Source organism: Mustela lutreola, chromosome 8 (assembly GCF_030435805.1).
Source record: "Mustela lutreola isolate mMusLut2 chromosome 8, mMusLut2.pri, whole genome shotgun sequence".
NCBI lineage: Eukaryota > Metazoa > Chordata > Mammalia > Carnivora > Mustelidae > Mustela > Mustela lutreola.
This window is the reverse complement of record NC_081297.1, coordinates 35,624,136-35,696,224: the sequence shown is the minus strand read 5'-3', so window position 1 is coordinate 35,696,224 and position 72,089 is coordinate 35,624,136. Positions and strand designations below refer to the sequence as shown.

The 72,089-nt window shown below is 35.9% G+C and overlaps 1 pseudogene; it reads right to left on the bottom strand.

Moving 5' to 3' along the window:
* Window positions 1-48,434: 48,434 nt before the first annotated feature.
* LOC131838319 (transforming protein RhoA-like) lies at window positions 48,435-49,295 on the bottom strand (annotated as a pseudogene).
* Window positions 49,296-72,089: the final 22,794 nt, after the last annotated feature.

The following is a 72,089-nucleotide window of genomic DNA, read 5'->3' as shown; positions in this document are numbered from 1 at the left end:
TTAACTAGTATATATATTTTTTAATTTTTTATTATTTATAAACATATATTTTTATTCCCAGGGGTACAGGTCTGTGAATCACAGGGTTCACACACTTCACAGCACTCACCAAAGCACATACCCTCCCCAATGTCCATAATCCCACCCCCTTCTCCCAAACCCCCTCCCCCCAGCAACCCTCAGTTTGTTTTGTGAGATTAAGAGTCACTTATGTTTCATCTCCCTCCCAATCCCATCTTGTTTCATTGATTCTTCTCCTACCCACTTAAGCCCCCATGTTGCATCACCACTTCCTCATATCAGGGAGATCATATGATAGTTGTCTTTCTCTGCTTGACTTATTTCACTAAGCATGATACCCTCTAGTTCCATCCAGGTTGTTGCAAATGGCAAGATTTCATTTCATTTGATGGCTGCATAGTATTCCATTGTGTATATATACCACATCTTCTTGATCCATTCATCTGTTGATGGACATCTAGGTTCTTTCCATAGTTTGGCTATTGTGGACATTGCTGCTATAAACATTCGGGTGCATGTGCCCCTTTGTATCACTACGTTTGTATCTTTAGGGTAAATACCCAATAGTGCAATTGCTGGGTCATAGGGCAGTTCTATTTTCAACATTTTGAGGAACCTCCATGCTGTTTTCCAGAGTGGGTGCACCAGCTTGCATTCCCACCAACAGTGTAGGAGGGTTCCCCTTTCTCCGCATCCTCGCCAGCATCTGTCATTTCCTGACTTGTTGATTTTAGCAATTCTGACTGGTGTGAGGTGATATTTCATTGTGGTTTTGATTTGTATTTCCCTGATGCCAAGTGATATGGAGCACTTTTTCATGTGTCTGATGGCCATCTGGATGTCTTCTTTGCAGAAATGTCTGTTTATGTCCTCTGCCCATTTCTTGATTGGATTATTTGTTCTTTGGGTGTTGAGTTTGCTAAGTTCTTTATAGATTCTGGACACTAGTCCTTTATCTGATATGTCGTTTGCAAATATCTTCTCCCATTCTGTCAGTTGTCTTTTGATTTTGTTAACTGTTTCCTTTGCTGTGCAAAAGCTTATATCTTGATGAAATCCCAATAGTTCATTTTTGCCCTTGCTTCCCTTGCCTTTGGCATTGTTCCTAGGAAGATGTTGCTGCGGCTGAGGTCAAAGAGGTTGTTGCATGTATTCTCCTCAAGGATTTTGATGGATTCCTTTTGCACATTGAGGTCCTTCATCCATTTTGAGTCTATTTTCGTGTGTGGTGTAAGGAAATGGACCAATTTCATTTTTCTGTATGTGGCTGTCCAATTTTCACAGCACAATTTATTGAAGAGGCTGTCTTTTTTCCATTGGACATTCATCCCTGCTTTGTCGAAGATTAGTTGACTGTAGAGTTGAGGGTCTATTTCTGGGATCTCTATTCTGTTCCATTGATCTATGTGTCTGTTTTTGTGCCAGTACCATGCTGTCTTGATGATGACAGCTTTGTAACAGAGCTTGAAGTCCGGAATTGTGATGCCACCAACGTTGGCTTTCTTTTTCAATATCCCTTTGGCTATTCGAGGTCTTTTCTGGTTCCATATAAATTTTAGCATTATTTGTTCCATTTCTTTGAAAAAGATGGATGGTACTTTGATAGGAATTGCATTAAATGTGTAGATTGCTTTAGGTAGCATAGACAGTTTCATGATATTTATTCTTCCAATCCAGGAGCATGGAACATTTTTCCATTTCTTTGTGTCTTCCTCAATTTCTTTCATGAGTACTTTATAGTTTTCTGAGTAGAGATTCTGTGCCTCTTTGGTTAGGTTTATTCCTAGGTATCTTATGGTTTTGGGTGCAATTGTAAATGGGAATGACTCCTTAATTTCTCTTTCTTCTGTCTTGCTGTTGGTGTAGAGAAATGCAACTGATTTCTGTGCATTGATTTTATATCCTGACACTTTACTGAATTCCTGTATAAGTTATAGCAGTTTTGGAGTGGAGTCTTTTGGGTTTTCCACATAAAGTATCATATCATCTGCGAAGAGTGATAATTTGACTTCTTCTTTGCCGATTTGGATGCCTTTAATTTCCTTTTGTTGTCTGATTGCTGAGGCTAGGACCTCTAGTACTATGTTGAACAGCAGTAGTGATAATGGACATCCCTGCCTTGTTCCTGACCTTAGCGGAAAAGCTTTCACTTGTTCTCCATTGAGAATAATATTTGCAGTGGGCTTTTCATAGATGGCTTTGATGATATTGAGGTATGTCCCCTCTATCCCTACACTTTGAAGAGTTTTGATCAGGAAAGGATGCTGTACTTTGTCAAATGCTTTTTCAGCATCTATTGAGAGTATCATATGGTTCTTGTTCTTTCTTTTATTGATGTGTTCTATCACATTGACTGATTTGCGGTTGTTGAACCAACCTTGCAGCCCTGGAATAAATCCCACTTGGTCGTGGTGAATAATCCTTTTAATGTACTGTTGAATCCTATTGGCTAGTATTTTTTTTTTAAAGATTTTATTTATTTATTTGACAGAGAGAAATCACAAGTAGATGTGGGGCAGGCAGAGAGAGAGAGGAGGCAGCAGGCTCGCCGGTGAGCAGAGAGCCCGATGCAGGACCCGATCCCAGGACCCTGGGATCATGACCTGAGCCGAAGGCAGCGGCTTAAACCACTGAGCCACCCAGGCGCCCCCCTATTGGCTAGTATTTTGTTGAGTATTTTCGCATCTGTGTTCATCAAGGATATTGGTGTATAGCTCTCTTTTTTGATGGGATCCTTGTCTGGTTTTGGGATCAGGGTGATGCTCACCTCATAAAATGAGTTTGGAAGTTTTCCTTCCATTTCTATTTTTTGGAACAGTTTCAGGAGTATAGGAATTAGTTCTTTAAATGTTTGGTAGAATTCCCACGGGAAGCCGTCTGGCCCTGGGCTTTTGTTTGTTTGGAGATTTTTAATGACTGTTTCAATCTCCTTACTGGTTATGGATCTGTTCAAGCTTTCTACTTCTTCCTGGTTTAGTTGTGGTAGTTTATATGTTTCTAGGAATGCATCCATTTCTTCCAGATTGTCAAATTTGTTGAAATAGAGTTGCTCATAGTATGTTCTTATAATGGTTTGCATTTCTTTGGTGTTAGTTGTGATCTCTCCTCTTTCATTCATGATTTTATTTATTTGGGTCCTTTCTCTTTTCTTTTTGATAAGTCTGGCCAGGGGTTTATCAATTTTATTAATGCTTTCAAAGAACCAGCTCCTAGTTTCATTGATTTGCTCTATGGTCTTTTTGGTTTCTATTTCATTGATTTCTGCTCTGATCTTTATGATTTCTCTTCTCCTGCTTGGCTTAGGGTTTCTTTCTTGTTCTTTCTCCAGCTCCTTTAGGTGTAGGGTTAGGTTGTGTACCTGAGACCTTTCTTGTTTCTTAAGAAAGGCTTGTGCCACTATACATTTTCCTCTCAGGACTGCCTTTGTTGTGTCCCACAGATTTTGAACTGTTGTATTTTCATTGTCATTTTTTCCATGATTTTTTTCAATTCTTCTTTAATTTCCCGGTTAACCCATTCATTCTTTAGAAGGATGCTGTTTAGTCTCCATGTGTTTGGATTCCTTTCAAACTTCCTTTTGTGGTTGAGTTCTAGCTTTAGAGAATTGTGGTCTGAAAATATGCAGGGAGTGATCCCAATCTTTTGAAACCGGTTGAGTCCTGATTTAGTTCCGAGGATGTGATCTATTCTGGAGAATGTTCCATGTGCACTAGAGAAGAATGGGTATACTGTTGATTTGGGATGAAATGTTCTGAATATATCTGTGATGTCCATCTGGTCCAGTGTGTCGTTTAAGGCCTTTATTTCCTTGCTGATCTTTTGCTTGGATGACCTGTCCATTTCAGTGAGGGGAGTGTTAAAGTCCCCTACTATTATTGTATTATTGTTGATGTGTTTCTTTGATTTAGTTATTAATTGGTTTATATAGTTGCCTGCTCCCACGTTGGGGGGATTGATATTTAAAATTGTTAAATCTTCTTTTTGGACAGACCCTTTGAGTATGTTATAGTGTCCTTCCTCATCTCTTATTATAGTCTTTGGCTTAAAATCGAATTGATCTGATATAAGGATTGCCACTCCTGCTTTCTTCTGATGTCCATTAGCATGGTAAATTCTTTTCCACCCCCTCATTTTAAGACACTGGAGGTGTCTTCGGGCTTAAAATGAGTTTCTTTGAGGTAACATATGGATGGGTTTTGTTTTTTTTATCCATTCTGATACCCTGTGTCTTTTGACAGGGGCATTTAGCCCATTCACATTCAAGGTAACTATTGAGAGGTATGAATTTAGTGCCATTGTATTGCCTGTTACTGTATATGGTCTCTGTTCCTTTCTGATCTACCACTTGTAGGCTCTCTCTTTGCTTAGAGGACCCCTTTCAATATTTCCTGTAGAGCTGGTTTGGTGTTTGCAAATTCTTTCAGTTTTTGTTTGTCCTGGAAGCTTTTAATCTCTCCTTCTATTTTCAATGATAGCCTAGCTCGATATAGTATTCTTGGCTGCATGTTTTTCTCGTTTAGTGCTCTGAAAATATCATGTCAGCTCTTTCTGGCCTGCCAGGTCTCTGTGGATAATTCAGCTGCCAATCTAATATTTTTACCATTGTATGTTACAGACTTCTTTTCCCGGGCTGCTTTCAGGATTTTCTCTTTGTCACTGAGACCTGTAAATTTTACTATTAGGTGACGGGGTATGGGCCTATTCTTATTCATTTTGAGGGGCGTTTTCTGAACCTCCTGAATTTTGATGCTCGTTCCCTTTGCCATATTGGGGAAATTCTCCCCAATAATTCTCTCCAGTATACCTTCTGCTCCTCTCTCTCTTTCTTCTTCTTCTGGAATCCCAATTATTCTAATGTTGTTTCATCTTATGGTGTCACTTATCTCTCGAATTCTCCCCTCGTGGTCCAGTAGCTGTTTGTCCCTCTTTTGCTCAGCTTCTTTATTCTCTGTCATTTGGTCTTCTATATCACTAATTCTTTCTTCTGCCTCATTTATCCTAGCAGTGAGAGCCTCCATTTTTGATTGCACCTCATTAATAGCTTTTTTGATTTCAACTTGGTTAGATTTTAGTTCTTTTATTTCTCCAGAAAGGGCTTTTATATCTCTCGAGAGGGTTTCTCTAATATCTTCCATGCCTTTTTCGAGCCCGGCTAGAACCTTGAGAATTGTCATTCTGAACTCTAGACCTGACATATTACCAATGTCTGTATTGATTAGGTCCCTAGGCTTCGGTACTACCTCTTGTCCTTTTTTTTGCGTTGAATTTTTCCGTCTTGTCATTTTGTCCAGATAAGAGTATATGAAGGAGCAAGTAAAATACTAAAAGTGTGGCCACAACCCCAGGAAAATATGCTTTAACCAAATTAGAAGAGATCCCAAATAGTGAGGGGGGAGAAAGGGGATAAAAAGAGGTTCAAAAAGGAAGAATGAAAAAGAAAAAAGAAAAAAGAAAAAAAAAAGAAAAGAATTAAAAAAAAGAAAACAAATAAGAAAAATATAAAAAAGAAAAAATATATATATTGGATAAACTAGTTAAAAAATGTTAAAAAAGAAAAAGGTAAAAGTTAAAAAAAAATTTACCAGAAGGCGAGAAAAAAAACAAAAAATGAAAAAGAAAAAAATTAAATGAAATGCAAGACTAAAAAAAAATCACAGGGAAAAAGCCATGAGTTCTGTGCTTTGCTTTCTCCTCCTCTGGAATTCTGCTGCTCTCCTTGGTATTGAAACCGCACTCCTTGTTAGGTGAACTTGGTCTCAGCTGGATTTCTAGTTGATCTTCCTGTCGAGGGGCCTGTTGTAGTGATTCTCAAGTGTCTTTGCCCCAGGCGGAATTGCACCGCGCTTACCCGGGGCTGGGGTGAGTAATTCGCTCGGGTTTGCTTTCAGGAGCTTTTGTTCCCTGAGCGCTTTCCATAGAGTTCCGGAGGATGGGAATTCAAATGGCGGCCTCCTGGTCTCCGGCCCGGAGGACCCGAGAGCCCAGGGCCCCACTCCTCAGTGCGCCCTCAGAGAACAGCGCCCAGTTACTCTCGTCTGCCTGACCTCCTGCCTCGCTTCAAGCTCACCGAGTCTGCGACCAGTTCAAGGTAACACCGATCTGTGATCTTACTGTCGGTTCTGTCTCTGTAGCCAGCTTTCCCATTCCAAAACCCGCCAGCTCTGCGACACTCAGACACCCTGATCCTTCTGTGACCCTGTGGGACCTGAGGCCACGCTGACCCCGTGTGGGCTTCGACGCGGTTTAGCCTCTGGAGCGATGTCCCTCAGCGGAACAGACTTTTAAAAGACCTGATTTTGTGCGCCGTTGCTCCGCCGCTTGCCGGGAGCCAGCCCCTCCCCCGGGGTCTATCTTCCCGTCGCTTTGGATTCACTTCTACGCCGGTCCTACCTTTCAGAAAGTGGTTGTTATTCAACAGAATAACAGAATTGCTGTTATAACAGAACAGAATTGTTCTGTTTCCAGAATTGCTGTTCTTCTTCTCTTCAATCTGCTGATGGATTTTCAGGTGTTTGCAATCTTTAGACAAGCTTTCTAGCTGATCTCCGGCTAGCTAAAGTAGTCTCAGCCTGCTACTTTTCCGCCATCTTGACTCCTCCCTATATATATTTCTTTTTTATATTTTTTCTTCATTCCTTTCTTTTTTTAATTGTTTCTTTTTTTTTTTTTCTGAAACTCTTTGTATCTCCTTTCTCCCCCTGCCCATGATTTGGGGTTCCTTCTGATTTGGTTAAAGTGTATTTTCCTGGGGTTGTTGCCACCCATTTAGTATTTTACTTGCTCCTTCATATACTCTTTTTGTGTGTGTGCCTTTTTTTTTAATGTTTAATTTTTAATTTTTTATAAACATATAGTATTTTTATCCCCAGGGGTGCAGGTCTGTGAATTGCCAGGTTTACACACTTCACAGCACTCACCATAGCACATACCCTCTCCAATGGTCATAACCCCACCACCCTCTCCCAAACCCCCTCCACCCAGCAACCCTCAGTTTGTTTTGTGAGATTAAGAGTCACTTATGTTTCGTCTCCCTCCCAAACCCATCTTGTTTCATTTATTCTCCAACACCCTTAACCCCCCATGTTGCATCACCACTTCCTCATATCAGGGAGATCATATGATAGTTGTCTTTTTCCATTCTTATTTCGCTAAGCATGATACCCTCTAGTTCCATCCATGTTGTCGCAAATGGCAAGATTTCATTTCTTTTGATGGCTGCATAGTATTCCATTGTGTATATATACCACATCTTCTTGATCCATTCATCTGTTGATGGACATCTAGGTTCTTTTCACACTTTGGCTATTGTAGACATTGCTGCTATAAACATTCGGGTGCACGTGCCCCTTCAGATCACTACATTGTATCTTTAGGGTTAATACCCAGTAGTGCAATTGCTGGGTCATAGGGCAGTTCTATTTTCAACATTTTGAGGGACCTCCACGCTGTTTTCCAGAGTGGTTGCACCAGCTTGCATTCCCACAAACAGTGTAGGAGGGTTCCCCTTTCTCCACATTCTTGCCAGCATCTGTCATTTCCTGACTTGTTAATTTTAGCTATTCTGACTGTTGTGAGGTGATATTTCATTGTGGTTTTGATTTGTATTTCCCTGATGCCGAGTGATATGGAGCACTTTTTCATGTGTCTGATGGCCATCTGGATGTCTTCTTTGCAGAAATGTCTGTTTATGTCCTCTGCCCATTTCTTGATTGGATTATTTGTTCTTTGGGTGTTGAGTTTGTTAAGTTCTTTATAGATTTTGGACACTAGTCCTTTATCTGATATGCCATTTGCAAATATCTTCTCCTATTCTGTCAGTTGTTTTTTGGATTTGTTAACTGTTTTCTTTGCTCTGCAAAAGCTTTTGATCTTGATGAAATCCCAATAGTTCATTTTTGCCCTTGTTTCCCTTGCCTTTGGCAATGGTCCTAGGAAGATGTTGCTGCAGCTGAGGTGGAAGAGGTTGCTGCCTGTGTTCTCCTCAAGGATTTTGATGGGAGTCCTTTCTCACCTTGAGGTCCTTCATCCATTTTGAGTCTATTTTTGTGTGTGGTGTAAGGAAATGGTCCAATTTCATTTTTCTGCATGTGGCTGTCCAATTTTCCCAACTCCATTTATTGAAGAGGCTGTCTTTTTTCCATTGGACATTATTTCCTGCTTTGTCGAAGATTAGTTGATCATATAGATGAGTGTCAATTTCTGGGCTTTCTATTCTGTTCCATTGATCTATGTGTCTGTTTTTGTGCCAGTACCATGCTGTCTTGATGATGACAGCTTTGTAATAGAGCTTGAAGTCCTGAATTGTGATGCCACCAACGTTGGCTTTCTTCTTCTATATTCCTTTGGCTATTCGAGGTCATTTCTGATTCCATATAAATTTTAGGATTATTTGTTCCATTTCTTTGAAAAATATGGATGGTACTTTGATAGGAATTGCATTAAATGTGTAGATTGCTTCAGGTAGCATAGACATTTTCACAATAGTTATTCTTCCAATCTAGGAGCATGGAATATTTTTCCATTTCTTTGTGTCTTCCTCAATTTCTTTCATGAATTCTTTATAGTTTTCTGAGTATAGATTCTGTGCCTCTTGGTTAGGTTTATTCCTAAGTATCTTATGGTTTTGGGTGCAATTGTAAATGGGAATGACTCCTTAATTTCTCTTTCTTCTGTCTTGCTGTTGGTGTAGAGAAATGCAACTGATTTCTGGGCATTGATTTTATATCCTGACACTTTACTGAATTTCTGTATAAGTTACAGCAGATTTGGAGTGGAGTCTTTTGGATTTTCCACATATAGTATCATATCATCTGCGAAGAGTGATAGTTTGACTTCTTTGCTGATTTGGATGCCTTTAATTTCCTTTTGTTGTCTGATTGCTGAGGCTAGGATTTCTAGTACTATGTTGAATAGCAGTGGTGATAATGGACATCCCTGCCATGTTCCTGACCTTAGCGGAAAAGCTTTCAGTTTCTCTCCATTAAGAATGATATTTGTGGTGGTTTTTTCATAGATGGCTTTGATAATATTGAGGTATGTGCCCTCAATCCCTACACTTTGAAGAGTTTTGATCAGGAAGGGATGCTGTCCTTGTCAAATGCCTTTTGCATCTATTGAGAAAAACATATGGTTCTTGATCTTTGTTTTATTGGTGTGTTGTATCACACTGATTGATTTGCGGATATTGAATTAACCTTGCAGCCCTGGAATAAATCTCACTAGGTCGTGGTGAATAATCCTTTTAATGTATTGTTGAATCCGATTGGATAGTATTTTGGTGAGAATTTTTGCATCTGTGTTCATCAAGGATATTGGTCTATAGCTCTCTAATTTGATGGGATCCTTGTCTGGTTTTGGGATCAGGGTGATGCTCACCTCATAAAATGAGTTTGGAAGTTTTCCTTCCATTTGTATTTTTTGGAGCAGTTTCAGGAGAATAGGAATTAGTTCTTCTTTAAATGTTTGGAAGAATTCCCCCGGGAAGCTCTCTGGCCCTGGGCTTTTGTTTGTTTGGAGATTTTTAATGACCGTTTCAATCTCCATACTGGTTATGGGTCTGTTCAGGCTTTCTATTTCTTCCTAGTTCAGTTGTGGTAGTTTATATGTTTCTAGGAATGCATCCATTTCTTCCAGATTGTCAAATTTGTTGGCATAGAGTTGCTCATAGTATGTTCTTATAATAGTTTGTATTTCTTGATGTTAGTTGTGATCTCTTCTCTTTCATTCATGATTTTATTTATTTCGGTCCTTTCTCTTTTCTTTTTTATAAGACTGGCCAGGGGTTTATCAATTTTATTAATTCTTTCAAAGAACCAGCTCCTAGTTTCATTGATTTATTCTATGGTTTTTTTGGTTTCTATTTCATTTATTTCTGCTCTGATCTTTATGATTTCTCTTCTCCTGCTAGGCTTAGGGTTTCTTTCTTGTTCTTTCTCCAGCTCCTTTAGGTGTAGGGTTAGGTTGTGTACCTGAGACCTTTCTTGTTTCTTGAGAAAAGCTTGTACCCCTATATATTTTCCTCTCAGGCTTGCTTTTGTTGTGTGCCACAAATTTTGAACCGTTGTGTTTTCATTATCATTTGTTTCCTTGATTTTTTTCAATTCTTCTTTAATTTCCCGGTTGACCCATTCATTCTTTAGAAGGATGCTGTTTAGTCTCCATGTATTTGGGTTCTTTTCAAACTTCCTTTTGTGGTTGAGTTCTAGCTTCAGAGTGTTGTGGTCTGAAAATATGCGGGGAATGATCCCAATCTTTTGATACTGGTTGAGTCCTGATTTAGGACTCTTCTCGTGGTCCCGTAGCTGTTTGTCCCTCTTTTGCTCAGCTTCTTTATTCTCTGTCATTTGGTATTCTATATCACTAATTCTTCTGCCTCATTTATTCTAGCAGTGAGTGCCTCCATTTTTTATTGCACCTCATTAATAGCTTTTTTGATTTCAACTTGGTTAGATTTTAGTTCTTTTATTTCTCCAGAAAGGGCTTTTATTTCTCCCAAGAGGGTTTCTCTAATAACTTCCATGCCTTTTTTGAGCCCGGCAAGAGCCCTGAGAATTGTCATTCTGAACTGTAGATCTGACATATTACCAATGTCTGTATTATTAGGTCCCTAGCCTTCGGTACTGCCTCTTATTCTTTTTTTTCTTTTTTTTGTGGTGAATTTTTCCACCTTGTCATTTTGTCCAGATAAGAGTATATGAAAGAGGGAGTCAAGATGGCAGAGAAGTAGCAGGCTGAGACTACTTCAGCTAGTAGGAGTTCAACTAGGTAGCTTATCTAAATATTGCAAACACATACAAATCCATCGGTAGATTGAAGAGAAGAAGAGCAGCAATTCCTGAAACAGAAAAATAACCACTTTATGAAAGATATGACTGGCGGAGAAGTGAATCCAGAGCGATGGGGTGATAGACCACGGGGGGAGGGGCTGGATCCCAGCAAGCGGCAGAGCAATGGAGCACAAAATCAGGATTTTTAAAAGTCTGTTGTGCTGAGGGACATTGCTCCAGAGGCTAAACCGGGGTGAAGCCCATGCGAGGTCAGCGTGGACACAGGTCCTGCAGAGACAGAAGAATTGGGGGTGTCTGAGTGTCCCAGAGCTTACAGGTATTAGAATGGGGAAGCCAGCTACAGAGACAGAGCTGACAGTGAGCTCATAGCTCAGGGTTACCTTGAACTGTTCACAGGCTCGGTGAGCTCAGAGTGTGGCTGGAGGTCAGGCAGACGGGAGTTACTGGGCGCTGTTCTCTGAGGGCTCACTGAGGAGTGGAGCCCCGGGCTCTACGCTCCTCTGGGCCAGAGACCATGAGGCTGCCATTTGTATTCCCATTCTCTAGAACTCTACGGAAAGTGCTCAGGAGAAAAGGTTCCTGAAAGCCAACCCGAGAGGATTACTCAGCTCAGCCCCTGGTAAGGGCGGTGCAATTCCTCCTGGGGCAAAGACACTTGAGAATCACTATAATAGGCCCCTCCCCAAGAAGATCAACAAGAAATCCAGCCAAGACCAAGTTCACCTACCAAGGAGTGCAGTTTCCATACCAAGGAGAGCAGCAGAATTCCAGAGGAGGAGAAAGCAAACCACAGAACTCATGGCCTTCTCATTATCATTCCTTAGTCTTGCAGTTAATTTATTTTTTCTTTTTCATTTTTTTCTCTTCTTCTGCTAAAATTTTTTAAACTTTTACCCTTTACTTTTTTAACATTTTTTAACTAGTTTAACATATATATATATATATATATATATATATATATATATATTTCTTTTTTATACTTTTCTTTATTTGTTTTCTTTTTTTAAAACTTTTCTTTCTTTCTTTCTTTCTTTCTTTCTTTCTGAACCTGTTTTTAACTCCTTTCTCACTCCTCACGATTTGGAATCTCTTCTGATTTGGTTAAAGCATATTTTCCTGGGGTTGTTGCCACCCTTTTAGTATTTTACCTGATCCTTCATATACTCTTATCTGGACAAAATGACAAGGCGGAAAAATTCACCACAAAAAAAAAAAAAAAAAAAAAAAAAGAACAAGAGGCAGTGCCGAATGCTATGTCAGATCTAGAGTTCATAATGACAATTCTGAAGAGTCTAGCCAGGCTCAAAAAAGGCATGGAAGATATTAGAGAAACCCTCTTGGGAGATATAAAAGCCCTTTCCGGAGAAATAAAAGAAATAAAATCTAACCAACTTGAAATCAAAAAAGCTATTAATGAGGTGCAATCAAAAATGGAGGCTCTCACTGCTAGGATAAATGAGGCAAAAGAAAGAATTAGTGATATAGAACACCAAATGACAGAGAATAAAGAAGCTGAGCAAAAGAGGGACAAACAGCTACTGGATCACGAGGGGAGATTTCAAGAGATAAGTTAAACCATAAGATGAAAGAACATTAGAATAATTGGGATTCCAGAAGAAGAAGAAAGAGAGAGGGGAGCAAAAGGTATATTGGAGAGAATTATTGGAGATAATTTCCCTAATATAGCAAAGGGAACAAGCATCAAAATCCAGGAGGTGCAGAGAACCCCCGTCAAAATCAACAAGAATAGGTCCACACCCCATCACCCAATAGTAAAATTTACAAGTCTTAGTGACAAAGAGAAAATCCTGAAAGCAGCCCAGGAAAAGAAGTCCGTAACATATTTTGGTAAAAATATCAGATTGGAAGCAGACTTATCTACAGAGACCTGGCAGGCCAGAAAGAACTGGCATGATATATTCAGAGCACGAAACGAGAAAAACATGCAGCCAAGAATACTATGTCCAGCTAGGCTATCATTGAAAATAGAAGGAGAGGTAAAAAGCTTTCAAGACAAACAAAAACTGAAAGAATTTGCAAGCACCAAACCAGTTCTACAGGAAATATTGAAAGGGGTCCTCTAAGCAAAGAGAGAGCCTGAAAGTAGCAGATCAGAAAGGAACAGAGACAATATACAGTAACAGTCACCTTGCAGGCAATACAATGGCACTAAATTCATATCTCCCAATAGTACCCAGAATGTTAATGGGCTAAATTCTCCAATCAAAAGACAGACGGTATCAGTATGGATAAAAAAACAAAACCCATCCATATGTTGCCTACAAGAAACTCATTTCAGACCTGAAGACACCTCCAGATTTAAAGTGAGGGGGTGGAAATGAATTTACCATGCTAATGGGCATCAGAAGAAAGCAGGGGTGGCAATCCTTGTATCAGTCAATTAGATTTTAAGCCAAAGACTATAATAAGAGTTAAGGAAGGACACTATATCATACTCAAAGGATCTGTCCGACAAGGAGATCTAACAATTTTAGATATCTATGCTCCTAAGGTAGGAGCAGCCAACTATATAAACCAATTAATCACAAAATCAAAGAAACACATCAACAATAATACAATAATAGTATGGGACTTTAACACTCCCCTCACTGAAATAGACAGATCATCCAAGCAAAAAATCAGCAAGGAAATAAAGGCCTTAAATGACACACTGGACCAGATGGACATCACAGATATATTCAGAACATATCATCCCAAAGCAACAGAATACACTTTCTTCTCTAGTGCACATGGAACATTCTCCAGAATAGATCACATTGTGGGTCACAAATCAGGTCTCAAGCAGTATCGAAAGATTGGGATCGTTCCCTGCATATTTTCAGACCACAATGCTCTGAAGCTAGAACTCAATCACAGAGGAAATTTGGAAAGTACCCAAATACACAGAGACTAATCAGCATCCTTCTAAAGAATGAATGGGTCATCCAGGAAATTAAAGAATAATTGAAAAAAATCATGGAAACAAATGATAATGAAAAAACAATGGTTCAAAATCTGTGGGACACAGCAGAGGCAGTCCTGAGAGGAAAATATATAGTGGTACAAGCCTTTCTCAAGAAACAAGAAAGGTCTCGAGTACACAACCTAACCCTACACCTAAAGGAGTTGGAGAAAGAATAAGAAAGAAACCCTACATTCAACAGGAGAAGAGAAATCATAAAGATCAGAGCAGAAATCAATGAAATAGAAACCAAAAATACAATAGGACAAATCAATGCAACTAGGAACTTGTTCTTTGAAATAATTAATAAGATTGATAAACCCCTGGCCAGCCTTATAAAAAATAAAAGAGAAAGGATCCAAATAAATAAAATCATGAATGAAAGAGGAGAGATCACAACTAACACCAAAGAAATACAAACTATTATAAGAAGATTCTGTGAGCAACTCTACGCCAACAAATTTGACAATCAGGAAGAAATGGATGCATAAACTACCACAACTGAAACAGGAGGAAATAGAAAGCCTGAACAGACCCATAACCAGTAAATAGATTGAAACGGTCATCAAAAATCTCCAATAAAAGCCCAGGGCCAGACGGCTTCCCAGGGGTACAGGTCTGTGAATTGTCAGGTTTACATACTTCACAGCAACTCACCATAGCACCTACCTTCTCCAATGGCCATAACCCCACCCCCATCTCCCAAACCTCCTCCACCCAGCAACCCTCAGTTTGTTTTGTGAGATTAAGAGTCACTTATGGTTCGTCTCCCTCCCAATCCCATCTTGTTTCATTCATTCTTATCCTACCCCCTTAATCTCCCATGAGGCATCTCCACTTCCTCATATCAGGGAGATCATATGATAGTTGTCTTTCTCTGATGACTTCTTTCACTAAGCATGATACCCTCTAGTTCCATCTACGTCGTCGCAAATGGCAAGATTTCATTTCTTTTGATGGCTGCATAGTATTCCATTGTGTATATATACCACATCTTCTTGATCCATTCATCTGTTGATGGACATCTAGGTTCTTTCCATACTTTGGCTATTGTAGACATTGCTGCTATAAACATTCAGGTGCACGTGCCCCTTCGGATCATTATATTTGTATCTTTAGGGTAAATACCCAATAGTGCAATTGCTGGGTCATAGGGTAGTTCTATTTTCAACATTTTGAGGAACCTCCAAGCTGTTTTCCAGAGTGGTTGCACCAGCTTGCATTCCCACCAACAGTATGGGGGAGTTCCCCTTTCTCCGCATCCTCGCCAGCATCTGTCATTTCCTGACTTGTAAACTTTAACCATTCTGACTGGTGTGAGGTGATATCTCACTGTGGTTTTGATTTGTATTTCCCTGATGCCAAGTGATATGGAGTACTTTTTCATGTGTCTGATGGCCATCTGGATGTCTTCTTTGCAGAAATGTCTGTTTATATCCTCTGCCCATTTCTTGATTGGATTATTTGTTCTTTGGGTTTTGAGTTTGTTAAGTTCTTTATAAATTTTGGACACTAGCCCTTTATCTGATATGTCATTTGCAAATATCTTCTCCCATTCTGTCAGTTGTCTTTTGGTTATGTTGACTGTTTCCTTTGCTGTGCAAAAGCTTTTGATCTTGATGAAATCCCAATAGTTCATTTTTGCCCTTGCTTCTCTTGCCTTTGTTGATGTTCCTAGGAAGATGTTGCTGTGCCTGAAGTCGAAGAGGTTGCTGCCTGTGTTCTCCTCAAGGATTTTGATGGATTCCTTTCGCACACTGAGGTCCTTCATCCATTTTGAGTCTATTTTTGTGTGTGGTGTAAGGAAATGGTCCAATTTCATTTTTCTGCATGTGGCTGTCCAATTTTCCCAACACCATTTATTGTAGAGGCTGTCTTTTTTCCATTGGACATTCTTTCCTGCTTTGTTGAAGATTAGTTGAACATAGAGTTGAGGGTCTATTTCTGGGCTCTCTATTCCATTCCATTGATCTATGTGTCTGTTTTTGTGCCAGTACCATGCTGTCTTGATGATGACAGCTTTGTAATAGACCTTGAATTCCGGAATTGTGATGCCACCAACTTTGGATTTCTTTTTCTATATTTCTTTTTTGGCTATACGAGGTCTTTTCTGATTCCATATAAATTTTAGGGTTATTTGTTCCTTTTCTTTGAAAAAAAAATGGATGGTATTTTGATAGGAATTGCATTAAATGTTTAGATTGTTTTAGGTAGCTTAGATATTTTCACAATAGTTATTCTTCCAATCCAGGAGAATGGAATATTTTTCCATTTCTTTGTGTCTTCCTCAATTTCTTTCATGAGTACTTTATAGTTTTCTGAGTATAGATTCTTAGCCTCTTTGGTTAGGTTTATTCCTGGTATCTTATAGTTTTGGGTGCAATTGTAAATGGGATTGACTCCTTAATTTATCTTTCTTCTGTCTTGTTTTTGGTGTAGAGAAATGCAACTGATTTCTCTGCATTGATTTTATATCCTGACACTTTACTGAATTCCTGTATAAATTTTAGCAGTTCTAGGAGTGGAGTCTTTTGGGTTTTCCACATATAGTATTATATCATCTGCAAAGAGTGATAATTTGACTTCTAAATTTTACCTTAACTCTTTTTGTTACGTATTAAAAGTTTTGATGTTACACTTTAATTTTTCAATTAGTTCAAAGTTTTTAAAATTTAATTTGAGAAGTCTGATGGCAAATTATTTAGAAGTCCGTTAATTTCTGAATATTAAATCCAAAATTTTCCAGATATTATCAGCTCATTTTATTTTTCTGATTTGTAGTTAAATTGTATGTAGTTTTATGTAGTTTAATTTTAATTAATACACTTTGTATGATTTCTATTATTTCAAATTTGCTAAATAATGTTCTATGTCTGAGAATGTATTCTTGATTAATGTTCCATGGGCTCTTGAAAGAATGTGTATTTTGTGATACTTGACTCTCTCTGCTTGACTTATTTCACTCAGCATAATCTTATCCAGCCCTGTCTATGTTGATAGAAAATTTGTTACTTGTGGAGCATAAGGAATAACACAGAGTACATTGGGAAATGGAGACGAGAAGTCAGTTGGGGGAAATTGGATGGGAAAACAAACCATGAAAGACTGTGATCTCCAAGAAACAAACTGAGGGTTTTGGAGGGGAGGAGGGTGGGGGTTTGGTTGAGCCTGGTTGTGGGTATTAAGGAAGGCACGTATTGCACGGAGCACTGGGTATAGTACATCAACAGTGAATGCTAAAACACTGAAAAAAAATAAAATAAAATGGAAAAAAAATTAAAAATGATTTGTATTTTGTTGTTGTTGGATAGGCTTTTTATAAATGCCAATAAGACCAAATTGATTAACATTGCTATTCACATCAAATATATCCTTATTGATTCTCTGGCTGCTTGATCTATCAATCACTGAAGGTGCTGCTGAAATCTCCAATTGTAGGAGTGTAATTTATCTACTTCTATGAGTTCTTTCAGTTTTAACTGTAATTATGCTTTTTGTATTTTGATGCTGTGTTGTTTGATGCATACCTAAGTAAGACTGATAGATATTCATCAAGAATTGACCCTTTATCATTATATAATGCCTTTCTTTATCCCTAATAATATCCTTTTCTAAAGACTGCTTTGTCTAAAATTAGTATGGATACCCCAGCTTTCTTTTAATGAGTGTTAGTTTGTGACATCTTTTTCACTTCCTTTACTTTAGTGGGTTTCTTGTTTAAAAAAAAAAAAAAAAAATATATATATATATATATATATATATATATATATATATATCTGTTTTGTTCACTGACACTTTCTGTTTTCTACTATGTGTATTTAGACAGTTCATATTAAAATTAAATAGTCATAAATTTAGATTAATATTTAACATGTATATAACTGTTCCTTGGTTGCATTTCTCTGGTTTCAACTGAACTTTTTTTTAAAGCTTGCATTCAAATTCCAGTTAGCTAACATAGAGTGTAATATTAGTTTCAGGTGTACAATATAGTGATTAAACACTTCCATATAACATCTGGTGCTCCTCACAAGTGCACTTCTTAATCTCCATCACCAATTTAACCCATTCCCCACACCAACTTCCCCTTTGGTAGTCATTAGTTCTCTATAGTTAAAAGTGTGTTTCTTTGTTTGTCATTCTCTTTCTCTTATTTCCCTTTGATCATTTATTTTGTTTCTAAATTTTATATATGAGTTACATCATATGGTAATTGAACACTTTTACAGGATTCCATTTTACTTTCTTAGCATATCAATTACACTTATTTATAAAAACTCTTTGTTGCCCCAGAGGTTACAACATATACTGAACTAATTGAAGTCTACCTTCAAATATCACTATGACATTTCATATATAGTACAATAATCTTATGACTAAATATCTCCAATTCCTCCTTTTTGTCCTTTGTGATATTCTTGCCATTGATTTTACTCATTCATATGCTATCACCACCAAATACACTGTTACTATTATTGCTTCAGTTACCTTTTAAATCAATTAAAAATTAAAAATATTAATGATTTTGTTTTATTTTCATATACTACTTTTCTGATGCATTTCCCTTCCTTAGGTTAGATCCAAGAAAATTTTGTTTGTTTTGTTTTGGTGTGTTTTTTTTTTTTCTCTTTTTTCCTACCTGAAGAATTTCTTTTAACCCTACTTTGCAGAGCAAAGCACTGCCCCCAACACTTTTTTTTTTTCCTAAGACAATCTTTATTTCTCCTTACTTTTTAGTAAGAAGATAAACTAGATATACAATTTTAAATTGGTGAATTTTTTTAAACACTTTAAATATTTACGACACTCTCCTTTTGTTTGTTTTTAGTGGAAATCTGTTGTAATGCTTTTCTGTGTTCCTTTATTTAATTTGCTTTGCTTTCTTTCAAACTTTTCTCTTTGCAGTTGAGCTATAATACACCTATTTATTTTCTTTCTTCTTTTATTTTCTTCTTTCTTTCTTTTTCTTTCTTTCTTTCAGGGTGGGGTATAGAAGTCATTTTATTTTATTTTTATTTATTTATTTATTTATTTTTTTGGTGCTCTTTAGATTTCCATATCTGTAATCTGGTATCTATCATTGATTTTAGAAAGTTCTCAGTCATTATCACTTCAAATATTTATTCTGCTTTATTCTCTTTTTCACCTCCTTTTGATATTCCCATTATTTCAACACACCTTTAGAAACTTTTCCATGATACTGAAGTTTTGTTCTCTTATTTTTATTCTGTTTCTTCTTTGGATTTCAGTTTGGGAAGTTTGTATTAATCTTTCTTCCAGAACACTTATTACTTACTTGGCTGTGTACAGTATACTGACAAACCTATCAAAATAACTTTTGTTTAAAGATTTTATTTATTTATATGACAGAAAGAGATCACAAGTAGGCAGGGAGGCAGGCAGAGAGAGAGAGAGAGGAAGAAATCAGGTTCCCTGCTGAGCAGAGAGCCCGATATGGGGCTCAATCCCAGGACCCTGGGATGATGACCTGAGCCAAAGACAGAGACTTTAACCCACTGAGCCACCCAGGTGCCCCAATAGCTTTTATTATTTGTGTATAATTTAAAATATTTTAAGATTCATTTTTAGAGTTTTCATTTCTTTTTTTCATTACATGTATATGTAATGAGCATTGTATATACATATATAGTATATATGTATTTTTCATTATAGCCCTTAAGATATGTTATTATTATGTTTTTAATTTCCTGTGTGATAATTCTGACAATCTGGGTTCCATCTGAGTCTGGTTCTGAATGTGTTTTTTTCTTGAATATAAACATGTCTTATAATTTTGTAGTTGTTAAAACCCAGACATTGTGTATTGGGTAATAAGAGCTGTTGTATGTAGGTATTTAGCATAAAAATAAATATTAATTTGGCTAGGAGCCATTAATACTTAATTGGTAATGATTTGGGGACCAGAAGCTTCAAATTCTTGTGTCTGCGTTTTTGTCTCTGCTCTTGACCTTGGGATACTCTAATACATTAACTCAGAAACAGTCTGTATCTTATACAGTTATAATCAAGCTATAATCCAATATGACTATGTTGGACCCCATGCTGGTGTGGTCATGAGGTATGAGTAGGGAGATCATTCAATAATTTTATAACAATAAATCTAATATACACCAACAAATTAGACATGTGAGAAGAAATGGAAAATTCTTGGAAATCTCTAACTTATCAAGAATGAATCAGGAAGAAGTAGAAAACCTAAATAGGCTAATTACTAGTATGGAGTCTGAATTGGTTAACAAAAATCTCCCAATGATAAAAAGCACGGGTTCAGATGGCTTCACTCTTGGATTTAACTAAACATTTAAGGAAGAATTAACAACAACCTTTTTCAAACTTCAAAAAATTGAAGGTTAAGAAACTCCCCTAGATTCATTTTACAAAGCTAGCATTATTCTGGTAACTAAAACTCAAAGAAGATACTACCAGAGGAAAAAATTACCAGCTAATATTTCTGCTGAATATAGATGCAACAATTCTTAATAAAATGCTACCAAGACAAATTGAACAGCACAACAAGCAGCATGTTATCATTCACTATGATCCAGTAAGATTTATCCTGAGGATCCAAGTATGTGATACATCACATTAATAGAATGACAGGGAAGAATCATATTATCATCTCAGTAAATGCAAAAAGCATTTGATAGTATTCAGCATCTATTCATGACAAAAACTCATAACAGGGCGCCTGGGTGGCTCAGTGGGTTGAGCCGCTGCCTTCGGCTCAGGTCATGATCTCAGGGTCCTGGGATCGAGTCCTGCATCGGGCTCTATGCTCAGCAGGGAGCCTGCTTCCCCTTCCCCCTCTGCCTGCCTCTCTGCATACTTGTGATCTCTCTCTGTCAAATAAATAAATAAAATCTTAAAAAAAAACCCTCATAACAAATTAGGCACTGAATAAACATATTTCAACATCAAAGGCCATACAAGACAAACCCACAGCTAACAGCACTCTCAATAGTAAATGTTGAAAGTTTTTTTCCTTTAAGTTCAGGAACAAGACAAGAGTTTCTCTCTTTTCACCACTCACAGTCAAAATAGTATAAGAAATTATAACTAGAGGGGCCCCTAGGTGGCTCAGTGGGTTAAGGCTCTGCCTTCAGCTCAGGTTATGATCTCAGGGTCCTGGGATCAAGCCCCACATCAGGCTCTCTGCTCAGCAGGGAGTTTGCTACCCCATCCCCTGCATGCTGCTCTGCCTACTTGTGATCCCTCTCCTTCTCTCTCTGTGTCAAATAAATAACAAAAAGAAAAAAAGAAAGAAAGAAAGAAAGAAAGAAAGAAAGAAAGAAAGAAAGAAAGAAAGAAAAGAAATCCTAACTAGAATAATTAGGCAAAAAAAATAAATAACAGGTGTCAGGATTGGAAAGAAAGAAGTAACTCTGTCTTTATTTTTTGTTTTACTAATTTTATATACAGAAAAAATCCAGATGACTCAACCAAAAATTAGATCTAATCCACAAATTTAGTAAAATGTGTGACTCAAAATTCATATAAAAAGATTAGTAGTGTATAAACTACTTACACATTAAAAAAACTTTTTAAAAGAGAAATAAAGAAATTGATTCCATTTAAAAAAGCATCAAAACCAGTAAAATCTTAGGAATAAATTTGTTTAAGAAGTTGAAATATCTGTACTCTGAAAACTTACTTTGATAAAAGAAATAAAAGAAGACACACATAGATGGAAAGTTATCCTGTGTTCATTGGAAGGCTTAATATTGTTAAAATGTCAATACTACCAAAGGCAGGTAGGTATAGATTGAAGATTCCAATGGGAAATTTTTACAAAAGTAGAAAAGACATTCTGAGATTTAAATGGAACCACAAAGGACTTTGAAAAATCAAAAGAAATCTTGAGGAATAAAAAGAAAGCAAGGAGCATTATATTTCCTGATTTGAAGTTATACTATAAAGCTAGAGTCATCAAAAATATATGGTACTAACATAAAAACAAACTGACTAATGGAACAGAACTGAGAGCCTAAAATTAATCCAAGCATATAAGGTCAACTAATACTTAACAAGAATACAATAGTAGAGCCAAGGATACTCAATGGAGAAAAGACAGCCTCTTTAATATATGGTGCTGGGATAATTGGATATTTGCATGTAAGGAAATGAAAGTTGGTCTTTATTTTATCCCACTAATGAATATTAACTCAAAATGGATTAAAGACGTAAATGCAAGACCTAAAAATGTGAAAAATATAGAAGAAAACATAAGAACAAACTATCTGATGTGGGCTATGATACCTAAAGCATAAGCAACATAATAAAAAATAAGCAAGTGGGACTACGCTAAGTTAAAAAGCTTCTGCATAGCAAATGGAGAAATCAACAAAGTGAAAAAAAACAGCCTAAAGAATTAGAAAAAAAAAAATATTGCAAACCATGTATCTGGTAAGGGCTACTATCCAACATACATAAAGAATTCATACAACTCATTAGCAAAAATGTCCAAATAATCTATTTAAAAATGGTCAATCTAAATAGACATTTCTCCAAAGAAGATGTACAAAAGATCAACAGACATATGAAAAATGTTCAACATTACTACTCATTAAAGAAATGAAAATCCAAACTATAATATAATAATCTCACACCTGTTAGAATAGGCATTATCATCCAAAAATCTAAGAGAACAAATCCTAGTTGGATGTTGTGAAAATGGAACATATCTATTGGTGAGATTGTTAATTGGTATAACCACTGTGGAAAACAGTATGGAGGAATCCTAAAACAAAACAAAACAAAACAAAACAAAACAAACAAACAAACATCTGATACAGCAATTCCACTTTTGGGAACACAACCAAAGGAAAAAGGAACACTACCTTGAGATGATATCTGCACTCCCATGTTCATCCCATAATTATTTATAATATCCCAAACATGGAAAAAACCTATTCATCCATTGATGGATGAATGGATAAAGAAGTTGTAGTATATATAAAGAATGGGATATTATCCAGCCATAAAAAAATCGGAATGCCTACCCTTTGTGATAATATGGATGAATCCTAGATGCAATATGCTAAGTGACATAAGACAGAGAAAGACAATTCTTTATTATCTCACTTATATGTGGAATCTAAAGAAAAAAAAACTAGAATCAAAGAAACTCAAAAACTCATAGAAAAAGAGATCAGACCTGTGACTATCAGAGGTGGAAGGTGGGAGAGTAAGGAATTAAAGGAATCTAGTCAAAAAGTACATACTTCAAGATAAATAAGTCGTAAGGATGTTATATACAGCATAATGATTATAGGTTGACACTGCTGTATAATATACTGGAAAGTTACTAAGAGAGTAAATCCTAGGACTTCTCATCATACCTTTTTTTTCCCTTTTTTGTCTTCACTTCTTATATAATAATGCACATCAATTTTTTCTTAATAGAATTGGAATAAGATGTGGTATACTCATACAATGGAAAATTATTCAGCCATAAAAAATGAAATAATAAGAATGCTACTAAATCAATGAGAGTTGATTTATACTAAGTGAATATAGTCATAAAAGACGATATACTATTTATTTATTTATTTATTTATTTTTAAATGTTTTATTTACTTATATCAGAGCATGAGTGAGAGATGAGCAGTGGGGAGGGGCAGAGAGAGAGGGAGAAGCTGATCCTGCTCCCTGCTGATCAGGGAGCCCAAAGTTGGACTCAATCCCAGAACCCTGGGATCATAACCTGAGCCAAAGACAGACACTTAATGACTGAGCCACCCAGGTGCCCTATGATTTCATTTATATAAAATATTCAGAGTAAGTAAATCTAGAGAAACAGAAAAATAGATTAGTGGTTCACTAGGGCAAGAAGAGATGAGAATTTGGGGGATGTTGATTAATGTGCTAATGTTTAGTGAGCACAGGGTTTTTTGGGTAGTATTGAAAATACTTTAAAGTTGATTATGGTGATAGATGCACACCTTTGTATACATCCTGAAAGCCATTGATCTACACAGTTTAAATGAGTGAACTGTATGATATGTGAATTATATCTCAATAAAACCAATACAAAATAACATAAATGGAATCATGAAGTATATAACTTTTAGCATTTGGCAGTTTTCACTCAGTATAATTTTCTGGGAATTACTCCAGGTTGTAGGATGTATGAATAGTTTTTAAGTTTTTATTGCCTACTAGTGTCCTACTCCATGATTTAAATGTGCCACAGCTTGTTTAACCATTTACTTAATTGAAGAACATCTGCATTCTTTCCAGATTTTTAGTTATTATACACTTGATCTTAGCCAAAAGGCCGAGAAGTGATAGATTTTTTGTTATTATAAATAAAGATTGTGACTAATGTTGGTGTATGGGTTTTTGTGTTCACACAAATCTCATTCCTCTGGGATAATGCACAGGAGTACAACTTCTGAGTCATAAGGTAGTTAGTTGCCTGCTTAATTTTCTTTCCCTGTAACTTTTTCTCTTCTCTCCTCACTCCCCTCTTTTTTCTTCCCTTTTCTTTGCTCTGCTTTGTTTGCTTTCCTCTTTCTTTCTTAAAATTGTTTTCCAGAATGATTATACCATTTTGAATTCTCTGCAGAAATGTATGAATAATAATCCATGTTCTCTGCACCCTTGTCAGCATATGGTATTGCCGTCATTTTTTAATTTTAGCCATCCTGATAGGTTTATATTGTAAAATATAATGGTATATATATATATATATATATATATGGTATAAAATATAATGGTATCTTATTTTAATTATAAATAAATTATAAATGTAGTGGTATCCTATTTTAATTTGTATTGCTCTCACAATTAATAAACATTTTCTCATGTATTTGTTTGTCATCTTTATCTTCTTCGGTTAAATGTCCTGTCATATCTCATGTCTGTGTTCAATTTGTTTTTGTTTATTTGTTTTGTTGTTGATTTGTGAAAATTTTTGTAGATCAAGATACTAGTCCTGTGACTGATATGTGGTTTGCAAATAATTTCTCCCATTCCACAGCTTGCCTTTACATCTTTGTCATAGAGCAAAATTTTTAATTTTATGAAATTCAATTTATAAAGTTTTTCCTTTCTATTTTAGGACATGCTTTTTGTGTAAAGTCTAAGAGCCTAATCCAATGTCCTAAATATTTAATCCTGTAATTTTTCCTAAGCATTCTATAATTTTACATTTGAATCTATGATACATTTTGAGTTAATTTTTATATAAAGTGCAAGACTAAAATGAGGTTTATCTGCCTGGCTAGCTCAGTCGGTAGAGCATGAGACTCTTAAAATGAGGTTCATCTTTTTGCCCAGAGATATCCACTACACTAGCACAATTTGTTGAAAAGATTCTTTCCTTTATTGAATTGCTTTTTACAAACTTTGTCAAAAATTAGTTGGGCTTATCAATGTGAAGGTCTATGTTCTTTACTTTTTTTTTTAAGATTTTTTATTTGACAGAGATAGAGGGAGATAACAAGCAGGGGAAGTAGCAGAGGGAGAAGAAGACTTCCACCTGAGCAGGGAGCCTGATGTGGGGCTCCATCCCAGGACTCTGGGGTCATTAACCTACTGAGCCACCCAGGTGCGCCAATTTCTGGGTTCTTTATATTTTTTTCCATTGATTTGTGTATCTATCCTTCCCAGCAATTACACACAGTCTTCATTACTATAGATGCATAGTAGTCTTGAAATAAAGTAGACTGATTCCTAACATATAATTGTTTTTCTAAACTTGCATTTTTATTTTTATTTTCCTTGAGGTTTCCTATTTGACAAAGTTATTATTAAGCAAAGTGCTTTTCAGTTCCCAAGTGTTTGGAGATTTTTTTTTTTTTCTGTTTTTAATTTTGAGTTCTATTTCATTGCATTCACAGAACATCCTTCATAATTTCAATTATTTTAAATTTGTTCAGGTTTGCCTATGGCCTAGACATGATTTATCTTAATACATATCACATGAGTACTTCCGTTGTTATTTAATGCATTCAGTAAACATTGATTAGATCCTGTCTGTTGATGGAATTGACTTTTAATATATTCTTGATGATTTTCTGTCTAGATATTTTAGCAATTATTGGAAAAAAGATGTTGAAACCTCCAAGTATAATTATTGATTTGTCTATTTTTCCTTTGTGTTCTATCAGTTTTTGCTTCATATATTTTTTATCCTTTTTGTTTGGTGCATACATATTTAAGATTGCTATGTCTTCTTTGCAAATTGACCATTTCATCTCTAGTAAGTTTATTAATATCTTATCTGATATTAATATAGCTAATTTGAATTTTCTATTAATTTCTGCATAATATATATTTTTCTATTCTTTTATTTTCTATCTGCCTTTATCATTACATTTGATTTGAATGTCTTGTAGGTAGTAAATAGCTCAGTCATTTTTGTTTTGTTTTATTTTTTTTTGAGAGGGAGAGAGAGAGCATGAGCTGGGTGAGGGGTAAAGGTAAAGCAGACTCCCCAATGAGCAGGGACTCTGGGATCATGACCTGAGCCAAAGGCAGACACTTAACCGACTGAGTCACGCAGTTGCCCCCCCCTTTTTTTTTTTTTTTTGTTTTAGTTCTCTTAAGCTTTTAACTACTACGATAAATTATATTTTTAATTGCTACATTTAGACCATTTTTATTTAATGTGATTAAGATATTTTAATACTTACGTTTTCCCTTTTATTTTTTGTCTTCTGTCTGTTCTGTTTATTGTTTCTTTGATTCTTTTGTTATCTTTCTCTAAGTTACTTGTGCATTTTTTAGAATTCTCTTTTGATTTGACTATAGTTTTTTTAAATGTATTTCTCTATATAGCACTTTAAAATAGTTGCTTTAGTTTTTAGATTATATATCTGTTTTTGTTACAGTCTTCTGTTGTCATTTTACCAGTTCAAATGAAATATAGAAACTTTACATCCCTTGCCCTTCCCTGTTTATAACTGTCTTAAATATTTCTTCCACATTTATTTTGGAAACATATCAGAAAGTGTAAGAATTCTTTCTTTGATCAATATAATTTAGAATAGTCAAGTGAAGAAAGACAGTCTATTATATTTGTCAGGAGTCCAGCTGAGCCAGAGACAGCTAAGCTGTCAAATGTCAAAGTAGCCATTAAAAATAATGAGAAAAAAATAAAAGTCTCAATGGTCTTTACTTACTGTGAAGGTATAAGCAAGAGTCTAAAACAACACACCAAATCTCCCCCAAGTGTATTTTCCCCTATTCAGTGGTGCACTGGTTGAGGGTCAAGTGGATCACAGAGATATGGGGGTTATCTCAAATAAATTTTAATGTGATTTTATGGGCCCTGAGACTGTTTGCAGGCAGGGATGAGGAAGGGCTAGTACTGAGTACCAAGATGAGAAAAGTGTCTTTAAATTTCCCCCTCCTCCTTCTGATAAGAAGCCTTCACATAGGCCTCTGAAGAAGATTTCTTCCCATGGCCTTAGATAAAAGAAACTACAAATAAAGATGCCTGGGCCAGGAATGAAAATGTGTTTGAAAGCATGGCCAGCAATGGAAGACTGACTCCCTGATTTCAGTTCTCTTTAGAAATAGAAGTGCAGTGTCGGTGCACCAAGACTAGGGTAAGTGGTATGCTTTACTCCATGAGGCCTTCCAAGTAATTGCCTATGATAAGGACTGAAATATCACAAATAGATTTAGTTACTAGAAACCAGAATCCTCATTATTTATCCATAATTTTGCATAGTTCATTCTTAGTTCCTCTTTGATATTCCAGGGTTTCTTTGCTTATTGTATTTAAGAGGACTTCCCTCAACTATTCTATTTTGGGTAGGTCTTATATTGACAAATTATCATGGTTGTTTTTTTTTTTTTTTTTTTTTTTTTTTTTTTTTAATCCGAGAATGCCTTCATTTCCCCTTCATTCCTAGATTATCTTTTATCTTTTTTGGATGAGGAATTCCAGGATAACAGGTCTTTCCTTTAGCATTTGGAAAATATGCTACTTCCTTCTATCCTCTGTGGTTTCTGATTAAAAAAAAAAAAAAAAATCTGCCATTACTCAAAATGCTTTTTCTCATAGGTAAGGTAGAATTCCTCTTTTGCGGTTTTCAAGATTTTCCCTATGTCTTTAATGTTTAAAAATTTAAGTATGATGTGTTTAGATATAGATGTCTTTGGGCTTACCCTGTTTGGTGACTACTCGGCTATGTATTTATGCATCTATCCAGAGCTAGGATGTTTTCAGTCATTATTCTTTCAAGTATGTATTTTTAAGTGCATTAAGACCCTCCTTTTCCTCTTTTTGGAACCTCAGTAGCATGAATTTCATATATTTTCTTATAGTCCCACAGTTTCCTTAGGCTCTGTTTATTTTTTAAACAAAATTTGATTTTCTTTCCATTGTTTCTATAGGATAACATAGATTTCTCTCTCATACTTCACTGATTCTTTCCTCTATTCCTTTCATTCTGCTGCATTCACTGAACTTTTACGTAATTGTATTTTTCCGTTTTAAATTTTTTTTGGTTCTTCTTGTATCTTATTCTTTGCTGAGGCCTTTTGATTATTCATTTCTTTAAAATGTGTGTATTTCCTTATTGAAGTATTTCTATTATGACTGCTTTAAAATCTTTATCAGGTAGTTTCATCACATGTGTAATATTGATGTTGACATCTGTTGACTCTCCTTTTTTTATTTTGTTCATATTTCATATTGAAGACTGGACATTTTGTCTTACGAGACTCTGTATTTTATTTAAACTTCCTGTTTTAATTGGATTTTTCGGATACTAGCTTTTCAGGAGTAAAGGAAGTCACCATTTCATTACTTCCACATGGAGATAGAAGTTCAGGTTCATCATTTAGACACCATCACACAGAGGTGGGGATAGGGGGTTCTTTCCTGCATTACCTTGTAGGTAATTGTGAGAGTTTTAGCTTCCCATATTGTCCCCATTCACATGACAGAGGGTTTGGCTTCAGTACCACTTGACAATAGAAAATGTCCCGAATCTCTTATGGTCCACTCCGTACACCAATATATCACAGAGGGTAAAGAATGCCTTGTCACTGCTGGGTGAGGTAGAAGTGTAGGCTTCTTATGTGGTCTCCATAAACATCATGATGTAGGAGGGATTGTTACCAACAGGTGGGGAAGAATGTCATGGCTCACTACTTGGTCTTTTCTGATATTACAAAGTCAAGGATGTTGGAGCACCTCATCACAACTCAATAAAGTTGAAAATATTGACTCTCCACTTGGCTTTTTTTGGTTAGGGTTGGGACCAGATGTGTTTTTTTTTGTTTTTTTCTTGTTTGTTTGTTTGTTTTTATAGTGTTTGCAGAGAATAAAGAAGTATTATCTGAAGGTTTCCTGTCATATTATGTTGTCCCTTTTGTGGTCCTCTGGCTAAGAGTAGGCTTCCTTTGGAGCTTCGGTTGTTGTGCCTCTTGGCATTTCCATATTACTAGCTCCTTCATGTCCAAGTCTTGATTATATGGGGAAAAAATCAAACCTAAGAATTCACCACCGTGTCATTCCCTGTGTCTTGAGTTCCCTAGCTGACCAGCCTTCTTTTCTTCATATTTAGAGTCTCCTTACATTTGTTTTATATGCACCTTCCAGAGTTGATAGATATATTTAGCAGGAATAATATGTGAAAACATGTCTATTGCATCTTCACAGAAGCTGAATCCCCATTTTTGTTTGTTGGCTGCTTTTTTGTTTTGTTTTGTTTTGGTTTTGGTTTGTTTTTAGGATAGCTGGAGGGGACTAGGATAGAAAGAATTCCTTTCCCTCTAATGGAATGAAGCTCTAGCTTTAAAGGATAAGCCTTTGTAATGGAGAAGTCTGGTGCACTTCACAAGGATTACTCTTTCCTCTCTTCTGTCAGGGTCAAGAGGAAGTATTTCCTGTCTTCTCAAGAGGAGCTTGGGAGTAAATGTGGGGGCTCAGTTAAAACTGTAACTTCAAGAGTTTTCTACTCTCCAACTAGTCCACACAATCTCCAACAATTTTTAAAAATGACCTTTCAAAAAGTTCTACCAATGGCTCCAATAGCTTCTGCTCTAGGTAAGTAGATCTCAGCTTTGACTTTTGGGATCCTCCTATCTCTTCATATTTCAATGTGGCAGTGTGTCTTGTGCCTTATTTTTCTCATGGGTCCAAGAATAGTTGTTTATATTCAGTTTGCTTAACTTTCTTTTTTCTGTTATATAAATGAGAGGGAGGACTTCCACACTCTTTACATGTTGAAGCAAAGATGATAAGTCTGCTAGATTTTCCTTCCCCTTCTTTTTATCTCATGCCACCTTCCCTCATAGTTTTGAAAATATAACAAAATATATTTTGAGTTATTAATTGAAGCACTCCTTTCAGTAGTGGCTTGCCTCCCATGACTTTATTCTCTAACACTTTTCAAATTTCTAATCCAGGGAAGTAATAACAAAATAAAGAGGGAAAAATAAATTAAAAATATCTCAACTCTTAATTTAAAATAGCTGTGGAGACACTTAACAGAAAAAACTTTGGAAGAATATTGCAGGTCTTCCAACTTCCCTGTAATTGCTGTAAAATCTTCCTCCTCTATTGAGTCCCTAATTTGAGGAGACAACATACAGGAATGAGAGGGAAAGAGTAATTTAACTACTAGTGGTGTGGAGAGATATTAGAATTCTTGAGGTGTTAGTGCAAAAAGATGATTTTTATTAAAGCACAGGGACAGGAACCATGGGCAAAAAGAGCTGCATCAGGGTAATGGGGAGTGGCCCATTATATACTCTCAAGGTGAGAGGGGATTAGAGATAGTATAAGTCTCTAAGGAATGTTGGAAGCAAGGTTTCCAGGACCTTGAGGGGGTTACCCATTATTGGTATATTGGTATATTGGTATATTGGTCTAATAAAACCTTAGTCTTGAAATCCTTCAGATGCATATCAGTAGTCCATATACTTGGAGATGATTACCAACATGTGTCTTGGGGGTTTAGAGAAAAAGGAAGCTTACAAACGAATTTTTATATGTTAAAGTAGACTTACGGGATTAGGGTGGTGGGGGGGTGGGCTAGGATTGTCTCTTGCCCTTAGCAAAGTTTCGACATGGTGTCTGTTGAGTCCCCAAAGGAATGCCACTCTGCCTGTTTCAAGGACTTGTCAGTGGACTTTAGAATATAAGAAAATTTAATAAATTTTTCCTGCCTTTGTTTCCCACATCACTAGTAATTTCCTGAGCTTGAGTCATGTTCTCTTTCTCAAAGTTGAATCACACTGAGTGGTGTGTGTGTGTGTACATGTGTGTAGGATTATTGAGAGTATAGTGAAACAACAGAAACATCAAGATTGTCTTCACAGGCATTAAATAGCACAAGGTCATGCTCTCAGAAGTACTCTACACTTATTTTAATGATTTGCTATTACTGTCTTAAATTTCTAGTAATTTTAAAAAACAGGACTCTGAATTTTCATTTTATGCTGAGCCTCTATAAACTGTACAGCTGCTCCAAGAAAATCTAAGAGATAAATAATCTGATTCCCTGAATGGGCTCTGGGTGGAGGCAAACTTTATAGAATTTGAAGAAGCCCAAAACATATTGAGAGCAGTGGTAGTGCAGAGATAACTACAGGCAGTAGAAAAGCCTTGGGGGAGTGCACGGTTCTCTGTATCTAAAATTAATGGGGTATAACCATATTATGATGTGTAGTAAAAAGGAGTTTAGGTGTTATTGAGCAGAGTGGGGATTGAAGGGAGGGAAGAGAAGAGAGAGAGAGAGAAAGAGAGAGAGAGATCTTCACTTCTCTAATGCTCTGGGACTATGAAAGTACTTGGAAATTAGACCCAGAATAGAGAATGAAGGGATACATACCATAAGAAGACAGAGATTACTTAAAACTTATTGAAATTAACTTTGATTGAAATTAACTTTCCAGGGACGCCTGGGTGGCTCAGTTGGTTGGACGACTGCCTTCGGCTCAGGTCATGATCCCGGAGTCCTGGAATCAAGTCCCGCATCAGGCTCCCTGCTCCATGGGGAGTCTGCTTCTCCCTCTGACCTTCTCCTCGCTCATGCTCTCTCTCACTGTCTCTATCTCAAATAAATAAATAAAATCTTTAAAAAAAAAGAAATTAACTTTCCACTGTTTTGTAGAATTGGGATATCAAATCAAATCAGCATAACAAGCATTATGGACTGAATATTTGTGTCCCTCCAATAACCATATATTGATATCCTATCACCCAATGTAATGATATTTGGAGATAGGGCCTTTGGGAAGTGATTAGATTATACAAGGTAATAATAGTATGGCCCTGGTCTGATGGGATCAGTGTGTTTGTAAAGAGACACCAGAAAATCTGCTCTCTGTCTCCCCTGTGAGATGACACAGTAAAAAAGCCACTATTTACAAGGCATGAAGACAGAGACTCCCAGATTCCAAACTGTGAAACATAAATTTCTGTCATTTAAGCCACTCAGCTTATCATACTCTGTTATGGCAGCCCAAGCTGACTAGGTCACTCAGAGAAAAATAAAATTATAATAATGCCCATTTTAATTTAAAACCATCAGTTTGTGCCCATTATAAACTCTACATTTCAGCCCAGTAAAGGGTTCAACATATCCCAAAGATGATATTCTTTTCTTCACTTCTGAGTCTCTGAACAGAGTCATGTCATGTTAGACTTGATTCTGACCGTCCATGTGTATATACATGTGTGTGCATATATGTGTGTATATTTCTTTTTTATTTCACCACACTAGGGACAATGTCTTTGCTGGCCCCAGCCTCAGCCAAACTTTTAAACCCTATTTGTCATTGGAATGATTTGCCTTGATCTCCAGTTTCACAGTGAGCCAAGTTTTGAACTCACAAGATATATGAGGGACACCCGATCACTTATTCCCACAAAAACTGAATTTCAGGCCATGTCTTCCTATTTCTGGACCTACATAACAGTGAATATGCATCTTCAACCTCCCCTTCTACTATATTTTTGTATTCAATTTTTAGTCCACAGAGACATTTACCCAATTTTTGAGTGAATCTATATATTTAAAATATAGTTTTGTTACTTTGGTAAAGTATCTTTGGTAAAGATAAAAAATAGCAACAATGGGCTGAGGAGGGGTAAGATGGTGGAAAAGTAGTTGTCTCTGTTTCAACTGGTCCCCTAAAGTGAGCTAAATATCTACCAGAACACCCATGAAATCAGCTTGAGATGTGAGATTATACACTTCTGGATCTCTACAGGGATGGAAGACATCAGTGGAGAGGTAACATGGAGTGCGAATGCTTAGACTGAAATTGGAGGATAAACAGAAGGGGAAGGGATCCACCAGAATTGACCCATTGGGAAGTGCCCTGTGATTGGGGACCAGTATTAACTTGGAGACTGGTTAAAAGAACAAAAGACCTATGGTGCAACTGGCGGAATTAGGCAGTTATGGGCACAGGCCTAAGCCCAAAGTCCCAAGATGGTTACTGCCAGTGACCACCCATGCCAGAAAGAGCCCAGCAGGGAGTCCAGTCCATGTTCCCTGAGCCCATGGCTTTGCACTTCTTGCATCATCTCATGGCTGGGTGCACTCCCATCCACACCTGAAAGAGCCTGATGTGGGGAGTGGCCTGTGGTCTCTGGGCCCTCAGCCTTCTGTGACAAGCATGGCTGTAGGGTCTGAGTGCATCCAGCCTGCACCTGAGAGAAACTGGCACAGTGTTAGTGTGGGGTCCTTTGGCCAGCAGCCTTCCATGACCTCAGCTGGGGGCAAGTGCACTGGATGTGGGCATGGGTGGGCCCCAGACGGCTTTCCCAAGAATGGCAGCCACCCAGGTTTGGGCTCACCTGGACCAATATCACTCACGGTTTTAGTGGCACAAGGGTGCAGAGACAAGCAGGAGCCTCAGGTTGGCACTGAGACAGTGGCTAGAGGTGCACACCGCCTCTAGGGTGTTGCAGTGTTCAATGGAGTTTGCAGAAGGGGAGTCTGTGTGTTCTGGACCACCCAGAGGGGAATAGACTGAGGCTTCTCTCTGAGGCAGAGGCCTGGGTGTAGATAGTTTGCTTCACACTTAACCTCCAAAAAGCCTCAAAAAGCCACCAAAGAACAAAAACTTCCAGAGAACAAAAGCCTGAAAAACCAGTTTCGACAGCGGACTGATTGAAAAGCAATGCAGACACAAAAATAGACTCAAAATGGATGAAGGACCTCAATGTGCGAAAGGAATCCATCAAAATCCTTGAGGAGAACACGGGCAGCAACCTCTTCGACCTCTGCCGCAGCAACATCTTCCTAGGAACAACGCAAAAGGCAAGGGAAGCAAGGGAAAAAATGAACTATTGGGATTTCATCAAGATCAAAAGCTTTTGCACAGCAAAGGAAACAGTTAACAAAATCAAAAGACAACTGACAGAATGGGAGAAGATATTTGCAAACGACATATCAGATAAAGGACTAGTGTCCAGAATCTATAAAGAACTTAGCAAACTCAACACCCAAAGAACAAATAATCCAATCAAGAAATGGGCAGAGGACATGAACAGACATTTCTGCAAAGAAGACATCCAGATGGCCAACAGACACATGAAAAAGTGCTCCATATCACTCGGCATCAGGGAAATACAAATCAAAACCACAATGCGATATCACCTCACACCAGTCAGAATGGCTAAAATCAACAAGTCAGGAAATGACAGATGCTGGCGAGGATGCGGAGAAAGGGGAACCCTCCTACACTGTTGGTGGGAATGCAAGCTGGTGCAGCCACTCTGGAAAACAGCATGGAGGTTCCTCAAAATGTTGAAAGTAGAACTGCCCTATGACCCAGCAATTGCACTATTGGGTATTTACCCTAAAGATACAAACGTGGTGATCCAAAGGGGCACGTGCACCCGAATGTTTATAGCAGCAATGTCCACAATAGCCAAACTATGGAAAGAACCTAGATGTCCATCAACAGATGAATGGATCAAGAAGAAGTGGTATATATACACAATGGAATACTATGCAGCCATCAAAAGAAATGAAATCTTGCCATTTGCGACAACATGGATGGAACTAGAGCGTATCATGCTTAGCGAAATAAGTCAAGCAGAGAAAGACAACTATCATATGATCTCCCTGATATGAGGAAGTGGTGATGCAACATGGGGGCTTAAGTGGGTAGGAGAAGAATCAGTGAAACAAGATGGGATTGGGAGGGAGACAAACCATAAGTGACTCTTAATCTCACAAAACAAACTGAGGGTTGCTGGGGGGAGGGGGTTTGGGAGAAGGGGGTGGGATTATGGAGATTGGGGAGGGTATGTGCTTTGGTGAGTGCTGTGAAGTGTGTAAACCTGGTAATTCACAGACCTGTACCTCTGGGGATAAAAATATATGTTTATAAAAAATAAAAAATTAAAAAAAAAAAAAAAAGAAAAGCAATGCAGAGGGCCCCTCCCCGAGAAGACAAGCCAAAAGAACAAGAGTACAACCACCACAGGTTCCCCATAAAAATGTAAAACCCCAGCATTAGGGGAAAACAATATGTTAAGCTCCCAGTATTGTCCCAAAGCCTGTATATTTCATAGATACAACTTTATTTTCTTTCTTTCCTTCCTTTTTAAAAGTTCATTCTCACGATTCTCGTTCTTTTAATTTTTTTTTTAACATACTTACTATTACAACTAGAGGTTTAATACAACATATTCCATAATAAAATTTTAACTTGAACTTTTTTCATACATATACCCGTGTTTCCTTTTCTTTCTTTCTTTTTTTTTTTTTTTCCATACATATAGTTATAAGCTTCAGGGTAATCCTTCTTTCTTTTCAATATTATCCTTATATATAAACCTGTTTTAGTTTCCTTGTATTTGTGGAAAGTTGAGTCCTTTAACAAGGATAACAACATTCACCCAGGAAAAACCAAAATAACCTTCCTCACCCACATCAAGGTTTTCTAACCATCTTCCCATCTTATTCTTCTGTTAGTGCTTCTGTGTATTTGTTTTTGGTTTTGTACTACATAAATATTATTCTTGAAGTTCATTTTGGCTGGGTTTTACTTTTTTCTTTTTTTTTCCTTGTCTTTTACTTTTGTTGTTATTTTTGTTTGTTCATTTTTATTTATATACCTTATAATTCTTACTATTGGGGCTTATTTTGGCTGTTTTTTTTTTTTTCTCTCTCTCTTTTTTTCTCTTTCTTTTTGGTGGTGACTTCTGGTTGCTCTGAAACTTTGCAGGGTGCACCATGCCTGGATTGTGGTTGATATATTCAGTTATACATCCCCTCAACCAACTCTCACCAAAATGACTAGGAAGAGGAACACCCAACAGAGGAATAATTCAGAGACTGTGCCCTCTGCCACAGAGCTATTGAATATAGACATAAACCGTATGTCAGAAAGGGAATTCAGGCCATCAATTATCCAGGCAATGGCCAGATTGTAGAAGACAATTAGTGGCAACATAGCAACTCTAAAGGCAGAAGTGAGGGCTAGATCTGGCAATACTAAAAAATGCTATCAGTGAGAGCCAGTGCTATCAATGAGATCCAATCTAATTTAAAAACTCTAACAGATAGGGTAACTGAGGCAAAAGACAGAATTAGTGATTTATAAGACAAACTGATAGAAAAGAAGGATCAGGAGGAGGCCTGGAACAAACAGCTTAGAAGCCATAAAAACAAAATTAGGGAAATAAATGACACCATGAAACGTTTCAGCATCAGAATTATTTTGATCCCTAAAAGGATAAAGAGAGAAGACTAGATGATATACTGGAACAAATTCTGGATGAAAATTAACCTAGTCTGGAGAATGGAACAAGTGTTCATTCCTAGAGAAAGAAAAAACACCCCCAAGATCAATGAGACTGTGAAGACCTCTAGACACTTAATTGTGAAATTCACGAATCATAATTTTAGACAAGAGGCCATAAGGGCAGCTAAGGGGAAGAGATTCCTTATGCACAGAGGAAGATCCATCAGAATGACATCAGACTATCCACAGAAACCTGGCAAGTCAGAAAGGGCTGGCAAGACATATTCACGGCACTAAATGAGAAGAATGTGCATCCAACAATACTTTATCCAGCAAGGCTGACATTCAAAATGGATGAAGAGATAAAGAGCATCTAAGACTGGCAAGGTTTAGGAGGTTGTGACCACCAAGCTGGCACTACAAAAAATATTAGGAGGAGTTCTATAAAAAAAAAGAAAGAGTTCAAGAGTGACACAGAACATAAATTTACAGAGACAAGGTATAGAAACAAAGACTTCTCAGGAAAAATGCTGCAAATAAAACTTATTTTTCAATAATCATTGGGAATGCCCTAAATGCCTCCATAAAATGTCAGAGGGCTGCAGACAGGATAAAACAACAGGACCCGTCCATATGCTGTCTACAAGAGGTGCATTTGAATTAATAGCTACATCCAGATGGAAAATGAATTCCATGAAAGATGGAAAATGAATTCCATGAATGATGGAAAACCATCTTTCACACCAATGGACTTCAAAAGAATTCTGGGGTAGTGAATCTCATATCAGATAAATTAGATTTTAAGCTAAAGAATGTAGTCAGAGATACAGAAAGACACTATATCATTCTGAAAGGGTCTATCTACCAAGAAGATTTAACAATTATAAATATTTATGCTCCCAATATGGAAGTAGACAATGACATAAGCCAACTGTTAACCAAAATAAAGAGTCATATTGATATGAACACATTAATTGTAGGGGATCTTAACATGCCACTCTCAGCAAAAAAAAACAGCAGAAAATCAATAAAGAAACAAGAGCTTTGAATGACACATTGGACCACATGGACCTCATAGATATATACAGAACATTCCACCCTAAAACAACAGAATAGTCATTGTTCTCAAGCACTCATGGAACTTTCTCCAGAATAGACCACATACTGGGTAACAAATCAACCTTCAGTTGATACCAGAAGATTGAGATTATTCCTTGCATATTCTCAGACTTTTGAGAATTTGCTCTGAAACTGGAACTCAACCGCAAGAAAAAGTTTGGAAGGAATTCAAATACTTGGGAGCTGAAGACCATCCTGCTCAAGAATGTTTGGATCAGCCAGGAAATCAAAGAAGAACTTAAACAATTCATGGAAACCAATGAGAATGAAGACACATTCCTCCAAAACCTCTGCGGTATGGCAAAGACAGTCCTAAGGGTAAAATACATAGCCACTCAAGCCTCACTCAAAAAAATTGGAAAATTCAGATTGCACCAGCTCTCTTTACACCTTAAAGAACTGGACAGTCAGCAACAAATTAAGTCAACAAATGCACAATAAAGGAAAAAATCAAGGTTAGAGCAGAGATCATTGAGTTAGAAACTAGACACAGGGGAACACATCAGTGAAACTCGAAGCTAGTTCTTTGAAAGAATCAATAACTCTGATGAGCCACTGGCCAAACTAATCCAAAAGAAAAGAGAGAGGACCCAAATTAATAAAATTATGAATGGAAACAGAGAGATCATGATTAACACCAAGGAAATAGAAACAATCATTAGAATTTATTACCATCAGCTATATGCTGATAAGTTAAGCAACCTAGAAGAAATGGATGCATTCCTGGAAACCTATAAACTTCCAAGACTAAAACAGGAAGAAATTGACCACCTGAATAGACCGATGTCTAGTAACGAGATTGAAGCAGTGATCAAAAACCTCCCAAAAAGCAAGGGCCCAGGTCCTGACAGATTCTCTGGGGAAATTTTACCAAACATTCAAGGAAGAAATAATATCTATTTTCCTGAAGCTCTTTCAAAAAATAGAAAGAGAAGGAAAACTTCTAGACTCTATGAAGACAGCATTACCCTGATCCCCTCCCCAGGCAAAGACACCCTCAAAAAGGAGAATTTCAGACCAGTATTCCTGATGAATATAGATGCAATATTCTCAAAGAGATCCAAGCTAACAGGATCCAACAGTACCTTAAAAAGATTATCCCACCATGACCAGGTGGGATTTATCCCTGGGATGCAAGGGTAGTTTGACATTTGCAGGTCAATCAATGTGATAGAACACATCAATAATAGTAATAAAGAACAACCACATAGTCCTTTCAATTGATGCATAAAAAGCATTTGACAAGATATAGCATCCATTTCTGATTAAAATGCTTCAAAATATAGGGATAGAGGGAACATTCTTCAACTTCATAAAATCTATCTATGAACAACCCAGAGAAAATGTCATTCTCAGTGGGCAAAAGCAGTCTTCTCTTTGAAATCAGGAACATAAGAAGGATGCCCCCTCTCACCACTGTTGTTCAGCATAGTACTAGAAGTCCTAGCAAGAGCAATCAGACAACATAAAGAAATGAAAGGTATTCAAATTGGCAAAGAAGGTGTCAAACTGTTTCTCTCTGACAACGACATAATACTTAATATGGAAAACCCAAAAGACTCCATCCCAAACTACTAGAACTCATACAGTAATCCAGTAATGTGGAAGCACACAATATTGATACACATAAATCATTTGCTTTCTTATACAGTGACAATGAAACTGTAGAAAGAGAAATTAGAGAATACATTCCATTTGCAACAGCACCAAAAACCATAAAATACCTTGGAATAAACCTGACCACAGAGATAAAGTCTCTATACTCTAGAAACCATAGAACATTTATAAAAGAAACTGAAGAAAACACAAAATGATGGAAAAATATTCCATGCTTGTGGATTGGAAGAATAAATATTGTTAAAATGTGTGTGCTGAATGGAAAAATGGATAAGGAAGATGTGGTCCATATATACTATGGAGTATTATGCCTCCATCAGAAAGGAGGAATACCCAACTTTTGTAGCAACATGGACAGGACTGGAAGAGATTATGCTGAGTGAAATAAGTCAAGCAGAGAGAGTCAATTATCATATGGTTTCACTTATTTGTGGAGCATAACAAAAAGCATGGAGGACAAGGGGGATTAGAGAGGAGAAGGGAGTTGAGGGAAATTGGAAGGAGAGGTGAACCATGAGATACTATGGATTCTGAAAAACAATCTGAGGGTTTTGAAGGGGTGGGGAGTGGTAGGTTGGGGGAACCAGGTGGTGGGTATTATAGAGGGCATGGATTGCATGGAGTACTGGTTGTGGTGCAAAAACAATGAATACTGTTATGCTGAAAATAAATTAAAAAAATTTTTTTTTAAATTTTAAAAATTGGGGGTGGTATGTGCTTTGGTGAGTGCTGTGAAGTGTGTAAACCTGGCAATTCACAAACCTGTACCCCTCGGGATAAAAATATATTATATGTTTATAAAAAATTAAAAAATTAAAAATTAAAAAAAAAAATGTGTGTGCTGCCCAGAACAATCTATACTTTCAATGCCACATGATCAAAATATGAACAGCATTTTTCAAAGTGCTGGAACAAATCACCCTAAAATTTTTCTGGAACCAGAAAACACCCTGAATCACCAAGGAAATGTTGAAAAAAGAAAACAAAGCTGGGGGAATCACATTGCCTGATATCAAGTTGCATTACAAAGCTGTGATCACCAAGACAGCATGGTATTGGCACAGAAATAGATGCATAGACTAATGGAACAGAGCAGATAGTCCAGATATGGTCAAATAGTCTTCAACAAAGCATGAAAAAATATCCAGTGGAAAAGAGACAGTCTCTTCAATAAACTGTGCTGGGAAAATTGGACAGCTATGTGTAAAAGAATGAAACTAGACCATTCTCTTACACCATACACAAAGATAAACTTGAAGTAGATAAAATACCTCAAGGTAAGGCAGGAATCTATCAAAATCATAGAGGAGAACATAGTAACCTTGTTGACATTGGCCACAGCAACCTCTTTCAAAACATGTCTCTAAAGGCAAGGGTTACAAAAGCAGAAATGAACTTCTGGGACTTCATCAAGATCAAAAACTTCTGCACAGCAAAGAAAACAATCAACAAAATAAAGAGGAAAGCCATGGAATCTGTGAGGATATTTACAAACGACACTACAGACAAAGGGCTTATATCCAAGTTCTATAAAGAACTTCTCAAACTCAACACCCAAAAAACAATCAAGTCAACAAATGGTCAGAATACATGAACAGACACTTCTCCAAAGAACACATTCAAATGTCTACGAGATACATGAAAAAATGTTCGTTATCATTAGCCATCAGTGAGATTGAAATCAAAACCACATTAAATAAGATAGCATGTTACACAAGTTAGAATGGCCAAAATTAACAGGACGGTAAACAACATGTACTGGAGAGGATGTGGATAAAGGGGAACCCTCTTAAACTGGTGGTAGGAATGCAAGTTAGTGCAATAACTTTGGAAAATAGTGTGGAGATTCCTCAAAAAATTAAAAATAAAGCCATCCTATGACGGCTTTTGAACTAATCGAATTGAACTAATAAATATTTATTTCAAAGATTCAGATGCAGTGAAAAGAAGGACCCTATGTACCCCAATGTTCACAGCAGCAATGTCGACAATAGCCAAACTGTGGAAAAAGCCAAGATGCCCTTCAAGAGATGAATGGATAAAGAAGATATATGTATATATATATATATATATATATATATATATATATATATATATATATACATACATACATATATATACAGATATAGATATAGATATAGATATCTAGATAGATATCTATATCTATCTATCTATCTATATATATACCATATCTTCTTATATACCATATATATATACTGAGTATACAGAATAGACCACATACTGGGTAACAAATCAACCCTCAATTGATACCAGAAGATTGAGATTATTCCTTGCATATTCTCAGACTTTGAGAATTTGCTCTGAAACTGGAACTCAACCGCAAGAAAAGGTTTGGAAGGAATTCAAATACTTGGAAGCTGAAGACCATCCTGCTCAAGAATGTTTGGATCAGCCAGGAAATCAAAGAAGAACTTAAACAATTCATGGAAACCAATGAGAATGAAGACACATTGCTCCAAAACCTCTGCGGTATGGCAAAGACAGTCCTAAGGGTGAAATACATAGCCACCCAAGCGTGTGTGTATATATATATATATATATATATATATATATATATATACACACACCATATATACCATACCATATATATATATATCATATACCATACACATACACACACACAATGGAATATTACATCTCCATCATAAAGGATGAATACCCACCTTTTGTATCAATATGGATGGGACTGAAGGAGATAATGCTGAGTGAAATAAGTCTAGCAGAGAAAGCCAATGATCATATGGTTTCACTTACTTGTGGAGCCTAAGGAATAACATGGAGGCCATGAGAGAAGGAAAGTAAAAGTGAATTGGGGTAAATCAGAGGGGGAGATGAAGCATGAGAGACTGTGGAACCCTGAGAAACAAACAGGGTTTTGGAAGGGAGTTTGGGGGCTTGGCGAGTCTGGTGGTGGGTATTAAGGAGGGCGTGTATTGGAGAACTGGGTGTGGGGCATAAATAATGAATCTTCGAACACTGAAAAAATAAAATAAAATGAAGTAAAATAATAAAATAAAATAAAATAAAACTAAATAGATAAATAAATTTGATTAGCCAAAAAAAAGCAACAATGAATAAAATATAGAAGTTGAAAACCAAAAAGACATAGCCACACTCCCATATAAGGCAAAAATTTCCATTGTAAATAAATCAATCTAAAACATAAAAATTTGTCAAATTGCTGGTGTCTGCCTTATTGAGTTTGGGAGCAGGATTTGGCAGTGACAGTGTGTTTATATCCCAGAGACTGTTGCCCTATGTGTGTCATTACAATGTTTCGGTGAATATCTTTATGCATGTGTACAGGTGTATTCATGCAATAATTTCTGTAGGGATTATAACTAGCAGAGAAATTGCTAGGTCATTGGGATAAGACACATTTTGAACATTTCCAGGCAGTGTTAAATTCGTTTTCAGATTATAACAATTTATGCTTCTGCTAGTACAGTTAGGAGAATTTTGAGCTCTCCATGTCTTCCCAGCATCAGTTGTCAGACACAAACCCCCTCAACTACTACATACATGTGGTATTTCATTATTTTCATCTGCATGCCCTTAGTTGCTGAGGTTGAATCTAGTTTCATTTTAAAATGGGTATTTTGGGTTTCATCTGTAAACTTGCCTATTTATACTGTTGTTAATTTTTCTATTGGTATGTTTTGTGTTTTTATTTTTAGGGGTTTCCCATATATTTTTCTAAGTTCCCTTCTGACTACTGTACTAAAACTGCTTCCTATTTTCAAATCCCACATTCAATTCTTGATTCTTATCCTACTCGATGTTTCCACATTACTCATAGAGATGACCACTCCCTTGTCTTTGTTAATTTCTTCTCTCTTGGATTTTGTTTCTTACTCTCTTCGTGTTTCTTAGAGATTATGTGTTTTCATTTCTTAATTGCCAGTGCCAAGAACATTGCCCAGCACAGATTAGATATTTAATAATGTTTCAGTATACAGTTTCTAGTGAATAGTTTCTTGTAGGATCAAGATACATATTTCAGGTCTGGTCCTTTCTCTTTCTTACGAGCTAGCAGAACACCTGTGCAAAATCATAGGGTTTCACCCAGTTTTACTTCCAAGTACTCTTCACAAAGCATTGTTCCTCCACTTCCTCTAACTGTAATTCACTGTATGTTGCAATCAGTAACATTTTAAAATGAACTTTTATCCTGACACTTGGTGACATTTATTCCAACAAGCTGGGGTGCAGAAAGCAGAAATTGTGTTAGATTATGAAGTATGTGATGTGATAAAATAATATCTAGAAAATGTCATTACATTCACTTTCTGTGATGAGTACTGTAGTATTTGAAGCCAGCTAGTCAGAGGTAAATAGTTAATATGTTACTTATTGGATGATTCCTCAAACCTGAACTGGAAATTAAAATAAAATAAATAAATTAAGAATTTTACAAAGTGTAAAATATTTTAAAGGGATAAACTCATTTTTATTTTAAAATATCAAAATATTATAATATATGAGAAAATATTTCCCAATTTGTATTAAGTAAATGATTATGAATCACCAGTATCAGAGATTTAGAAATTACTTCAGTAGTAAGGAAATTGAAAACTCCACATTGATCTTTCATGACTATAAATTAATAAAAAGTTCAATTTTTTTCCTAAAAAGCAAATATGACAAATAAATCTGCTTTTAAAAGAAATAAAATAAACATACATGTCTATTATGATGAATGGAAAGGTCAATATAATTTCTATCTTTAGAATATAACTTGATTTATAATGATCTAAACTAATTACAATTTAACCATGAAATGGAACATATAATAATAAAAAAATAGAATAGATTGGAATATGAACCCTTTCTTTCAAATATTCCTTCTCATCTCTTCCCTCACAACTCACTCAAAAGAGTGTTGAGTGAAAGGTTTTCTTCTCCTGTGTATAGAAAATGATTACATGTATTAGAGACTAAAATAAATCATTTGCATGGACTCCACTGTTATATTTTTGGGGAAGAAAAGACACTGACATTTAATAAAACACTGATTTTCTTTGTGTTCTATGGAAAAGTGATTGTGGGAAGTATGACGATGAAACGGCCAGAAAAGGAGCAGCAATATTTAATGAGAATGGTTGGGAACTCTCAATTTTCCTAGTTTGTGTCCCACCAAAAAAAACACTTTTTTTTTTTTTTTTTTTTTTTTTTTTAGAATTGGGGTTAACAGTGGGGAAGTAAAAACAAACAAACAAACAAACAAAAAAACCACCTCACTTTTTAATATTTTATTTCTTTATCATCAATGAAGTAAAGTAATGGTGAATTAGTGGAGACAAACCCTGTAATACAGGGAATGCTTTTTTCTTGTCCTTCATGTCTGTTAGGCTCCCTATAGTTTTCATTACTGAATGAATTACATGCAGATTACTTCTTCCAACTTACCCCCATCCAATACCTTCTATAATACAATCAAAGCCATGTGAACTCGAACTCATGACCATATGTTGGTATGTGAAGATACAAGAAGAGAAAAACTTTAGATTTTAGTTGGTGAGGAGACCAGTTCCTTAAAAATATGTGTTACTCCATAGAAACAAAAGATGTCAGGTGACTCACTCCAGGCAAATAGGAAGAGTAAGAGAAGGTATGTCATACTTGCAGGTAGACAAGGTATTGAGATTAAGTGAAGTCTAAGTGGTTTCTAAGAAAATCTATGGCCCATTCATATTGTTTTATGTTTATTAGTGGCATGAACATCACCCTTTAAAAAGCTATAGGTTTTGCATTTGCATCAGAGATCTCCCACACTGAAAATGAAGGGTGACTTACAATAATGGAACATAGTTCTCAACAAATGTAAAACTCACACATTTAAATGATTTTTTTTAATTTTTAAATTAGCCATTTAGAAAGGTTTTGCAATCATAGTAGTATTGCTATTACTTGAAGTATTTTCACAACTTTTTGCAGTGTTCCTTATGATAATATTCTTACCTTATAAATTTTTTAAAGACTTTATTTATTTATTTGACAGACAATGATCACAAGTAGGCAGAGAGGCAGCCAGAGAGGCAGAGAGGAGGAAGAAGACTCCCCAATGAGCAGAGAGCCTGATGAGGGGTTCGATCCCAGGACCCTGTGATCATGGCCTGAGCTGAAGTCAGAGGCTTTAACCCATTGAGCCACTCAGGTGCCCCTCAAACCCATTCTTACTTCTCTTCTGCCCATCACACCTTTTTAATATATGGTGTCATATTTTACATTCTTTATTTTGGAATCCCTTGTCTGATTCTCACCAAAATATTTAATTTTTTTATTTTTTAAGATTTTATTTCTTTGTCAGAAAGAAAGAGAGAGGTAAAGCAAACACAAGTAAGGGGAGTGCAGGCAGAGGGAGAAGCAGACTCCCTACTGAGCAAGAAACCCAATGTGTGACTTGATTCCAGGATCATGAGATCATGACTTGAGCCAAAACTAGATGTTTAACCAACTGAGACACCCAGGCATCCCAGACATATTTTTTTTTTTAAGTGCCTTTGTATTTCCCTCTTTTTAATCTTACTTATGGTCTTTCCTTTCTTCTCAAAGAATCCCCTTAAATTATTCTTGTACAACTTGTTTAGTGATCATGAACTCCTTTAGTTTTTCTTTTTCTGAAAAAATCTTTCCTTCTATTGTGAAAGACAGCCTTACTAGACAGAGTAGTTTTGGCTGTAGATTTTTTTCTTTCAGCACTTTGAATTTTTAATCCACTCTCTTCTGGCTTGCAAAGTTGCTGCTGAAAAATCCTCTGAAACCCTTTTGGGGTTTTCCTCATATGTAACTGTCTTATTCCTGCATGCTGATTCTAATTTTTTTTTTCCTTATCATTTTTTTGCCACTTTGACTACTATGTGCGTTGGTGTGGACCTCCTTAGGTTGATTTTCTTGGGGGATTTCTGTGCCTCTTGGATTTGGATATCTCTTTCCTTCTCCAGACTATGGAAATGTTCAGTTATTATTTCTTCAATAAATTTTCTGCCCCCTTTTTCTTTTTCTTCTCTTTCTGGGATCCTTACAATGTGAATATTATTATTCTTGATGGATCATTGAGTTACCAAAGTCTATTATCATTTTGTATAATTCTTCTTCCTCTTATTAGTTCATCTAGATTATATTCCATTACTCTGTCACTAATTTGTTCCTCTGCTTCTTCTAGTCTGTTATTTATTCCATCAAGGGTGATCATAACTTCCCTTATTGTGTTCTTCATCTCTAATTGGTTCTTTTTTATCTCTGCGTTACCGGTGTCACTGGTTTCCACTACTCTATTCTCAAGTCCAGTCAGTATCTTTATGATCATTATTTTAAATTCTCTATGAGGCATGTTACTTAATGTCATTTTCCTTAGGTCTCTTGCTGTGGTTTGCCCTTTTTTTTCATTTTTGACATATTATTCTGTCTTCTCAATTTGCCTAGCTCTCTGTTTCTGTGTGTTAAGGAAAGTCTACCATGTCTCTTGCTCTTGAAAGTAGTGCATGGGTCATGTACTTTTAACTTGATGGTGCTGGTCCTCTTCTACGGGGGACATGTGCCTGCTACTGAGACTGAGGTCAACTTTGGCCATTCTTCACAGTGAAAGTGGGCTTGGGGTGCAGTTTTATCTGCATGCATAAGGTGCATGCATCCTCCATGGGAGATCAGGAGACAATGTTGTCAAGGTCTGCCCAGTTTTCTGAAGGAAGAGATCTGCAACACCAGAACTGAGTCAGGTCTAGCTGGATAGGCTGAGTGCTGTGAAAGCAAGTTAGGTAGTGATTGCAGGTGGCACAGTGGCTCCTGAAAATGGCTGTTTTTATGATGAGGGACAGGAGAGGGGAATAGGTCCTAACATCTTTGTTCCCAGAGAAGTCCCTCAGGTAATTCTGAGATTTTAACTCACCCTCCCATAAGCCCCAGCTGTCTTTCAAACTGTTGCTACCAATTATCTCTGCAGTCTCTTTGCTGTGCTATCTCTTTAAGGGCAGAGGCTCAGAGAAAATTTCCTTCTGGGCTCTCTTGGAGTGGGACCCACTGTTTTTTTTTTTTTTTTTTTTTTTTTTTTTTTAGAAAACTGCCTTTATTCTATTAGTAGTTGGAAAAATTAACTGGTACAGAAAAAAAGTTTAGTCAGCTGGAGAGGAGAGTGAGTGCCACTCAACAGAACGGACAGCTCCTTTGGGAGGGAACCTGGATACAGTGAGGAAAAGGAGCACTGTGAACTAGAGCCAGACCCTGCAGTCCAGGTGAGACAAGTCATGCCACTTGCTGAAGTGTCTAAGTGCCTCAGGCATGAAACCAAATTCCTATTTATTTAGCCCAGCTCTGGGGAGGGGGTACTGGATATGTGGGACCGAGAACAGGTGATATGGGCCATCTTTTATCAGAGAAACTGACAAAATGGGAATTTTAAAAATGAATTTTCAATCTGACTTTATTTTCAAATACACTTTCTTTTTTTTTTTTTTTTTTTTTAAAGATTTTATTTATTTATCTGACAGAGATCACAAGTAGGCAGAGAGGCAGGCAGAGAAAGAGAGAGAGAGGGAAGCAGGCTCCCCGCTGAGCAGAGAGCCCGACGTGGGGCTCGATCCCAGGACCCTGAGATCATGACCTGAGCCGAAGGCAGCGGCTTAACCCACTGAGCCACCCAGGCGCCCCTCAAATACACTTTCTTAAAAAAAAAAAAAAACCAATACACTTTCTGCAGGGATGACAAATATTAGTATTAGGAAATCCAATTATACAAAAAATACTACATCTAGTCTGGGGTAGATATATTTATTTTTTGGTAACATACATTAAGTGGCACTAATTACACAGTAACTATAAAGTAACTAACATGAAACCACAGAACTGTAACTGCCACGGCTGCATAGACTTGGGCCTTTCTGGATGAGCATTTTCAAAAAACTGGATGCCCATCACAGAGTTATGCCAATAAAATCTGTTAAGGAGTAAAGCTCTGAAGTAGGGACTCACTATAGTATCTTGCAGCTGACAGATGACAGCCAGGACATGTTAGTTATAAAGTAGTTACAGCCTAATTAACAAAAGTTACCAACTGTTTCTTTTTCTAGAAAGAAGCAAGAAGTTAAGAAATTCCTTGAATTACGCCTGGTGTGTCAGGTGGGAGTGCAGAGGAGGGCTGTTAGAGCGGTGTCAGAAGGACCCCGGTGGTCAGGTGGGTTATACATCATTAATAATCACGGTTGGCTTCTAAATACTGGTAGCAAGATGACTTCTGATTTGTAATCTTAGGTAAATTATAGATAAATGAAAAAGGCCAGTAATCATACACTAAGATTAATAAACAGCACTTCAAAATTAACCGCATGAGGGCTGTGCTTGCAGCAGGGTTTCACAAGACAAGGCACCCAGATTTTTTCTTCCCATTTCTGGCTTGCAGAGCAGCTCTCGTGGCTATTTCAAAAACCTCCCTCACTCCATCTTTGGTGTTTGCTGAACACTTCATGTATCCAAAAGCGCCGATCCTGTTTGCCATATCTCTGCCTTCTTCAGGTTTCACCGGCTCCTGCTTCATCTTGGCTAGCTCCCGCTTTGTGTGCTCATCATTCCGAAGATCCTTCTTGTTCCCAACCAGGATGATGGGCACGTTGGGACAGAAGTGCTTGACTTCCGGGGTCCATTTTTTTCTGGGATATTTTCTAAACTATCAGGGCTGTCAATGGAGAAACACATCAGTATAACATCAGTGTCCGGATAGGAGAGAGGCCTCAAGCGGTCATAATCTTCCTGCCCAGCTGTATCCCACAAAGCCAACTCTACCGGCTTTCCATCAACTTCCATATCTGCCACATAGTTCTAAAACACTGTGGGTACATACACCTCTGGGAACTGGTCCTTGCTAAAGACGATGAGCAAACAAGTCTTGCCACAGGCTCCATCACCAATAATCACCAGTTTCTTCTGGATGACAGCCATGCTTACAAATGTGCTGCAAGACCCACGGTCTGTGCGGCAGAAGTTCTACAAGTGCCTTGAATTTCTCAGATGAAAGGCACTTAGGCGACGACTCGCAGTCCCGTCTCTCTGGGCTGAGGATGCCTGTCCGCGAGTCGCAAGCTCGGGGTGGCTAAGGAGACTGCAGCACACTAATGAGAGAACCCATGGAGGACTGCGGGCGGTGGGTGATGGGCGGCAAGCGGGGAGCAGGGAGCGCGAGCGAGCGAGGGGGGGACCCACTGATTTTAATGTTCCAATTTTAAGTCCTACTAGTTATATGCACTCATGAAATTCAGCCCCTCTGATTTTCAAAAACAAATGCTATGGGCATTTCTCTTCCCTTTATAGGCTTCCTGATATACTTCAATGTTTCTGGCTCTTCTTCATATCCATGACCCCCTTCTCCAGTGGTTAGAGCCATGGGGCTTTGCTTTCCAAGAAGTCATTGCCCTTCCTACTCTTAAGTGTCACCTCTTAAAGTTACATTAAGTTGTGGGTTTTTTCAGCCAGTCTGAGTTCTTTTCTTAGGTGTTTATTCTGCTGAGAGTGTTATCTAGTTGATGAGGTAAGTTTAGGATCCTCCAACTTTGTGGTTTTCCCCAGAAATTCCCCAGAATTTCTTTTATCTTTTCTTTTAATGTAGAATGTGAAATTTATTTTGTCTTACTTAAGTATGAACATGATAAAAATAAGTCTCTTATTTAAATATGTGTGTACTTTTTGAAAAATTAAAGCAGTTCTCATTATTCTTTATTCAATTCAGTTAAATAAAAATAAATTTAATGGAATTCATTTTAAATATCAGTGTGTATATTCTTATGCTGGTGGTGGATGTTATTGCAAAACTTCTTTGAAATAACCAATTCATATAACTAGCAATAAGATGAGTTTGCCATGTGGACACTGAGATTTCATTGAAGAAGTAAGAATACTAGCAAGTTGTATCAGCATATTGGAACATTTTTTATCTTAAGGTCATAATTAGTATTATTCCTACATTTGTCCTGCCATGTTTCTTTCTTTTTTTTTTTTTTTTGACAGTCCCCTTTCCTTCTATTTTTCCTTCCTTAATTCTTTCCTCATTTTCTTACTTTTATTCTTTTTCTTTTTTTGTTTATTTGTTTTAAGTGATCTGCTGAGCAGTCCTGATGTGGGACTCAATTCCCGAACCCTGGAACCATGACCTGATCCAAAGGCAGATGATTAACAGCTAAGACACCAATAAGAGTTGACTTATTATTCCTATACTATACTTGGGTAAGCTGAGGCTCACCTAATTTAGGTAGATTTTCCAAGAACAAACACACTTAGTAATGAATTCAAAATTTATTATGAGTGTAAACACTTAATTCTTCTACCTATAACTTAACATTCTATTTCCTTTTATTTCATTTACTCCACAGAAAAAATAAATCAATGGATTGTTTACGATGGGAAGACATTTCCATTTTGTAAATCATTTTAATATCATGACAGTTTTAATCATCTCCATTGATTTTTCAAGTGGATATCCAAAGAGTTTTGAGATGTGATTCTTACTCTATAATGTTTTGATGTCTGTTGCCAGGATCTCCATTGTTAATTATTTAAATTCCTGTAGTCAAAGAATTTAGAGCTAAAAAGTGCTTTGGTTTATTATAACCTAATTATCTAAGTTTATTTTTCATGGGAGAATTGAAGTGTATAGATATTAAGTCAAGTATTCATCCTCAAATTCCAAGAAGCAGAGCTAGGCTTTTCATATTATTATCATGTCTTTCAGTTCTAGATTAAGGAAAACAATAAATCCTTATCCTGGTAAGATAATACATTTCAGATTTTTTTATTTTTTACCTATAACCATTTTTCTTTTCCATTTCATGTTGATCTTCTGCATTTATCCTATTCATCAGTTATGGTAATTTGCTCATATGAAGTTGATAGAGACTAAGAAAATACAGATAGATGAATAACAGTAATCCCAGAATTATACTTTTCTATAAAATCATGAATCCCACTCCATTTTAATGGAAAATGTGGCTCCTGATAACTGACTTTGGCCAAAATGTCGACATTTAACTCTGTCTATGATTTCATACTTCTGGGTCAGTAATTCTCACTCAGTACAAGGCTGATAGATTTTTACACAAAAATGAATCGTCAGAAATATCAATACCTCATATATATCTTTCAAGGTGGATACAGTCTTTCTTCTATTTAGATATTTTATTTCATTTGTATATATTTATGTTGCATTCCTTTCAAGAATTATATCCTTCATCTATTTCTTTCCTAAAATTTCTCATCTGTTATCTCTTAACCTTTTCTGCTTTATTCTTTAACATACTTATAGCTATTTTAAAGTTCCTGTCATAATCCCAACATATGAGTCATAAGTTGATCTACTTGTATTGATTATTTTTCTTCTAAAATATAGCCTATTTTCTTTTGCTTTATGAGCACTTTACCTCTTAAAAATATTTTGCTATGTTCAAAATTTATATAAAGGAAAAGTTAAGACCAAGTACATAATGTTTACAGTTTAAAAAAGGCTCTTTTTTCCAGCTTTCTTGAGATATTATTGACATATAACATATGTAAGTTTAAGTATACAACATAATGCTTTGATACATATATATATCATTATATAATTATCATAATAAAGTCCGTTAACACCTCCAATGCCTCACATAATCATACTTTTTTCCCTGATAATAACATTTAAGATCTACTCTCTTAACAACAATTGTTTGTGAATTTTAATCACCATGCTGTGCATTAGTTCCCCAAAACTTATTAGTCATATAACTGGAAGTTTGTACTCAACATCTCCTATTTGTTCCACCTTCCAACCTCTGCTAACCATCATTCTACTCTCATTTTAAAGAGTTCAGCTACTTTAGATTTCATGTAAAGTGAAAACATAAATTATTTCTGTTTCACTTTTGACTTATTTTACTTAATATAATATCCTCAATATCCAATCATGTTTTGCAAAAGGATTTTCTACACTTTCTATGTCTGAATAATAATTCATTGTATATATCCAAAACATATTCTTTATCTATTCCTTAGTCAACAGACATCTAAGTTGTTTTAATATCTTGGTTATTGTGAATAATGCTGCAGAAAACATGCGGCTGAAGATATTTCTTCAAGATATAGATTTTTATCATTCAAATATATACCCAAAGTAGGATTGTTGGTCCATAAGGCAGTCCATTTTTTTAAAATAAATACCCAGACTGTTTTTCACAGTGGCTGCAACAATCTACACTTCCACCAATTCTGTACACAGATTCCCCTTTTATCATATCCTTAGCAACATCTGTTGTTTGTCTTGACAACAGAAATCCTATTTGGTATGAGGCAAAATTTCATTATGATTTTATTTGCATTTCCCTGACAATTACTGACATGGAACATGTTTTCATGTACCTGTTCATCATTTCTATGTCTGCTTTGGTAAAAATGATTATTAAGGTTATTTGCCTATTTTTAATTGGGTTATTTAATGAGTTCCTTGGATATTAACCCCTAATCAGAGAGTTTGCAAATATTTTTCCACATTCTCTAGGTTGCCATTTCATTCTGTTGACCCTCTGCTCTGCTGTGTAGATTTTAGCTTGATATCTTCCTCTATATTTGTTTGACTCTTTGTTTATACTTTCTTGGTGTGCTTTTTGTTTTTTCTGAATCAACAGCAACAAAACACAACACATTGCCAAGATTAATGTCAAGGAAATTTTTCCTGTATTTCTAGTAGTAGTTTTAAAGTTTTGGGTCTTACATTTAAGTCTTTAATCCATTGCAAATGAATTTTTGTGAGTGGTATAGAAAGAAGCGTTCAATTTTATTGTTGCGCATGTGAATATCCACTTTTCCCAAACTCTTTATGGATGATACTATTTTTTCCTATTGAGTGTTCTTGGCTCACTTGTCAAATATTAGTAGACCTTCCATACCCATGTTTATTTCTAGGCTCTCAATTCTGTTTGATTGATCTGCATGTCTATTTTTATGTGAATACCATTCAGTTTTGATTACTGAAACTTTGTAATAAAGTTTGGAATCAGAAAGTGTAATACCTCCAGGTTTGTTGTTCTTTCTCAGGATTGCTTTGGCCATTCAGGGACCCTTGTGGTTCCATATAAATTTTTGGATTTCTTTTTTTCTACTTCTGTGAAAAATGTCATTGGAATTTTGTTAAGGACTACAATGAATCTATAGGTAGCTTTGGGAAATATAAACATTCTAACAAAATTAATTTTATAATACATGAACATGGAGTGTCATTCCATTTGTTTCTTTTTTTTTTTTTTTTTTTTTGAGATTTTGTTTATTTATTCGTCAGAGAGAGAAAGCAGGCACTAGCAGGGACAGTGGCAGGCCGAGAAAGAACCAGGCTCCCTGCTGAGCAAGGAGTCTGATGTAGAACTCTAGAACTCGATCCAAATACCTTTTTTAGAAAATTTCTATGCACATACTCAACAAAACCCTGTATTTTTCCAACTTCACAACTCCAGAGAAACAAACCCAATTTTACACACACAGATATACACACACACTGAGGGGGAGAGATAGTTTTATAATGTATTAGCTCACATGCCTTTAGAAGATGAAAAGCCCCATTATTTAGCATCTATAGGCTGGAGACACAGGAAAGCCAATGGTGTACTTCAGTCTAAGTCTGAGAACCTGGAGAGCTAATGGTGTAATTTCTAATCTAAGGGCAGAAGAAAATTGGTGTTCCAGTTCAAACAGTCAAGCACAGAAAGCAAATTATCTCTTCCTCTACTTTTTTGCCCTAGACAGGCCTTCAGTGGATTAGATGATGTCTACCCACACTAGAGAGGGCAATCTGCTTTAGACAATCTGCAGATTAAAATGTTAATCTTATTCAGAAACATCCTCATAGACATATCCAGAAAATATATTTAGCCAAAGTTCTGGGTATCCCATGATCCAGTCAACTTGGTATATAAATTACCAACACTTCACAAGCAAATTACTCAGTCAAATGAAAAAACAAAACAAAACAAAAACTAAAGCAACCTCATCTCAGACTCTTCTGTTTGATCAATAAGTACTCAACTTTAAAGGTTTTCTTATAATTACGTCAATGTAAAATCCACTGTTTTATGTGTACTTTCTCTTCTTATCAGTGATCTGAGAGTGGGCATATAAATTGTGAGACATTTTATTTACTTATTTACAAACAAACAATGCCATATTTAACGCTTTTGTGGAGATCATGTTGGGAAGGATGATCTAAAATTCTAAGGAGCTAATAAACTGAGATTGTTTTCAATGAAGAATGGAAAGCTTCAGAAATAGTAAATGCTATGAATCTTAGTTTTAGATCTTATAACAAGTGAACTGGAAGTATTTAGACAGGTTTAAAAAAAAAACTACTTTCCTTATTATTCTTATTAAATCAAACTGTTTAGAGTTAATTGTGTCTTCACCGGTGAGGCAATCAGTTTTGAAGTCCTGACCTGTTCATTTATCTCAGCTTCTCAGTTGATATCTATGTTCTATATACAATGTTTTTTTAAAGTACTCAAATATCTGAATGTTATTTATTGGATCACCTTCTCAATCTTATTGGGCAGTATTTATCTGAAATAGAAAGAAAATAGATGCACCAGTCCAGAGATGGATACAGTACTAGGTGCTTAGCTTATTGGTTCCTAAATTGAACTTGTTGAAGATTTTCACTATTAGAATGTGCTGATTCATTTCCATTCTAGCAACTGACATTCACATCACAGAAGGAAAGAAAAATCAAGCCATGCTAAGTACTGGAGAACATTTTTTCTTTCTTTCTCTCCTATTCTAAATGCTAAGTATTAAAGTATTTAGATGTGACTTTATAATCTATTCGTTCCCTTTTTGGGGACACCTGTGTGGCTCAGTTAAGCCTCTGCCTTTGGCTCAATTCCTGATTCCAGGGTCCTGGATTGAGTCCTGCATTGGTCTCCTTGCTCAGTTGGGAACCACTTCTCCCTCTTCCTGCCATTCCTCCTGCTTGTACTCTCTATCTCTCTCTGATAAACAAATAAATGGACAAACAAACAAATAATATCTTTACACCTTTGTCAGTCAAGGATTATAAAGAGTGGACAAATAGTTTAAAAATAGTCAGGGGTGCCTGGGTGGCTCAGTGGGTTAAGCCACTGCCTTTGGCTCAGGTCATGATTTCAGGGTCCTGGGATGGAGTCCCGCATCAGGCTCTCTGCTCAGCGGGGAGCCTGCTTCCTCCTCTCTCTCTCTGCCTGCCTCTCTGCCTACTTGTAATCTCTCTGTGTCAAATAAATAAATTAAAAAATCTTAAAAAAAAAACCAGTCAGGAAATTATAATTTTAAAAGTCAGGATAAAAAGGGGCACCTGGGTGGCTCAGTGGGTTGGGCCTCAGTCTCCAGCTCAGGTCATGATCCCAGGGTCCTGGGATCGAGCCCCACCTCGGGGTCTCTGCTCAGCAGGGAGCCTGCTTCCCCTCCTCTCTCTCTCTCTGCCTGCCTCTCTGCCTACTTATAATCTCTCTCTATCAAAGAAATGGATAAAATATTTTTAAAAAAATGTCAGAATAAAAAAAGTTAATGTATAGATAAAAACTAAAGTAAAATGTTGGGCCATAAAATCTTATATATTGTCTGGACCTATTCATCTATCCATTTTTTTTAAAATATGCTAATATTTATTGAGGGATTTTTATGTGTCTATTAGCACTTACCCAATGAGGCAGATGATGAAGATAACTTTCTTGGCTTCCATTAAATTATATTTTAACAGGAATTTACTGTAGCTATTAGACATCATTCATGCTAAATTAGAATTAGTGTGAGCTACCAGCCTGAAGAGGAAATACAATCAACTCAGAAATTCACAGAATCAAATTTTTAGATAGCAAAGTATTTGCTAAAAAGACCTAACTGGGAATGAGATCTGAGACAAAAAATATATATCTGCTCTGTATTATGATAAAGAAGATATTATATTTCTGTACAAAATATCCTCAATGATATCAAGAGAAAACAAAACATAATGGGCCTGCCATGCCTCTAGGCCCTTAACCTAACTCTAGATTGGCTTCTCAGGCCTCTGTCCACAGAGACCTGGCCCCCAAGCCCTCCAGATTCATTGAACCACTTATGTAAGGATGCACAGCTAAATGTACTACTTGCATTTTAGTCTCTAGAAGCATTGGAATTTGCAACTATTTTGGAAGTTATTACTTGTACAATAGTTTTTAAGTCTGTCCTTCACTAGTATGTGTTTCATTATATGTTAATTTTTTACAGTTCTTTTGAACATCCTTTTAATCAACTTATTTATCAATCTATTCACTATATTGTTAAGATTCTGAGATTAAAGTTATCTTTGATTTCCTTTTGTGTACAAATATTTGCTGTGCCCCCACCTCAGCTCAGGGCCTGAGATTAAAGATACTACAATATAAATTTTGTGCATACAGTACTGAAAAGTTGGCAAGGTTTACAATAAAAGTGAAGTGAGCAATTACAAATAAAACAAGTAAAACTGTATTTAACAATTATTATTTGTGATATTAACTACTTTAAAATTTGTTTTTTTACTTAACTTCCTCTGGAAATACATCCTATTTGAAATAAAAGAATTATTCATTTGCATTGCTATTGGTGTCATTCTTGTTCTGTTTTCATCATCCTGAAAGTATTGCTTTTTTTTTTTTTTGCAAGTTACAGATATTACATATTTATTGCTAAAACTCTGGTATCAACTATCTCACTGACCTCAGTAATATAGAGTCAGAAGCCATTTCTTACCCATATAGACATGTCAGGTCTTAATTTTGGAGCAGTGAAGGCATTGAAAAGGATCTGCTTAAACCTAATGATTAAAAAAAAAACAATGAAGTTAATGTCAGTGAGCAGATCAGGACCTCAAAGATAATAATCTTTACTTGTTCAGGGCTGGCTTAAAAAGCTTAGACTTGCTCTGAATATCCTCAATTATATCATTGTAGCTTTTATTATTTTCCTTACTTACTGATTTATAATCCTGATAATCTGATTCTGTTCACACTGAAAAAATTTTAAATTTTATAATTTTAAATCAGCAGTAACATATAGAAGGCAGAAAATCAGTCTTTGCCAACCTAAAGTCCCCTGTCTTGCATTCAGCCAGTCTTGTTGTTGTTACATATTTTGACTGATTGAAAATATACAAAAATCTTCTCATCTCCTATTGCAACCTTCAAGTATATTATAAATTTTCATTGATTTTTCTAACAAGAAAGCAAACATAAAACTTATTTTTCCTTCTATAACTTCTATTAACTTTGCCCCAGTTCACATTTTAATTGTACTCTATAATCTACTCTTGAGGATAGGGTAGGATTAAGTGTCTTTGTCCCAGAGACATTTTCTCACTATAGGAATTTTTCTCTATAAAAAATTTCCCTGCAACAGATACATATAGAAAAGTCCAATATCCAAATCCCATATCACCTGAAGAAACAACCCAATATTATCATTGACTCAGTCACATATTCAATGTATCTTTATGTAATATACTTTGAGATTAATTTTGATTGTTTATGTAACAATTTTAATTCATAGACATTTGTAATTTTTAGTTGGTCTATATTTACTTGGTCTCTATTTACTAACCAACTAGGTCAAATTTCTATAATACAGAATAGGAATCTTCAAGTTTTTCCTGCATAAGACCAAATAGATAATATTTTAGACACTGTGCTCCAACAGAAAAAAATCAGAAATATAATTATGTAGACACCTACATAACCACTTGAAATGAAATCATTATTTTAAATGATTCTTTTTTATTTTAATTATTTTATATTTAAATTGTTAAATATTAAATATTTAAAATATTTTTAAATATACTAAAGATAAATATAAAATATAAAATTAAATAAATAAAATATAAAATATATAACTAATAAATATATAAATGAATACATAATATATAAATATATAAAATATATAATATAATAAAATGAAATATAATTATTTTTATTTTATTTTAAATATTTTAAAATTTAAAAATTTTATTTAAAAGACTTTCTTACCACATGGTTTGTACAAAAGTAAACAGTTGGGTGGATTTGGACCACGGGCTATAGTTTAATGACTCTTGATATAAAATCTTGCAACACTGTGTAATTCTCATTTATACATTTGTTACACTTATATGTAAATTTAATTAATGACTCTCTTTACATTATTTGATTTCTATAAATTCAGGAATTATCTGACCCCAGCACTTACCACAGTCTTTAGTTTATAGTAAATGCTAAATAGATATTAGTCTTTTTTACAGGGTGAGATAAGGGCAACACTTACTCATTTCATTATCTACAATACTCTTACAAAGACTTATACATATTAGAGACAAATATTTTTCCTTGAAAGAATGAATAACATAAATAATTTTTCCCATCCTTAGAAGATAGGCTAATGTGCAGAAACATCTTTGTATGATATTTCTAATATAAGAGCAGGGTGAGATTTGGGATGATCCCTGTATCAAACTAGTAATAGGCACAGTATATCACAGCATGCAGAGAGCAGGGTGGTTGACAGCATGATTCAACTCAAACTGCTGAGTACTTATTTATATTAGTTCATTTCTTTTTCAGGAAGGTGTCAAGTTAATGGCTTTGGGAGTATTAAGCATTTTATATTTCTAAATTTGGATTTTCCTCTTAGACTCATTAAAACTCAGCCACATGGACTAGAAGATACCCCTTGTCACTTTCTCCAGAATTCTCATGGTTACATTCTGTCATTTTGGGGAATTGGGACTTTTCAGGTGTTATGTTTCAGAGAGGTATATACTGGTATCACCAATGAGAAGTAAGCTACTGAAAAATATTTGTTGAGGATTTAATATTACAGACATATTCAGAAAATTAATGTTGAATACATTTAATCATATTTTTGGAGGTGGCACTTACCATTTTAGTTTGAATGGTTGAAGGCATTCTACAATATTGATGAACTAATAAAATTTGTATTTTAAATTAAGTTTTCTTAATTCTTTCATTTCTTCCCCTTTACTTCAGTTTTTCCTTCTGTCCTTATTCCTCTTTTACTTCCTTCCCCACACTTCTCCCTCTTCTAACTCTTCATTTAAATATAATACACAGATATAAAATATACATAATTAAGTATCCAGAGGGCACATGAATTAATAATTTGACAATTTGACATAAAAAGCAAATAAAAAAAAGCATGTGTTTCTCTGGTTTCCATCCTGACTCCTGAACAACTGCCTCAGATAACACTGAAATGAGTAATTTGGTGAATTGAAATGTGAATAGTCATATTGAAGTGAAGAACAGAATACATTTTCTATGGATGATTTAGTTTCCAATACGTAAGAACAAAAACTACTTTGGTCAAATGTTTTCTGGTTGTCTTTGATAATTTATTATTTATTCATTGATTTTAAAAAATTTTCCCTGGGGTACCTGGGTGGCTCAGTCAGTTAAGCGTCTGCCTTTGGCTCAGGTCATCCCAGCATCCTGGGATACAACCCCGCATCAGGCTCCCTGTTCCATGGAGAGCCTGCTTCTCCCTTTCACTCTGCCTGATACTCTGCCTACTTGTACTCTCTATCTCTCTGTCAAATAAGTAAATAAAAATATTTTAAAAAATATTTCCCTAAAATCTCAGGAAGGATCACTTCTTATGACTCCTATTCCTTGGTAATACCAACAATTCACTTTTTGTTTCCTAGTTATGCAAGCTTGACCTTCATTGTGGGTCAGGCAAACAAAGCATTAAGATTGGTTTACTGTTTCAAGAGAAACTGAAGTATGAGCTGGTGTTGGTTCCTCCAGGATGTCAGAGAATGTGTTAGCCAAAGACATCAATTACTGATAGTAAAAGTGTGAGTTTAAGGTAATTCAAGAAGTTGAGACCCCTGGTAAACTCTCTCAAGTATCAGTTATACTCAGGTTGAGGAAACATCATTATTAGTATTTTTTAAATCTGTTTACTTCAGATATTTGATGAATTAGATAGAGAAGATAAGATGAATTTGGAGTAGATATAATTCAACCAATAACATTTAGTCTATAGACTGGTATACCGGGCTCAATAGTGAGATGCTATAAAACTAGCCTTTCAACTTCCTGTAGTTCGAGAATAATGAGAATTTCACCAAGTAGAAATTTTAAGTGATCACAGATAGATAAGATACATTTGCTAAAGAATAACATAATTTTCCAAACATAGAGGGCCAATAGGGTAAAATTAATTCAGAGTGAAATTAATTTTATTAAATAAATAAATAAATAGATCTATATAATAAATATAAAAATAAAGAATTAATATAAGGACAAGCAGAGTAACTATCTTTGCTAAGTTGCCTTCAGCAACTATTGAATGCACTGTTCATCAGAGCACAGTAACACTTTGTGTTTATTGACATTACACATAAAACTGAAAGAATTATATTCTAGAAGATAGAATAATTTAGATTCTCTTGAGTTCTAAGCCTCTGGATGACAGTCTCAACAGAGTATATAAGAATTCAAGGAACAAGGAGTCAGGGAACAAAAGTATTTTTTTTATTTCTCTAATGAAAGAAGATTTTATGGGGCGCCTGGGTGGCTCAGTGGGTTAAAGCCTCTGCCTTCGGCTCAGGTCATGATCCCAGGGTCCTGGGATCAAGCCCCACATCGGGCTGTCTGCTCAGGAGGGAGCCTGCTTCCTCCTCTCTCTCTCTGCCTGCTTCTCTGCCTACTTGTGATCTCTGTCTGTCAAAAATAAATAAAATCTTAAAAAAAAAAAAGAAAGAAGATTTTATAGTCTTATCTAGACATCTTATGGGAGGAATAATAGAACAAAATGTCTGTGTGTGTGTGTGTGTGTGTGTGTGTGTGTGTGTGTGTGAAGCAGTGAGGAAGATAGGAAGAATTATCCATATATGTGAGGTCCATTCCACCTACTGGAACCTTCTCAACCTAAGAGAGTCATTCAAAGGACAAAGAAACTCCTCATGCTGCCCATACTGTGGCAGGTGTCACTGAAGAGATTGCTGACTCTCTCTGGGTTATAACTTATAGAACTCTAATAAATTTCACTGTAGATTTATAATGATCACATTTGATTTAGGATTAAGCTCCTCTGACAAATACAAAGATTTGTTTTTAAAATATATATATATATTTCTATTTCTCTGTGTTTCTTGTATATGTGTATTCAGCTCATGGACACATGTGTTTATAGGCTAATCTTTGAATCAGTAAGTTTTGCTTTTTTTGTTTTTATGTCTTTATGACATTGAAATATAACTCCTGTGCCAACTAACTGCATATGAATCACTGTTTAACTGCCTGAAATATAAGTGACTAATTATATTTCCTTCAACTACATGTAGTCTAGAGCTTGTGGCATAATTGTAGGCTTTTCCTCTTGTATTAGGGCAGATACAATTTATCCAACTTTTCTTAATATCAATTTTCAATTCCTACATTTTCTGTGGAATTGTGTTGTTGCTGTTGTTGTTGTTTCCAGTGCTTGATCTCTATCTTTGATTTGATTTGCAAGGTCATATTAAAAATTCCTACATGTAGGTATCATAAAGTCAGCTCAAACTAGTTTGAATTTGAGTCAGGTCTCAATGTGGCTTCTCATGGTTTAGTAACTTGTAAATAAATGGCACAGTTAACATCTTCTAACATATTCAACATGTCTCCATTAGGAAAGTAAATTTGAAAAACTACTTATCACTTATTTATTTATGTTCAGTTAGCCACTGGGTAGTACATCAACAGATGAATGGATCAAGAAGATGTGGTATACATACACAATGGAATACTATGCAGCCATCAAAAGAAATGAAATCTTGCCATTTGCAACAACATGGATGGAGCTAGAGCATATCATGCTTAGCGAAATAAGTCAAGCAGAGAAAGACAACTATCATATGATCTCCCTGATATGAGGAAGTGGTGATGCAACATGGAGGCTTAAGTGGGTAGAAGAAGAATAAATGAAACAAGATGGGATTGGGAGGGAGACAAACCATAAGTGACTCTTAATCTCACAAAACAAACTGAGGGTTGCCGGGGGGAGGGGGTTTGGGAGAAGGGGGTGGGATTATGGACATTGAGGAGGGTATGTGATTTGGTGAGTGCTGTGAAGTGTGTAAACCTGGTGATTCACAGACCTGTACCCCTGGGGATAAAAATATATGTTTATAAAAAATAAAAAATTAAGATTAAAAAAAAAAAAGAATAGAACTTTTCCCTTAAGATCAGAAAGACAACAAGGATACCCACTCCCACCACTATTGTTCAACATAATACTAGAAGTCTCAGCTTCAGCAATCAGACAACAAAAAGAAATAAAATGCATGCAAATTTCCCAAGAAGTCAAAGTCTCCCTCTTCACAGATATGATACTTTATGTGGAAAACCCAAAAGACTCCACCCCCAAATTACTAGAACTCATATAGCAATTCAGCAATGTGACAGGATACAAAATCAATGCACAGAAATCAATTGCTTTTCTCTATGATAACAATGTAACTGTAGAAAGAGAAATTAAGGAATCAATTCCATTCATAATAGCAACAAAAACCATAAGATTCTCAAGAATAAACCTAACTAAAGCCATAAAATTTCTATACTCTAGAAACTACAGAACACTTATGAAAGAAATTAAAGAAGACACAAAAAGATGGAAAAACATTCCATGTTCATTGATTGGAAAGAAAAAAATTGTTAAAATGTCTGTCCTAACCAGAGCAATTAACACTTCCAATGCTACTTACCACTGCTTGACATTATAGAGATTTCTTGGTTAAGAACTTCTGTCACTTCAGTTCCGCTTCTACCCATGTTCTTACCTACATACTATCAATGATCTTAACCTTGTTGGATGTGCATTTTGGTGTGTGTGTATGAGAGTGTGACACCTGAGTCAAGCAGAGAATTGATAACAGAAACTGTACAATTTAGTCTTCCTCATTTCCTTTACTAAACTGAAGTTTCACTTGTCTTTGTGTTTTTCTATCTCTCAGTCTGTTAGTATCCAAGATACCTTGATAAAAATAATTCATCTTTTGCAATTTTTCAATTCATTGGGTGAAGTACATAGAAGATATTTAAGCTACAATAACTAATCTACTTTTCAATAATGTTTACAGAGTATTGCATGCTAATGTAAACTTATTATCTATATATTTTAATACACTATGCTATACTATAAATTTTATAGGCAAAATTGTGCTTTGTATTTCAGATATTCTAAGATGTCACACTTATATTTTATTTCTTATAGTTCTTGATTTCTCTGATGCACTTGATAGTGTTCTCTTCTTACTCTTTCTTCACATGAAGTGTCTGATGTTTGCTTTGTTTTTTCACACTACTGTATTTAAATGTTTCTCCCAGCTTATTAACTACTATTCTTGGTCTCCTTGACCTTTTATTTGCACCTATTTCATATTGCCTGTCTTTAGGGTACTATCCTGGACCCTTTTTCTACTCAGTCTATGCAATCTCCCTCAGTGATATCATAAAATGATGGTTGGAAAAAAATTAGCAGAGCTAACTTTCAGTTGGCTGCTGCATAGTTTCTCAAATGTAACATGTTCTTCATCTTAGAAAACACTATCCCTCACCTTAGAAAATATCATCCTATTTGCTAACTCAGAATACTGAGTGCCACACCAGGTTTCTCCCCACTCCTAATCCTCAATGCATGTCTCTACATTATCACGAAAAGCTTCTGATTTTACCACCTAAACACTACTAAATTTTAAAATATTTTCCACAACCTCTAAGCTACAATAGTTGTTTACTATTTAAGTGCAAATCTGGTTATATTATTTCCCTGAATTTAAAAATAAATCAATAGTATAAAGATAAAATACAACCCCTCAGTTGACCTATCAGATAAGTGTATATACATGAATTAGCCCAAGCTTATGTCATACGATAATGGGTAGTGAACATATTTTATAAGTGGAAGAGAATAAGAATTGTGGTTAGAGTGAGAACATACTCCACCACAGTTTGCAGTGCCTCTCATCAAGAAGTGATATAGTTTTGTTAACTTATTAAATCTATACTTGTCTTCATGATTTTGTAATGATTTATAATGGAGGCAGAAGTAACTTTGTGAAACTTTTGAGACTAGAAGTTAAGAGTCAAAAAAAAAAAAAAAAAAAAAAAAACCCTCCAGTTATACAAAGGTTGAGCTGGAATCCTAATTTTGTGCCACCATGTTGTCTCATAGTCCTACCAATTGCTAAAAACAACCAGTGTAACCTAGCAACATGCCATTTGAAACTTATCAGGAATTAAAAATTTATACAGATAGCTATACTACAAGTCTAAATAATTTCTGAATATTATAAAGAAACTGTTTTATGGTTTTGGTACAATGATATTTTTGTGGATCAAAACCTGAAGTCCAGTAAATTATGAGAAATCCAAGTCACTCATCACATATAAGAGGATGTCTAGTATTTCCTTTTATACAATTCTGTGCAACTCGACAAATTACTGCAAAGTATCAACAACATTAAGCTCTATTTAAAGGATTTTCTTTAGAATAATTACATCGTTTTTTCAAATCAAACACTAAAACCACCTTTATTTTGGAATAAAAACATAGATTGATTAACTTTTAAAATGACACTTTGGGTCAATTGTTAAACAATATTTCATTTATTATAAATTTATTTTATTATTGATAATGCAGATAGTCATCAACAGTCTTTTCAGAACCACTTATAATCTAACCCTAATGTGAAGAAAGTCAGCAATATGAGCCATTTTATCAAGAAACATAGCAAGCTTAAAGGAAAAATTCTGCATCTGAAGATATTCTTCTCTTTTCTAAAATCTAAAATCTGAATTCTAAAATTTTCTAATTTCAATCCATTCATCGGTATATAGACCTGCTAGCTGAGATTTGGAAGGAATGTTTTTATTATGATTACAGTAAAGCAGGAAGCAATATACATTCCTGGTCATTTATAATGAAAAATCAACTACTAAAATTAAGAACATGATGGGGAGGACCACTATGTACCAAGATAGTTGTCCCAATAGTCCTTTCATTGCTTTTACCTTATTTAGCTGTCCTCTAATATCATTACTGTTTTCTTGACAACTAAAGCACAGTCTTTTTTTGTAGGGAAATTTCTACTCTTGTATTAGAAGAGAATTGGTGGTTATATTTAAATATTTTCCAGTATCAGGATGCCTGGGTAGCTCAGTCAGTTAAGTGGCCTACTTTTGGTTTTGGGTCAGGTTGTGATCTCATGGGTCTTGAGATCAAGCACCACGTGGGGCTCTGTGCTCAGCAGGGAGTCTGCTTCTCTCCTTCACCCTCTATCCCTCCCGCATTCACACACTTTCTCTTTTTCTTTCTCTCAAATAAATAAATCTATTTGTTTAAGATTTAATTTATTTATCTGGCAGAAAGTGCATGTACAAGTAGGAGAGCAGCATACAGAGGGAGAGGGAGAAGCAGAATCCTGTGGACGGAGAGCCCAATGCAGGACTCCATCCTAGAACCCTGGGATCATGACTTGAGCAGAAGGAAGACATTTAACCAACTGAGCAATCCAGGCACCCCTCAAATGAATAAATCTTTAAAAAATAAATAAGTAAATAAATAAATTCTTCCCAGTACCAAAATCAGGGAGAAGACATCCACACATCTTCGATAATGCATTTTGTCATACTTTTGAAAGTGTGATAAATATCCTTTACTATTTTTAACAGAATTATCTTAGCAAATGTAATGCCTATAAGTCTAATGTTTTGAATGATTTGTTGAGTATTTTTTGGTCTTCATCTGTATCCAAAACATTCAAAGGAATTATCTTTTTAAAAAGCATAGAGAAAAATAGTAAAAAACATAATAATTGAAAAAAAAAAGTAAGAAATATTATATAAAACAGTGGAAAATATTTATATGATCTGGAGTAAGTTGATTATTGACTATGTTTTAATTTAATTCTAAGATTTCTGGCAGATGGTTTTATTGCCATCAACCTCTTCTTGAGGAACTGCTTCTTTCTCAGCTCCAAGTGAAATCTGCTTGTTTTTACTTGATTATCCAAAGTCTTTGGATGTGAAGGAACCTGGATGAAATCTATTTTATTTCTCTCTCTCTCTCTCTCTCTCTCTCTCTCTGTGTGTGTGTGTGTGTGTTTTAACTTAGATAATTAGTTTGGTGGTTTAAACTGTAGAATATAAAATTGATAATATCCAATGTTTATGTTTTCAACAACATGAAAAAAGCATATAAGAAATTGAGTTTGATATGCAAAGAAAAACTAATCAAGAAGAGAGGAAGACAGCACTCTCAGCATTTGAGTCCACAGTTCAAGTCTTTCCTGATGTTCTGACAATCCCATTTTCCCTGCCCTTAGCAGTTCAATTCTTTTGTGGGATTTTGCAGGCAAATAAACTCTCCTTTTTGTCTGAAGTACATCTATTTGAGTTTCTGTCATTGCCAACCACAAGGTATCGTGGCTGATATACAGTGTTTTACATAACCCTAAACTTTTTGTGGACATCTTAATTTCCAATCTGCTATATATTTCTTCATCATAAGAGGCCATACACTTCACTTTTACTTTTCCTAGCCTCCTTTAAAAATGTACTGGTTAGGGAAAAGGAGCAAGATGGCAGAGAAATTGGAGACCGAAATGTCATCAGGTCCCAGTATTTAAGCTAGATAGTTATCAAACCATTCTGAACACCTACATACTGAACAGTAGATAGAAGAGAAGAAGAGAAGCAATTCTAGGAACAGAAAACTGACCATTTTACAGAATGTAGGATGTGTGGAGAAGTGAAGCTGAACCAATGGGATGATAGACCACTGTGTGAGGGGTCCTGGGAAGCCACAGAGCAGCAGAGCACAAAATCACATTTAGAAGTCTGCTCCACTGAGAGACATCACTCCAGAGGCTAAGTGGGGAGTGGAGGCCTCATGAGAATGGTATGGTCTGAGGACCCACAGGGAGACTAAAAGACTAGGAGTTCCTGAGTGTGGCAGAGCCCCTAGGCCTTGGAGCTGGGAAGTTGGCTGCAAGATGGAGCCAAGGAGTGCACTCTCAGCTTGGAGTCACCTTAACCATGATTAGAGGCCACTGGTCTTTGAGCAAGGACCTGGTCTTTGAGCAAGGACCCTACAAGCAGCAGATCTGGGAAGACTCACCTTCCTCCTCCAGGAGGAGCAACACAGGAGCATGTTGCAGAAATATGCTGGGTTTGGAGGCTCGAAATGGGGCCATGAACCAGAGATTGAAACACTTAGTCACAGGCCAAGTGAGCTGAGAGTGTGGTGGGAGATCAGGGAGATAGGAGTGACTGACTGCTTTTCTATGAGTGTGCATTGAGGTGTGGGCCCTGCTCACTTGGCTTCTATTGGGCAGAGATTGGGAGGACTTCATTTTCATTCCCGCCCTCCAAAACTGAATGGCAATTATTCAGGAAAATAAAGGTACCAAGAGCAAATCCGAGCAGATTACTTAGCCTGGCCCCTGGCAAGTGCAGTGCAATTCTGCCTCAGGCAAAGACATTTGAGAGTCACTGCAATAGGCCCCTTCCCCAGAAGATCAATAAGATCATCCAGCCAAGACCAAGTTCACCCATAAATGAGAACTGTGTAACTCCAGAGCTAGGGGAAAGCAACACATAGAATTCATAACTTTTATCCCCATGATCCTTTAGTCTTTCAAAGTTAAATTTTTGGGAGATAGTCTCTTCTAACAGACCAAAATACACCCTAAATCAAGTGTGTGGCTCTTTTTTATTAGCCACTCTAATATATATAACCAAATATATATATTATATATATATATATATATATATATATATATATATATATATATAACCAAATATATAACCAAATCAGAAGAGACCCAAAACTGGGGAGAGAAGAAAGGGAGAAAAAGAAGGGAGGGGGTAAATATATATATAATCTTTTTCTCCCTTTCTTCTCTCCCCAGTTAGTGTATATTTTTCTGGGGTCATTGCTACCCTTTCAGTTTTTATTCTCTCATTCCTCTATTTTTACCTGGATAAAAGGCAAAATGGAAAAACTCACAACAACAACAAAAAGAACAAGAGGCAGTACCAATGGCTAGGGACCCAATCGATATGGACATTAGTAATATGTCAGAACTAGAGTTCAGAATGATGATTATCAAAGTGTTGGCAGGGCTCAAAACAAGGTTAAAAGATACCAGAGAATACATTTCTGGAGAAATAAAAGAACTAAAATCTAACCAAGTTAAAATAAAAAAGGCTACTAATGAGGTGCAATAAAAAATGGGGGCTCTTACTGCTAGGATAAATGAAGCAGAAGAGAGAATTAGGGACATAGAAGACCAGATGATAGAGAATAAAGAATGTGAGCTAAAAAGAGACAAACAACTACTGGACCATGAGAGGAGACTTAAGAGATAAGTGATACCATAAGATGAAACAGTATTAGAATAATTGGTATCCCAGAAGAAGAAAGATAGAAGGGTGCAGAAGGTATATTGGAGCAAATTATAATGCAGAACTTCCCTAATTTGGGGAAGGGAACAGGCATCAAAATCTATGAGGTACATGGCATCCCCCTCAAAACCAATAAAGATAGGTCCACAGATCATCATCAAATAGTAAAACTTACAAGTCTTAGTGACAAAGAGAAAATCCTGGAAGCAACTTGACAAGAGGTCTGTAACATACAATGGTAGAAATATTAGAATGGCAGCAGACCTATCCACAGAGATTGGATAGGCCAGAAAGGACTGGCATGATATATTCAGAGCACTAAACGAGAAAAATGCACAGCCAAGAATGCTATATCCAGCTAGGCTGACACTGAAAATTGGAGAGATAAAAAGCTTCCAGGACAAACAAAAATTAAAAGAATTTGCAAACATCAAACCAGTCATACAGGAAATATTGAAAGGGGTCCTCTAAACAAAGAGAGAGCCTAAAAGTAACAGACCCAGAAAGGAACAGATACAACTGAGAGTAACAGTCACCTTATAGGTAATACAATGGCATTAAATTCATATCTTTCAATAGTTACCCTGAATGTAAATGGGATAAATGCCCAAATCAAAAGACACAGGGTATCAGATTGGATTAAAAAAAATCGATATGCTGTCTATAAGAAACTCACTTTAGAGCCAAGACACTTCCAGATTTAAAGTGAGGGGGTGGAAAATAATTTACCATGTTAATGTATATCAAAAGAAAGCTGGGGTGGCAGTCCTTATATCAGATAAATTAGACTTAAGCCAAAGACTCTATAAGAGAGGAGGAAGGACACAATATCATATTTAAAGGGCCTGTCCAACAAGAAGATCCAACAATTTTAAATAGATATACCCCTAAAATGGGAGCAGTCAATTATATAAATCAATTAATAACAAAATAAAAGAAACACATCAGCAACAATACAAAAATTTAACACCCACCTTACTGAAATGGACAGAGCATCTAAACAGAAGATCAACAAGGAAATAAAGGCTTTAAAAGACTCACTGGACCAGATGGTCATCACAAATATATTTAGAACATTCCATCCCAAAGCAACAGAATACACATTCTTTTCTAGTGCACATGGAACATTCTCCAGAATTGATCACATCCTGGGTCACAAATCAGGTCTCAAATGGTATCAGAAGTTTGGGATAATTCCCTGCATATTTTCAGACCACAATGCTCTGAAGCTAGAACTCAATCAAAAGAGGAAAGTTGGAAAAAAGTCAAATGCATGGAAGCTAAAGAGCATCCTAAGAATGAATGAGTCCACCAGGAAATTAAAGAATAATTTAAAAAAATATGGAAATAAATGAAAATGAAAACACAACTGCTCAAAATTTTTGGGAGACAGCAAAGGCAGTCCTGAGAAGAAAGTATATAGCAATACATGACTTTCTCAAGAAACAAGGAAGGTCTCAAGTACACAACATAGTCTTACACCTAAAAGAATTGGAGAAAGAACAACAAAGAAATCCTAAACCCAGCAGAAGAGAAACCATAAAAATCAGAGCAGAAATCAATGAAATAGAAACAGTAAGAAAAAAGTCAAAGAAACAAGGAGCTAGTTCTACTCATGAAACCAATATTACACTGTATGTTAACTAACTACAATTTAAATAAAAAATTTTCAAAGAAAAAAATCTGTTTAAAATGGGAATTGGGCATAGAAGAGTATAATTAAACTAATGGGTCACTTTCAAAGTGCATGTTTTCATTCTAGAGAGTGCATTGTATTTACCTGGGAAAAACCAATTTATCACAAATCTGCAGTCAGGCACTTTTTGGTGTAATATTTGTTTTTCCTATGAGGATTTTTTACAGTGGTTTAGGTACAGTAAGCTTTCCTTAAATTCTTACTGAATGAAAAAACAAGTGAGGCACATACTAACTATTCTTACATTCATAGCCATAAAGTTAGCATTGTCATCATACATTCCAGATTGGATATCTACATCTTGCATACATCACATATAACTCAGTCTAGTGGTATACGATTACATCTCATCCTGTTTCTCTATTTTCTGTAATGGAAGGCATAAATTTAAGGCTTGATGTTAATTTCATCATTTTTGGCCTAATATTATGTGTTACAATGGCACACTGGAAAATTCACCAAAAGCTTGCCTTGAGAATACTTACTACTCCTCATTTCCAGGAGGTACTCACTTCTACTCTCATTCATTCTTCCACAGACCAGTACACACCCCTTATGTGTTGCATATGACATTTGGGCACACTTGTTTTACTTATACAAGAGAAAATCATGTCCCCTAAAAAAGAATGACTTAAGAATCCATAAAAGAGCTATATTTCTTTCAGTCAGATTAACCTCATGAGCAGAGTATTTTATTTTCTTTTAGTTTCTTTTAATACTTCTAGGTCAAACTAGAAAAGCAAATGTATGAACATTTTGATCAGTTTGAAAAAAGACATCATTTATTATCACCTTTCTTATGCCTTCCTTTCTTTTTTCTGCAATTCTGTTCATGGTGACATAGCATTTTCCCTCAAGATGGTATCAATGTAAGGTTTATGATACTTGGAGGAACAAAGAAAAGAAATGCATATGTAAAATGTGGAGAGTCCATAAACATGTTCATTCACTTACATATTGTTTCTGTATTTAGATGAAAAGTTTGGGTTTTATGCATTGTTTAAAGCTCTTGAAATTTTTCTTGCTTCTTACTAATATGTTTAAATTGTATTTTCACTTGTATATCTTCTTTTAAATTGTTTAAACTATACAAACTCAAAGCATTTTTTTAAAACTATTTCAGGAACAACTAAAAGAAAAAAAAAACATTTTTGTTTTGAACTTGTGATATTTTAGCACATCCTTTATTAGTAATTTCTAGTTATTTTCAACTTGCAAGTGATCTTAAAATTCTCTATGCTTAACTTATCTTTAAAAACAAAAGCTGGGTGATACCACCAAAATGGAGAATTAGGAGCCCCTAGCCTCCATCCCCTGATAACAATCAACAGGCAGACTGCTATCCATAAGCAAAAACATTTCTGTGGAAGCTCAGGAGCCCACATAAAGAAACTTGAATAACATGGTGGAACAAACAACAACAACAATAACAAAAACTGAGATTAACCATACAAAAAGGAATAAAGAGCAGTTTCATTTTGCTTGAACCATCTCATCCCCAAACTGACATTTGTTAGAACCAAAAGAGAATTCCCCCAAGAGAAACGTAGCCTCTTGGTAGGAAAGGGAGTCTATGGTGAGCCACCAACTTCCTTAGACTTTGGGGCACCTCTAGAAGGACCCATTTTAGTTTTACCCCACCAGAGATCAGCAAAACTGAAAAATATAGAGATAGCAAAGAACAGGGAAGAAAACTAGGGGCTATCAGTATCATCCCCACAATAAAAGTGGTAAAAGTT